Genomic DNA, 67,221 nt, shown 5'->3' on the forward strand with positions numbered 1-67,221 from the left:
TCATGATGTTGAAATTCCTTTTGAACGGGAGTACATGATGAGTCTAATTAAAAATATTTTCTCGAAATCTTAACTAAGAAACGAAACTTCTCGTCAAATTTTTCTAATCCACATCCTCATCCGGAAATTCGTAGCAAAGATGAAGGAACTGGTCAACAAAATGTTCAAGAGATTCATTTGATTCCATTCTAAGATGATTGATTTCATTAAGAAGATATTTATATTCATACTTGTCGAAAACACGATGAATCTCATTAACCAAATGCTTGAAAGAAGATATAGAAGGAGTGGGAAAAGAATAACACCATTGCTTGGCACGACCATCCAATGTAAGAGTGAGGAACCTTGTGAGAACTTCTTCAGAATAAACACCACTTGAAAAAACTAAATTATGTAATCAAGGACAGTTGTTGTACCCTTTCCATTGAATTTCAAATGTGACAAGTTATGCAAAAATTACACTAGGATTGAAATATCTAAGCTTCAGAAAAACATCTCGAGATTATGGTTTGCAAGGAAGCCATTAAAGGTAAGAGATTCGAACAAAATTCACATGCTCAACTTGTTATTTGGCCCTCCTTGTAGCGCAAAAATATTGACGGTGTTGGATAACGCCAACATGTAGGGGATCTCCTCGATGTGAGGTGCCAATTACACCTCACACCATTTGGTGTAGGAGTCCCATTCGACTATATGGTTTGACCACCATTGTAAAGGTTTTAGAGATATGCCTTGGTTACAATACATACATAAAAGATGACAAGTACCTCTTTGGGGCAACAAGTATGTAATCTTTTTTTGACACCAAATGTATAATGCACAAGGAACTTCCACGGATGGTAAAGGGAGACGAGCCTCCGGTTAGGGAAGTAATGGTACTATCTTAAGGGAGACCCAGAAGCAAAGATAAAGGGTTGTTGATTTACCTGCAAATTAGTTCACAAGATAAACAACAATCGTGAAAACATAACAACACCTAATCAACAATATCCATATCTAAGCAATGAAATTGTTCATTAGACTTAGTATGTAATTATGCCAACATATACCATAAACATAACAAGAATAGTCTTGCTACATCCACGATACATGCATGAAGAAGTGTTGGCTCAATGAGATTTAAATTATAAATAAAAGATTCTAAGTACATTGTTACATAGGTGAAACACTAGATCCAGTAGTGGAACATGAAGCCACAACTTGCTTCTACAAAGAATGATATATCTCTTATGTAATACAAGAGAATACAAGGTAAGAATCTAAGAATCCAAGCTCTCTTCTTGATTTATGAGGAGATATTTATAACAAATGACCATGACTTTTGAGTTTCCTCGTGATTGTTCAACTTCTAATACCTATAGGCTTCCATACAAATTTTCACATTCTATACATAACCTTTTACATTCCATATGTGACTTTTCACATTCCACATGTGTCACTTGGACTTCATTACATTGTACTCATTACAAAAGACAAAATACATATAAGATGGTGGCTATATGAGGCAAAACTTGTAATAGGACAAAAATGTTTTTAAATTGACAAGTCATTTTCTTCTTCATGGAGCTCTTTGGTAATGTATGTATGCCATGCTCTGAACTCCATAGAAATGACCTTGATCTGAACCGGAAAGTCCACTGCAAATCACATTTTCATCTCTAATGCTTTTGTCAATATGGTCTTGGAGATTGATTGTACATTATTCCATAGCCATCACATATTCATGAGGGACTTTGTTGGTGCGATGACATATTGTAGAATAATGTCTTTAATGATCTCTAAGCCTTCTTGTTCTTATGCTTGCTTGATTTGTTCTATGTACTGCCTCACTTCCTGAAAGATGATTTCCATGCCTCTTATCTCTCCAAGTGATGCCACTGAAGGCATCCCATGCTTATGTGTTAGCGACTCTAAACCATTGTGTAGTCGATTATAAGAGGTAATAGTGTTATTTGTCTGTTCTCCAAGAGGGATATAATTCTGATGATGGAGCCTCAACTGTACTTTGTCTATCTCAGCGACAATCATGTCCATTCTAACCAACTGTTGCAGAACCTATGGATATCTGGCAGCCCATTCATGGAGTTGATTAACAACTTTGTTTGCCACTTTCAGGATCTTTAAGGCTTCTTGTTCTTTCTTACGAATACCAACAAGGGGCACTACGACTTCATGAATAAGTATAATTTCATCATACAATTGTGCCATTGTATCCTCCATTGGCCCCAATTCCTCCTGTATGGTTGACCGCCATTCTGATTTTTTGAAGTCATGTGAAGATAATTGTTGATTTTCCGCAGCAAGATGTTCCACTTGTTGTTTTACTGCAACTAACTCTTTCCCTAATCGCACATTCTCATTCAACATATACTCTAAGTTATCATGTGTTGTTATAGCAAAAACAACATTTGGTACCATGATTTCCCGGGGACTCCTTCTAGTGTTGGTAGTTATCACCTTTTCTGTAGATACAGAGACCTAATTCTGAGGATCATTTGGGAAGTATCTTTGCCTTTGCTGCATGATCCTTTTCTTGAGTTGATCAAACGTGACATTACACACATCCATGACTTGGTATTTTGGTGGAGGTGTGATTCCCATTTCATCAAATGGGAGATGACCACCCATAAGAGGAGGTTCTGCTAAATAACTTGGTTCATCATTTACGGGCTAGATGGTATCATCTTCTCTAACTCATCCTCTATTTCCTGATTCAATTGTTCTTCCTCCAGCCTTTGTGTTGCTTCCTCCTCTTGTGATTTCCTTTGTCTCTCATCTTTTATTGTCCTTTCCTCTTCTTCTTCTTGTTGCTTTCTGAGCAAATATTCTTGCTTACTCTTCCTCTTGTTTCGTCTTTGCCTCTAATTCTCTCTTTTCTTGTTCAACTTGAATAGCCCCCTTATTCAAAGGATCAACCTTCCATTTCCTTCTACTTTCTCCAGTCAAATCATGCTTGATCCTTTTCCTGGGAGTTGCATTCTTTGCTTGAGGAGTTGTTTGTGGTGCCTCTTGTACATGTATATCTTGGGTTGGTGGAACTTGGGCGGAACCAAATTCAATTTATGGATGTATTCTTATCACCATACTATACTAGTTATTTATCTTCTCATCTTCAGTGGTAGACGTTGATGAATATTCCCAAGCGAAACCAATATTTTCACAATTTTGCTTGCACAATCTTCTTGCACCATATCCGTGAAAGTCCTTAACTACAAAGTGAAAGCAACCCAACTCTTGTATTTCTGCCTCAGTCGCCTTATGGAACTTCATCTCATACAATCTAATCCTCAAATGGAAAGTGGTCCAAGGGGTTTTATTCATTTTTTGAAGGAATCTTGATAACCATTTATTCAATTAATAAGCCACTTCTTGCAGGGCCACCTTATTAGTTACATATCATGACATGATATGAGGATAAATATGACATCCAAAGCATCAGATTCATGTACCTTCAGGCGGAGCAAACCAATCTGCAATTTCATGTAATGACTCCTTCACCTGATCAGTCATGCAAGGAGGATCGATCTCATATATCATATTAATACAACTGCGAAGAAATGCTCTGCTAATTTTTCATATGCCCTTCTGAAACTCAAATCTCACAACAACCTGTAATGGCAGTAAACTGGAAACTTATCCTGTGGGGTCCAGTTCCAATACATTCTTGGGAGAACTTATAGTGGATAGATTTTGTTTAACATAAATGTTGAAATATAAAACTATGGTGCTTGTTTTGTTCTTAGAGATGCTTTAGTTTTCACAACATGATGTTGCAACTCAAAAGAAAGTTTATCTGCCCAATTGAATATTCTGCCATGGGTAACTACCATGTTGAGCATATATATCCAATTTTATTCAAATAATTCAATGTTCTTTCGCCCATGCAACCTACAACACATGGAAATAAGGTACTGATACACATCCCTGAGAATCTTGGTCAGGTAAATTGTAGATGGGCGGTGTCGGAACTTAGCAGGTTCTCGACACCAAGATTTGATGATGTCACTTGTGTCAAGATCAACCCATCTAATGTAGAAATTATTATTGGCATACTTTGTGATCTTAAGCATCTTGTACCAAGTCTACATGTTTTCTCCATAATAGGTGGCAAGTTGAAAACCACTTTCACTACGAAGCACCATATTTGAATCATCCTTGTGTGTTATAATCCATTCAATTACCTCTAAACAAGGAATGATTGGGAACTTTCTTGCAATCCTATGTATTCTGGACCTCTTTATGTTAATGTATACTTCCAAATCTTCCAAGTTTTCAAAGAATTGTTTATGCATGAATGTGTCTCTCATGTCTTTCCACATGACCTAAGTGGATTTATCTATGAAGCATTGTGTATCTGTGAGAATAGGAATGGTAGGCTTTGTGACTTCTATTGCTTCTTCATTTCTTGCTTCAGAAGCTTCTTTCGGGGCCACACGACGTAACAATATGATGATAGAGGCATGGTTCCAACATATGATGATAGAGTAACAATATTAGCAACTTAAACACCTGTATGTTGAAGTACACTCATGGTGACAATGATTAGCTTTACAAAATATTCTATCTATTACAAGAAGTAACTTATCAAATCATAATCAAAAGCTATCAAATGTAGTTGAGAGTATAAATCTATCAATGACAAGATATAACTACTTGTACAAGAAAGAAATTTGCATGAAAATAAGGAGGGATCATTGTCGGAGCACGAAGAGGAGTTTAAGGACCACTCAAGGCTTTTAGGTGCGCTCATGCACTCAAGAAAGAGAAATATATCATCAAGGGCACAGGGCGCACTGACAAAGCTCGAAGGAAGATCATTCAGGCCTTCAAGGTGCGCTCATGCACTCATGAGGCTAAAAGGGTGCACTCTGAAGGGACGAAGGGGTCAGGCTTTAGACCTTCAAGATGCGCTCATGTGATCATGAGTCCAAGGAGGGTGCACTCCTGTGTTAAAGGAGAGTGTAATTCTTCATGGCAAAGGAGTGCATTCTTGAAGAAAACTTGTCTTTTTTGGCGCAATTTTTTGAGATAATCAAGTCTTTTCTTCCAAAAGTGTGCTCTATCTTGAAATGGCTCAAGGACAAGTCCAACAACACAATAAAATGATGACAATGTTGAGAGGAAAGATCTACAAGTTTTTATGGATTCTGTCACAACCATGATTGGAATATGAAGAGTTACAAAATATGAAGAGTCTCAACCTGCGACAACAATTTGACACTTGTAGAAGCAAGAATGAACTGGAACACTAGTAAAGAAACTAAAAATAAGTGAAATGCTAGCAAGGAAAGCAAGATCGACAACAAAAACATCAAAGGTAATAAATAGATTTTACATGCAAAACTTATATGCGATGAGCTTTGACAAAGAGATCCTTGATCCAAAGATGTGCGCCCAAACCAAATGAGAATTATTATGAGAAAGAATGATTAATCGGGTCGATTAAAAAGAGATTACATGCAAATCTAATTCATGCATGTTCACCACTTGTTGACAGATAGATAAGTCAATTGAGTGAAGTGAAGTGGGCTCTGATTTTCTAGGAGTACTCCCACATGCAACAAGAAAGCACATGCATGAGCCTTGAAAGGGTGCAAGTCTTTGTGTCGAAGGAGTGTGTTCATGTGAGGGTGCACTGACTGAGGATGAAGGAGTGCACAGTTTTTCATCCCAAAGGAGTGCGCTAAACAAGAGAGCAATTCTTTGTCATCTTGAAGTGCACTTTTTCTTTAAAAGTGAAATTCTTTGCTTTTGTTTGCTTTTGTGTGTGTTGCACGGCGAAAAAGGCTTGTTACTAAGTCAAGAAAAGTTATGACTTCACCTATCCTTAGACAATATAACACAAGCACTTATAAAGGTAAGGTGACGACACTTAGAAAAAATTGACTTAGGAGGATGCAACTTTGAGAAAACATAAGAATAACAAATCAAACAATGTGAAAAAACAAGATTGCTTGGAACGACAGTTCACATAGCCTCCAAAATTGAATTAGGCAAAAATTTTGGAGGGTCGTTGTCACAACGACAACAATATGTTTGCCTAAATGGTTGATAATTTACAACATTTCGTTGCCAATGTTGCATCTACCTTTCCCAGACTTCATTCTAGAGACAATGTACTCCATATTATTAATTTTATCCATACTATCTCTCTTGGTACAACATAGGTACTTTTAGAGGTTTTTGTTTTGTTTTGTTTTTGTTTTTTTTTACATTTCAGTCTATTATATTTATTACTTCATTCATGTATTCTTTCTCCTTATTCACATAACAATATTCCACTGAATGTTTCTACACAAATAAATTCACATTATCAACCAAGACAACCTTTTTACCTTCCTTAAGTTGAACCTGGACCATCTAACTGGTAAGAAAATGTAAATATTTTGTATTTTTAATTTACTCTTCATTTTTACAATTACTCTTCTCATATTTTTCCATGGCTTGTTTTAACATTAAGATTTATATTTTCGTCCAAGAAAAACATGATTGGATGCAACCAATTTACAAGAATGCAATCCCATCATTTTATGGATAGAAATGTTCAAAACAATAGTCCCATTTGACATTCACAACATGCTCAACCTAGAGTTCTGGTTGATAGAGAAAAAGAAAGTACTCTCCTTCGTTTTGTTAGAGACATTATTGAAGTTCATAAAAAATTATGGTCCAAAATTGATAATCTCTCTATTGTCCAAATGTGCCAAGTGTGCAATGAACCTTATTCTAGTATAGAGGTTGTTAGAGGCCCAAAGGGCCTATATGTAAAAGATGTCAGAATGGGAGAGGTTTATTTCTTTGGTTTCAATAACATGGATCCTTGTGAACAAACTCACGTTCTAAGAGTTCTTACCCAAATTGAAGAGGTGCTAATATCACGGGTTATTGCAATATAAATATAGTGGCCACACAATTAGCTTTCCACATGATATATCTATGATTGCAAAGAATCTTCCATAACATGTTGAGTAACTTCACTTCCTAATTATGAGGAGATGTGGCGCCCGCTCAAAATATTATGAATGTTATGTCAAAAGAGAATGGGTGATGGATGCGTTGCTTTACAAAATTCATATGGATAAATATTATTCCACATGATATATCTATGATTGGAAATAACCTTCCATAATGTGTTGAACAACTTGACTTCCTAATTATGAGGAGACGTGGCGCCCACTCGAAGTATTATGAATGTTATGTCAAAAGAGAATGGGAGATGGATGTGTTTCTTTACAAAATTCATATGGATAAATATTATAGGGATGTTAAAATTGACATGGATTCAATTTCTACTCTCCTAAAAATACCGATTGATGTATCTACCAAGCTGCAATTTGTTGACTGTGATACTGATGAAATAGAGAGAAATGATGTAGGAAATGAAGGATTGGCCCCTAATTTTTTTCACTCTCGTCCATCATCTTTTGTTACTCACCTACCCAATGAATGGAGGGAATTCAATAAAATAAAGAGATTTATTGAAAATGTAGATTCTACACCTAATCATCCATTGGATTAGCCGTACAATTGATTCCTCTCCCATCAATGAATATAATATTAAAGGGTTTAGGCATGGCATTCCCCTCTCAATTTCCCATTGGTGATGTTGATTGGTTACATCCACATACTTGTAATGTTGAAATGCATGAATATGGTCTACATCTAGTCAGATATTTTGATCAAATACTTGAAAGCCATACTCAGTTTCAATATTATTTGTTGAACATGATTATGTGTTATCATAGCCAAGGAACAACTCATTTCTCTATAAAAAATAATATTCATGAAAATATACCTACAACAATTCAAGATAGTAGCGATTTACCTAATAATAAGTTAGTTGGGAAAATAATGCATTTTAGTTCTTATCTTAGGGTACAAGCACCTATTTGACGCAGTTTCACACTGAAATCATTGGCATGATTACCCAATTGAGTTACCTGACTTTGTTTTCTACTTTAAGTACAATTGATACCAAGTGGCATGACTTACATAATTTGATGCCTTCAAACACACATTATTATCCATAAAGTAAACATGGAAAAATAAATTGAAAATGATGTTCAATATCCCCATATTGTTGCCATGTATATGCACCAAAGATTCAATATATTTCATGAATTGGTCCTTCAGAAATATCTTGGAGCTAAATAATTTTGGTACATGTTCGTCTTCATTAATTTCTTTCATGCTTTGTGATTTTGGCACAACTTTATGTTGTTCTAATCGATTTATATATCTTTACTATATCTTCTTTTTGTTTAGGTATGAGTGGCAACATAGAGGTTCAAACCACGACCATGGTTTCTCATGGTTTCCAAGTGCTCCAAACATGGAAACATTGGAGTGGTCTAACATTTCCAATGTGCATGCCGCAAAGACATTCTTTGACCAATATTTAACAACTCGGAATCCATGTGACATCCATCGACGAAAAAAATGGTTCCTCAAAGACTGAATGATGATCCATTCATTTTAAACACTTTACAATTTGTTTCTTGCAATATTCATGAATCTTATGAGCATTTTTTGTATCATGCTCAAAGACATAAGTGTAGTGTTGATTCTTGTTTGCACAAAAAGGGGTTTATCCTTACATGTTGCTGCAATTAATCATCATAGGTTTGTGACGAGTCTATATTATTCATAGATGAGAAAGGGGAAAACAAATATGATCTTGCACGTAATGATGATCTACTGAATTCTCACGATGTTAATATTCTCACAATGTGGTGCGTGAATGTTGATTGTTAGCCAATCATTTCTTATCATGCAATCATGAAATATATTGCAAAGTATGCTTCGAAAGTAGAAAAGAGGTCTGAAAGTCATCAGTACATGCTAACAAGAGTTGTAAATGCAAGTGGATGTGAAGATCTAACTTTGTGTGCATTCATAAGGTTACTTGCAGAAACACTTGTTGATCATGACATTGGAGCATAAAAAACCTACCATATGTTGTTGAAGCTACCTATTGTTGTATGTAGTTGCAAATTTTCCTGTTTAATGTTGGAAGAAAATTATTCCAGATCTATCAATGGATTCTCATCAACTTTCTTGCCAAAATAGTTTTGTTCAAATATATTAAAGCTAACATGATTTTCTAGAACACATCCTATGATAGAAACATTAAGAACTTAGACACTTGATGCTAGTTGCAAGAAAGAGCCATGGAAACATAGAGATTTCAATGCCATTATTTGAGTTTGGCCATGGTTTTCTTCTATTCCCAATGAGGGTTCAGAAGAGTTTGAGACATTTTGTTAGATTGGGTTGCCTTTGTACAAATCATTTTCAAACATTCCTTTAAATATAGGCATTTCAAGTGAAACAATCTTTGAGAATTGGAAGAATTTAAGATATTTCCCATGGCATGTTGATCAATCCCATTTGTCATAGAAATTAGTAAAGAATATGTTATCTCCCTCATACAATAATCTAGTGTTGAAGAAGATTGTAAAGAGTGGCATCTTTTGTCCTGAATAATTCCTTCAAATAATGTCAATGTTTCTGACTTTCACAATACTAGTTGAAGGGACTTCAATATATATTATAATTAGGAGAAAATAATTATCTTAGACGTTGTTGCAGAACAAGCTATTCATTTTATAAAAAAATGCCAAATTTGCAAGTGTTGTTATTAACAAATCAATTGGGAACACATCTGTGTCACCATCTTTCTTATCATAGATACAATGACTTGCTATTGAGATCATTTTATGCCACTCAGTTGAATATAAAAACCATGATCCTCTTCAAATGATTATTCAAGGAACAACATGCAATAACAAGTCTCTTCTTATTCATTGTATTTATCGTGCTCTTTCTTCTTCAGTATCTAACGATAAAATTCCATTGCTATTTCTCACTCCAACTAGTATTGTTTCTTTTAATAGACATGCAAAAATGATACACTCTGCTTTGAAACTTCTTATCAAAGATATGTGACCAGTCATTGGCCAAGATTTTGCAATATTTCAATAAGAAATGAAGTATATTTGATATATTTTGATTGATGAAATGAGCATTCTAGGTTCAAGATATTCATATAGATGGATTCTCATTTATGAGAAGCATTCCTAGATAACAAATCTTTTTGGTAGTAGACTCATTATTTTTGTGAGTGACCTTTGTCAACTACCTCCTATAAAAGATAAACTTTTGTATTTGGGTAAAACAACAAGGAAAGTCTTGTTTTGGATAGAATTTTTTGGCAACAAGGAAATGATATGAAACAATCCTATTTTCATAATCTTTTAACTAACATGAGAAATGTGGAACCCTTTCTTCATGATTGGAATCTACTTATGTCACGAGTTGAAATGAGTTTCCCTCCTATGGAAAAGAGTTTATTTCATTCTTCAATTCACGTGTTCCCAACAAATAATTTTGTCATTATACATAACAGACAAATGCTAAAATAATTGAATTCTCCTATTTCAAGTTATGTTGCAGAGCATACTAGATTAACAAAAATAGTTACAAGTGATGATGATGATTTGGAATGTGAAGGCTTGTTACATCGTGGACAATTTGTCATGTTGACATGGTCCACTTGTATATATTCAACATATCTTCTATATGGCTAGCTAAAATCCCCCTCAACTTCCATTAATCACCATGGTTAGTTTTTATAAGTACATAGGTGTTCCATTTGACAAAACTTCTCCAAACAATGTACCTATAACACCTATTATTGGAAGAAATCCAAAACAAATACCTTTGAATATGGCATGAGCCTTTACTATACACAAATCAGATGAGTTGAATTTAGAACAAGCTACAATTGATTTTGGCAATAGAGAGAGGTAGGGCGTGAGTTTTACAACTATATCAATAGTCAAATCCATAGATGGTTTACACATTTCACCGCCTTTATGTTTTGAGCATTATGTTAAGATGAAAAATAGTGCATATGTTACACTTACAAAGAAAGATGAATAATGATTGAACTCCATGTCATTATAACATATATACCAAAATATGTGATAATATTTCAGGCATCCTTATGTCTACTTTTAACATAACATTTTTTACTATTTGGAATGTCACAGTCTTTCATAACATTAATGTGGACCATATGTTTGGTTTGAAATCTTAGAATATGACATAGTTTTTAAGTTAGCATTTTTTTTCTTCCTCTTCAATTTTATGAAAATCTTTTATAACACTTCACTTGTGCACTTCATGAGCACATGTTTCTTATTATTTTATTATATTACAAATGTTCAATTTATGGATTATCCCATGTTGATATTACTTTTGATGAATTTAAAATGTAAAACATCCATTTCATGATAATGTCATATTAATTTGAATTCATCCTTTTTTTCCCTTTATTGTTCACTTCATATACGACAATGTTTTATAATAGGTCACTCAAATGCTTAGTAAACCCGTGTTTCTTCGCAATTTATTATCTATCTTGTATCATATATCTTTTTTGTCATTTTCTCTAATGTGATGAAATAAATCAATCTCTGAGTGAGAGAAACAAACATTATTATGCATGAATATATATTCTTACTCTTGAATAACTCATAAATTTATTATTATGCATGGATATTATGTTATGCACTAACACAATTCACTCAAGTACTTCATGAACACATGTTCTTCACACTTTTTTATATATCTTCTACCATATTCCTTATATATATTTTACTATAATTCATTTGTTGCAATGAAAGGAACACAAATTTACATATATACAAGTCACACACAAAATCCATGTCGCATTGTGTTGAACAAAAATCTCAAATGGAAGCCAAAGAAATATTAGCTCAATAATCTCAAATGGCAGAAACTTCCAAATGCCTTTACCCTAAGGAAACAAAGAGATTTCTTGAAAAATAAATATTTACCTTTATATAATGAGATGAAAAGTATTGGCAAAATTAAGATGGAAAACAATATGAAACAACAATCATAATTTTTTTAAACATTATCGATATTGAATAGAAAACAATTTTAAAATGACACTTTTTTAGAAAATTGTATGAAGACTTGAAACAATAGATCTTGTGTTAACATCTATTCATATAAATAGTTATAGTATTTATTTACAATTCTATATAATAATATTAACAATCATATTAGTAGTATATTATTAGCTCAAATGGAAGCCAAATTAAAAATGGTTTTTGCAATATGACATTACAAAATATCGAAATGTGGTTGTGCCCAAAAAAATGATATGAAATTGCTATGATAAAATATGTTGGGACAATGTGAAGATAAAAAAAAATGTCTCATTGTGACAAGCAACAAGAATAGGCATTGGATTTTGATGCACTAAAACCATCATCAAAATGTCACATTACAAAACTAACATCACAATGCGGTTGTGCAAAAGAAAGGATGTCAAACTGCAACGAAAATAAATGTTGGGACAATGTGATAAAAAAAACCAACTTGGTGTAGTGACAAATAAGCCAACATCACAATTGTCACAAACAAAAAGAATAAACATTTCCTTTTGATGAACAATACACATCATCACAATGTCATATTACACAATTAACATCACAAAGTGGTTGTGCAAATAAAATGACTCAAAGATGCGATGAAAAAAGAAATTCCATGATGCATTGTGCTTAACAAAGATCTTTGTTGCAAGGTGACATTACAAAACTGATAATGTAATGTGTTTGTGTAAAAAAATTGTGTGAAATTGCTATGAAATTAAATGTGTGGACAATGCGAAGAAAAACCTAGCGTCACAACGTGACAAATGAACCAACATGACAAACAAACTAACATCACATTGTGACAAACACGTTGTAATGTCAAAATGATACAAATATTATCCAATGTTGCAATGTGACAAACATTGTCCAACGTTGCAATGAGTTGAACATAACCCATCATCAACATGTGATAAACATAATCCAACGACGATCAACCATGGTCAAACATGGGCATCCATGTTCAATCATAGATAACCATTTTCAACCATTGAGAACATCGAAAACTATGGTGAACATGGTCAACCCATGGTCAACCATAGTGCACATGCCAAACCATTGTCAACCATGGTAAAAAGGATCAAACATAGTGTTCAAACCATGTTCAACTATGATCACTATGGTTAACCATGGCCAATCATGTCAACTATGGTCTTTGTGGGCAACCATGACAATTATTGTCAACTATGGTCAACAATGATCAACCATCCAACCATGGCAAACCAAGGATAACTGATGTTAACCATGGTCAACAAAGGTCAACCATAATAAAGCAAGATCAATCATGGCAATTATGGTCAACCATTGTCAAACATAGCCAATCCTTGGTTAACCTTGCCAACCATGGTCAATGTTCATCAACCATTTTAAACCATAGTCAACCATGGTCAAGGAATCCATCCCACTCACATCGACCATCAACTAACACAATCACATTAGTAAATGCGGTTGATATATGCCAATTAACTAATTTTCCACCTTTTCTATGCCAATTAGTATATGAAAATGACGTTGACGGACATATATCAACCACATTTACTAATATGATTGTGCTAGTATCTAGAATATTATTTTCATTAAATGTACTCTTTAAAATTTTCATATCATATATTCCGTGAATTTTTTGTTATAAGATTTTTTGTTGTAAAATTCTAACAATTTTAATAAAAAATTATTATAAAAATATAACAATTGATAATTTGATAGATCCTTGAAAGTAATAATTGCAATGTAACTTACATCATTAAAAAAAACCATTGATTAACTATACCTATTGAGAATTGACTATGACATTTCTAGAATGTTATTCATGTCACTGAATTAATTAGTTTCACCATATGAAAGTTCCATTAATGGTTTCTTTTCACTCAACCCTCTCAATTTCCCCCTTTATTAATTATATCTATCTCCTTTCGAGGAACGTAAGAATTATTTTTTTAACTAAACAAATATTTCAGTTTGAATAATATCTGAGCTTTCAAAAAAGTGTTGTCTAATGCTTATGTGATTTGATGAACTAACCTATCATGTAAAAAAATTCAAACTTGATGATGATACAATAATTAATGCTTATCCTTCTAATCTATTTCAATTTTTATATATATGTGTTTTTGGTTTTTCTTTGTCATAGATCCTTTTCCAATAATCTCCTACAATATGTCTCAAGCACGTTCCCTTACCCACAAAATGCCAAAAAATACAGCATTTTAGTTTAGTTGTAATTAATCTTCATAATAAACTAATTTAAAGACTAATGAACTCATCTTTAAAATCTCAAGGTTTTCATTCAATGTTTGAATTTTGCTTGTAGCTTCTTCCTCACAAACCATTTTGCCTCACACTTCCTTATTACTTTATGCAGAACAAAACCTATTGAGATTTGATTCTTCTAATGGTTTAAATATTTGGAATTTCGTTTTGCTCTTAACTTATCAAAAACAAATTATATCTTCTCTAAGCATTAATGTTCTCAATTTTGAACGATGTAAGTCCTAGCACTAGAGTACCTCATTTATTTCTTTTTATTTCCTACTTCTCTTTTTAAAAGTATTAATGTTCTCAACTTTGAACATTGCAAGTCCTAACTCTAGAATTTTTCACTATTTTTTTATTTCTACTTATATGTATATCTCAAAAAGGCTATCTAATTTCATTGACTTTCCTTAATTTGTCATGAATTCATTTTAAAAATAATTTACCCATTAATTCTTACCCTTTTGCCTAAATGCTCTTTAGAAAGTCATTCACTCCTGATTCTTGTCTTTCATTTTTCAATCTCATTACATAAAATTCATTCAAATCCTTCGCAAGTGTTACAATGATCATGGAGCAGGTAGCCTAGAACATTTATAAATTTGGGGATAAATGACAATGTACACTCTTATGAGAGTATAGGGTGTTGTAAAAAGATTTTGAGATCTTAGTTTTATTTTCAAAATAGCTTGAATGATATAGTATAATTAATTTTTATCAACGAAGGATTGATCTTGTATATCTCAGGTTTTTATTATATTATGATATAATTTTATAAATTGCCTTTGATAAACTTAATAGGGTATTAAAATCATTTTTTTTGTGTGTGTTGTTGATTGATTTATAAATGCACATATGAGCATATTTTTAATCATTATGATGTTTGAGTTATACTTTGAAAGAATGAATATATATATATATATATATATATATATATATATATATATATAAAATGTTTGATTTGTAATGAGATAATATAATTTAAGATTTTTGAGATTTTGTTTATTTATAATTGTGTTGAGAGGTGCTCTACAATCCGGTATAGGGAGATGTGTAGGTGTTAGATGTTAAATATAAACAAATTTTAAATTCAATTTTTTTATATTGATTTTTTATTTATTTAATAAGATTAAGAATAATGTCGCATACCATGGAATGACAACTCCATCAATTTTTGGACAAATTCGATCTTAGGCTTCCCGCTTATGAATTTGAATTCCTATCTTCTCCCCTCGGAGGAGATTTTATCTCATCAGGGAATCAACACTTTGGCTCAAATTTTGTTCTGGGATGACCAAGACAACTGGGTCGGCCAGAGGCTCGATGGCATAAAAGATGAGGCAAATCTTATGCAGCGGAAGCTAACCGGGTGTGCCCCTCTCAATCAGTTTACAACTAACAAACGACATCGGAAATCCTCCATTTATTTTGTCGAGGAAGGGTACAATACTATCCTCTTTCAAAACTAGGTTCCTTTGAAATCCTCTATATGGCATAAATTTTGGAAACCCAACGCCATTCCTAAAGTGAATACATTTTGCTGGTTGTTGAACAGGAAGATTCTTACAACATAAAATCTTTGAAAACATGGCATGTTGGCCCCTTGAGATGTCCTCTCTGTGAGAAGTCTGGAGATTCAATTACGAATTTGTTCCTTTAATGCCTCTTCACCAAAGTTGTTTTGTCCTTCACTTTGGACCCCCTCTTTGATCGCATTCGATGGCCCCCAGACATTTTCCCTTTTATCTTTGCTTGGTATAAGCATTACCTGAGCTCCCTTCAAACTAAATCCTCTTTCAAAGCCTCCTAGATTTCTCTCCCAAAATATGTCTACTGCCAAGTTTGGCTCTCCAGGAATAGTGTGATTTTCAATTCCGCTTCGATTCCTGCAAAGGTTGTGATCCGAGCTTAAACATGAACATAACAAATTACAGATATAAAAATAAATACAAAGATGCAACATAAATAACACTTCATTTCATTAATATCAAAATATTGAAATATGCTTACAAACAAAATGGAAATAAACTGGCTCGGGCAATGGTAGTTTATCTCTGAGAAGAGATGTGCAGTTGCATGCCTCTCAACTGTGTTACAATGAGGAACAAAGGCCTATTTATTATTGATCAATAATGGAAAAACCTACAAATCTAAAAACCTAACCCTTGGAGATGAAGCGCCAAAACTGTGGGCCCCATTTAGGTAAATTGGTACATCAACCTCCCGGGGTCGTAACTTTTTCATACAATCTCTATTTGTCTATCATAATACCTCTTTTCGAAGATCTCAAAGAAGAGGCCGAAAGAAAAAAAATGGTAAACCAATATGGGACTTTCTTGGTCTCTCCATTTTCCCTAAAACCGGGCCTCAAAACAACTCCAGAACTTCAGGACCCGAAAAATTACCAAAAATAGTAAACTATGCTACAATTAAGGAAACTGAAAAATTGAAAGAGACAATGTTGGGGGTCCAAGTGGAATAGTCGGGTGGCTATCAATATCCACTTGGATTAGTCCTCCCCCCTTAGGAAGTAATGGTCCCCATTGCGTTGAATGCCTCCATGAGATGGAGAAACTTTTGTTGAACTTGGTCCTTGGTGAACCACTTGCTCTCATGAAGGAGTTGGTCTGATTTGACAACTCGATATAGCTGGATCCTTTGTTGGTGAGTGTTCTTGATTTGCTTGTCCATGAGCTGATCAATTCTGGCCTATTCCATGAATTATGCATTTAGTTTTGTTGGTGTGCGTTGTTATGCAATGTCAGATGTGTCCAACAATGGTGGAAAGTGTAATGCCCCACTTAAATCTTATCCTACAAATTTTGTTAATGTTTACATTATTTGAAAATATTGAGAAATATTGGTCTAATATAAAATTCATGATTTCCATTATTCAAATTCCCCACTTACCTTCTCAAATTGAATATTAGGTAGGATATGGTCTCCTTCCATTATTTCAAAATATATATATTCATTTCACATTACCCAATGTACCCTCACATTTACTTGGGAGAAGATATAGTCCTCTCCATTTAACTATCAATATATATATTCACCTCATATTCCCAAATGTACTTTTCAGATTTACTTGGGAGAAGACATGGTCCTTTTCCATTTAATTCCAAATTTAATATTCATGTCACATTTACAAATGGATGAGGAGTTAATGACATTTATAAGGGGTGGTTGAGATGGGGAAGGGGGAAGAGGGTATAAAAAGGAAGAAGGAAGGGAGAAATGGGAGGAGGTCTTTTGGCTTAGGATTGGTGATTGTGGAGACTTGTTATGATTTTGGGAGACCTTGGAAACCTATGGAGGTTTCTTGGGTTTGAGAGGAGGAAAATATTCTTATCTTGTTTTGCACACTCTTCTTGAGGACACACTATATCGGGTTGGACTTGGGCACGAAGGGCTAGGGAACCTGTGGAGGTTTCCTGGGCTAGGAATTTATTTCCTAGTTGGCTGGGAGGTAAATCCGGTTGGGTCGGTGAGAAGGAGCGTTCAGCTGGAGCAACAAGACAAAGGTATCATCATCAACCACCGGAACAGGTATTCTCCATGGACTACTCTTGTTAAGTTGATATCAATGAAATGTTCACCTTAATTTATGTTGCTTATGATAAAATGATAAGATGTTAAATGTTTAAAGCTATGTAAGAAGGTCAGCAAGCTCCTTTTATAACTTTTAAAAATAGAGGAAATAGATCTGTTAGTTAATAATAGACAAAGGTTGTAATAGTAGGAATTGGGTCCTTACACATGGTATCAGAGCCAGGTTCAAAATCTGGACCCAAAGCCCACTAAAAACCATAATTTTCCTGCTAATTAACAACCTTGCATACAAAGTTGAGCCCCATACTTGCGTACCATCCGTTAAATGAGAAACCTGTGATTAAGCTCGGCCAACTGTTTTCGAATAACATATGAGTAATACAGTCATACTGCCAATCTCTCAACGTTTTGGCTTAAGCAACTTTGTAACAGGTGTTTGCATTTCGGGAGTTACAGGCCCGGTGTCTGTTGTCGGTTGTCTCGAAGGCCGAAAGAACAAGTCCCGAGTGGAGGAAACAGGTTTCCAAACTCCTTAAAGTGGTGCAGAATCGAACGTTAGGGACTTTGTCTATGGTTGCCGCCATTAGCTTGTTAGATGCTTCCTAAGAAACTATTGAAAGGACTCATGACTCTCGCCCTTCGCGTTCGGAGAAACATTTGAGCAAAAACCGAGATGCTAACATCTTCCTGCCCGACACCACACTTGCTCCCGACCTGTACCCTGAGTGACTCACTCTCAGAGTACGCCTTGGAAATGATTTCCACCGGCTCTCTCTCCCTCTCTCGGAACCACTTATTGTGGGAGCACGCGTCCTTCCGAAGGAAACCGCTGCCTCCCGAAATTTCCAATACTTGAAATGGGGCAATACAACTCTTGATTTCACAGTAAGACATTGCATTTAATAAAGTGTACCAACTACACAAGATATTTCCCGTGACTTATTGAAGGATGTAGATTTCTTATTAAGGATGACTTGCGGAGATGAGAACCAGGAGTACACTGGTCAAAGGTTTCATTTATGTGCATTGGAGAAAATTAAGTCATGACTTGTCATTTACTCCAAAGAAGGGGCATTGTCATATCTCGTAAGTGAAGTGGTTGGGATTGCTTTCCAGTACTTTCTCTTAAATCATAACTATTCGCAATACCCAAAGTTGTCTCTGGGTTGAACAAAATTTCCTTTCACAAAGAGGACAGTGGCAATCCTTCCTCATTATCGCCGTAGAGTCCGGCCCACGCCGGAGAATCCCCCTCACTGGGCCTGCTGCATGGCGACGATTAGGCCCAAAATTGGAAGCCCTGATACAATCGAATGTTGCCCTTTATACAGGAATCACATTTTCTTTTGCCCATGTGAGCTGGGAGGAGGTCCTCAAAGCAAATAGAGGGGATAGGGTGCATTCTGTTATTTTATTTCCGAGAATTGATATATGTAGGAACTATGCTCCCATGTTTGTGCATTATGTATATAATTAAATTGAAGTGTTATGATGCCTCTGTCATCGCCGGCTCATAAAACAACCTCCGACAGTATTCACCACTGTCGTTCCCTGCTTCTCTGTTATCATATAGATATATATTTCCCATGCCTCTATCTATTGTACCCAAGGGAGGACTTCAAGGATCACTACACCGCGTCCATACTTGCTTATGAACCACAATATAATTGCAATCGGCACATTAAGACTACCGAGGCTCTTTTATATATCGATCCCCACAACATCGCCGATTTCTGACGACCGATCATCCTCCAGACGCGATAACATAATAGGGGCAAGGTAATAAGTTATCCGGGCTTTCGAATCGCAAATCGGGAATTCAGAGGTGGTACCACATGGCTGAACCGCCGATTGGCGACGGACGCGATCTCACGATAGGGGCAATATAATAAAGCTATTGGGTCCGCCGAAGTATTATCGCAATCGGGAGTTGGGGCTAGTGCTGCAAGTCCGAACCGCCGATTGGCGACGGACGCGATTTCACGATAGGGGCAATATAATAAAGCTATCGGGTCCGCCAAAGTATTATCGCAATCGGGAGTTGGGGCTGGTGCTGCAAGTCCAAGCCGCCCATTCCGATATCGCCGATCGGCGCTGTCGCCAATATTCATGCATCTATCATGTTCGCTCTATTTGAGTTTTCGGCCGATAGTATAATACCATAGAAGTATTGCCAATAGTGTATGGTTGTTTACCCCGATAGTGTTATAGCCATTCCGACAGTGCTGAGTACATGAATGCATATACATATTTGATTCCACTGTTTTTACTTGTTATATACTCTCGGCATATGTATATGCATAACTTTACTCCTCCAATAGCGATTTTCTCCTCCGAGGACTCTGTCTATGTCCTCTGTGTGCTCTAATATGCTTGATGGGTCGCTCCTCTTACTTCTTCCAAGCATGCATTACATGCGATGTCGCTTCGCTGCAGCTCCTTTGGGATTCGACAGTATCTTTCAAGGACTTCTAGCATATATGAAAGCCCCCCCTGCACCTGTCTCTTCATAGACCTATTTTGCTGCCCTTTGGCTACATTTTGGAGCCTCCGTAGTTGCGTTTTAAGGCTCTCTTGACAGAAGATTAAGCCTCTCCTTAAGTATGGATTAAGGCTCCTCTTGACCCGTGATTAAGGTACCTTTAGACTGCGTGTAGAAGCCTCTTTTCACCGCGGCTTGATCTCCTTTAGGATGGTGCGTAGAAGCTCCTCTTGATTGTGGATTATAAACCTCCTCTTGCTATCTGTGGCTGGTCGATGGGAATAAGGATGCGAAGTAGTCGGGTGTCGATTTATGATAAGTAAAAGAAGCTATCATTATAAACTGGAGCAAGGATGAAGTTATTTTGGAGAAAATTCATCCCTCTAGGCAACCCTTGTCCGATGTGTTTGGAACCTTACTGATCCATTTACCTTACAAATTCGAAATGTTCATTGCGGTATAATTAGTTTATTGCTCTTATCAAAGGATTTGGCCAGAAAATATCGAGTCATAAGTAAGCTACAGTGATCACCTACATAATGGCATAACTGGAATGGATCTATTGCTTAGAGTTCTCTGCGGGTTACCTTGAGTATGAAAGAAATATCACGATCAAAGGAGTCATCTGTTACTGCAAGCTATTTCACCTTGTCTATGCAACAAGATCAAAATTTAATTGGTCAGTAGGGCAACCGATATTGTCATGCTTTTCAAAGCTCATGGGTGAATCCTTGAGTTCTCAACTTTTAACTGTCCATGAACTATCTTTTCAAACTGTTGCAATTAACCCTTACGAGGGTTAGTTCTGGTAGTTGGTTAGATTTCAAATTTATCAATGAGTTTTGGCTTGCTTCGAGGTTTTGAATCTGGCTATGGGAAGGTCTGAATGGTTTAAACTAGTATTACTACCAATAATTACCATTCCTTGCAATTCTCGACTATGACTACTCTTGTAGCTAGACTTTGTCCTTAAAACAGAGTACGATCATACATTTGGTGGCAGAAGGCCACGTAGATCAAGCCAGTCTCGCTCTGTCATTGAGAAAGTTGTGCCCTGTCATCCCATTGTCTGAATCATCAATTATCTTAAGGTCGCCTTCACATGAAAATAAGTAAGTAAATAAATAAATAAATTTGGAAATGAAATACCAATGACTAGTTCTCAAAGTGCAGAGTGGCTTAAAATGCAACTGAATATGGAGAGATTTGTTTTTTCATTGGCAATTTAGTTACAAATGCATACTGAATGGGAGGTTTAAGCTAACATTTTCACTTGTGCTGCTGGAAACATTTACATCAATAATTCTTCACATCAAGATTCAATTATACAACTTGAGAAGGATTGAAATAGTTTGTAAATGCTAATAGTCTAATATGACAACCACATGCAAAGACGCACAATTGTTTGGTAGAATATTAAATATTCCCAAAATAGAAAATATGTCCTAGTGCTGATGTTTAGAGTCCAAGATTGAACCTAGTCATGGCCTAGACCTAGAGCCAAACCTTGTAAGTGCTTGAAAAGTCAAACTCAGAAACTTGTAATACTCTCATGATGTTAGAAACTTAGAAGGAAGTCCAATAGAGACAACCCCAACAAGGTCCTTACTCCAGACTACATCCTGTAATGCTTGAACTGACTTTTGAATGGAGCTGCACTGAGGCAATTCTGCACACACAATTAGCTATGGTGTTATCAGAAAGCACTGAGTTAGAGTACTTTTTGTTAAAAATAATTGTTGTTGATGTCAAGGGCTGTCCAAATGAAGGGGAAAGTTATATAGTCAAATAGCATATTTAGAGACCTTTCTCATGATATGTGGCACGCCTTCTAACTCCTCACGGTTGAGGAGAAATATTTTTTTTATATTAAATTAATATATATATATATCCAGCCGGAAGTCAAGTCGGCCTTGCTAGAAGACATGTTAGGGAATGAGGATCCAGGATCCAATATGTGCTAGTAATACCATATTTGGAGGCACAACTCTGAACAATACTATCTCTATGAATACCAAAACAGAAAAATGCAATTTGCCTAACTTGTTTGCCACTCAAATGTGCATTGGACATTTTATTAAAGTTGTTACAGAATTGAACTCGAGGGAATTGCCCAAACGATTGCATACCAAAATCATTTTCTTTTAATGGTCTAGGAAAACATCACAATGTTCAACGCCAATAAAACAAAAAAATCCGTTGTCTAACGAGTTCACAATTTTCTCCAGAAAACAATGGAAATTCCAGCAAGATTTTCAAAATCCTGCAGATTTTTTTTTAAATCCTGGTTACAGCGATCAAGCTTCAGGATTTTGGGTACCCTAGGGTTCTTGAGGGTGTTGAATCCATTTCAAACACTCCCAGGATTAGATTTCTTGAAAAAAAAAAAGATTCACTAGATTCCAGCAAAGATTTTTCGTGGTCCGGGCAAAATTGTGGCCTCGGTAGATGAGGCCTAAAACACATAACAAATTAGCAACATATCCAAACAAATAACAAATTAGCGACATATCTAAGCTATGCCGCCTAATACATTCATCAGAAGGTATTTTCTTTTCAAGGCAATATATGCAGAATACAAGGCCAAATAAAAATATATGTAAAGCAGCTGACTCATCCCAATCATTACAGCTTTAAGCATATGGTGATCCCCAATAATTAAATCTTTAAAAATTTGGTGATAATATATTCATTTTATACACTTGTAAGATAAAGGGAAGTATTTCCATTGCATGTCTCTTGAGCATTGCAGAGATTAGCTTTGACTTTTATAAAATTTACGATCCTTGAAGCTTGATTCCAACGCTCTGCAGAGCTTTAAAAACACATGAGAAAACAAGTCTTCTACAAAAAAATAAAGAAAATATTAAATTATAGACCCTTGCATGGTAAGGGTCAATTACAATTCGGAATACAGATTTACAGGAGACTAAACTATCTACTGTATCAATCTCAATTTCCTGCAATTTGAGCACCTGCCCATTAAGTCATATTATCAGACAACGGACCTATCAAACACCCTTGTCGTTTGTACATGTGAAGAATCAAAACTTTCATAATTTGAATTATGTTGCCACGAGCTCCTTTCTCCATCACTGTTTATCAAGCATCTTAAACTTCCATATTTCTTGTTATCAAGAAGCATAATCCAAACACTCAATCAATTAGCAACATTGCTGTCAGGCCCAGTGCTTGAGATTTCGACTTAAAATCCAGTGAATGATTGACTGGATATGCACAACATACAGACATTAATCAGTTAGACCATACATGAACCAAACCATGCCAATCGCCAGTATATATTTCATTTCGCTCTTCATCGTAGAATAAGGCAGTGATGTCTTCAAGTGCTTCTTCTACAGTACTTCGGATTGTAGAGGCATTTGGGCGATTTCTAGGACTAATATGAACATTTGGATCATTCACACGAATCTTCGCCAGGCACTTTCCAGTTAATATGTTCTTATATTTATAGAACCAACTGCAAACTCCCAGGTACATCTCAGTCATTATATATAAGGAAAAATAAGAACTGTTATAAGAAAGTGAATCTTTTTTAGCAATAGAAAATTTACAACCTGTAATTGAACAACAAATTGAGGCTTGGGATATCTTACCATTTTCTTCTGCTCCAGAAGAAAGAGGAAGTGCCTTGCAGTAAGAAATAATCCAATCTTGGTCACTAGTAATATAAATGTTATTTATTGCAATCAGGATGCCATAGAAAGTGGTCCTCAAATGAGGTAACCAACTCCCCTCTGAAATTCCATACAGCCACTGTACGACTGCGGAATGTCAGGAATAACTGATTCTCATAAAGAAAAATAAACGCTGAAGGAGTCAAGAACTCTGCCCTGCTTACTTCAGTCAATTGCGTATTGCGAACCTGCCATAATGATCGGTAGCATTTACAGATAGAATTTTATGTAGAAATATAGGTCAGCATTTCAAAAATAAAAAAACCAATAATTGGAAATCATTAAAAGTAGACGATGACGATAGTCCCTTGTCTCAAATAAATAAAACACCAAGGAATTCAGGCAAATCACACTGCCCACATCTTAACCTAGAATCTGCCAAAGAATTTGGGCAAGTCTGTATTAGAAACGATAGTTGTCACTCCAAAATCACTACAACCTAAATTTGGGTTAGTAGGCATAGATGACAATGATATGGAAATGGCAGCGTTGCACTGGACCTGAGCGTTAGCGTTATTCAACATGGCAGTAGAAATGTTATGACACCAGCACTGGCCAATACTATATTGGCATGAATTGTTACACAGTCTGGCATCTGCAATTATATTGACAGAGTTGTTATCTGTGCAAAGAAGGCCAAGGCTGTTGCTATTCAAAGGAAATCCTGCGTTAGTCCCCAGACTTGTGTGGAATGTTACATAGATACTAATGAGTACTTAACAAATGCCATTAATAATCTGGAGGTAGAGGAATGCAGAGTTAAGAGTTACGATGAGCTAAATAATCTTCCAAATAAGTGAATCTAAAATGCTTACAAAAAGTCAGGTTGCAACATGTGTTATGTAATTTGCACACTAAGAATTGGGGCAGTTACAAGACTAAAGGATTCAAGGTGTACAAACTTGGGCATATTGCTAGGGAATCAACAGCACAAGTCAGAAGATACCAGAGCTATGCATTATTGTTAAAATGAGACCTTCTTTCCGAGAACAGTATGCATTAAGATCCAGAGTAGAGAATTTGCAATATATCAATTCAATTCAAGAATATTAGCATTCATGGACACATAAATACTATCCATATAAATGATTAAGAGTCTGAGGGAAACCATGCAATATCAAGAAGAGTGAAGTTAACAATAACGAAAGTTGTTCCAGGCAGTACAATGATAGAAATGGAATATCATGGATCTAGTAGTGAAAATCCATCAAGGTGACACCAGAGAGCACACAAATATGTATATATCACTTGAAAATAAAAATCCATGATAATTTTTAATGATGAGTAGTACATACATATTGACTCAAGAGTAGAGTACACCAAATCAAAACCCTAGGTTGAGACAAAAGATACACAGTGCTGACTTGAGAGATGTGATCCGAGAGCAAGGAAATCACCTGTATACAAAGAAACTCAAGGAAAAATCAAGACCTAGGCAGAAAATTCATGTGAGACCTAGAAGGTTGGTACATTAAGGTGGGCATGGAGAATTGTAATATCCACTGAGTGATCTTGCTTGAATAGAACAACAATGGATGGAAGGAAAATTCCTAGGAACAAGAAAACGAATCAACGATGGTCTTTCAAATATGAGAAATTATGAACATGCCTGGTATTAGACATGTGGAAATTAAAGCTCAGGTGTTAAAGAAAGTGTTTCTAGACAAAAACAAATCAATGGGGCAACCTGAGAGTTGGTGGAGACAATCCTGGAAGATATCATTATGTTGAGCGCATGACTAAACTGGAGGAGACCCGTCCTAAATCTCAAACTGACAAAGATTCATAACCTGATTGATGTTATGATTGAGATGATAAATGCTAAACATTTTTATCAATAGTTGTTTGATGTAGAGATAGGGAAATAACTGAATCAAAATCTTTCAAGGAATATTTTATGCTAATTCTCATTTCTCTCTTGCATTATATTCTTTTATTGTCAATGATTGAAAGGATTGCTCATGTGGAAAAGACAAAACACTAAACCAAGGATGCCCAAGACCGCTTCATTATGCTACTATTTGAAAGGGGGAGGACAATGGTCCTTCTTTAAGGGAAAACAATGCTTATGCCTCATAGTTTATGCCCTCTCAGTGATCCAAAAGAAGAGAAAACGTATTGGTGCTTGCAAGCAAGCTTTCATCGGCTTGCAAATGATTGAAACTCCTCCAAAGATCCACCCAATCGTGCCATATTGTCGGAAAGTCACAGTTTTATGACAAGTGGAAAAAATTTCTTGAAGTTTTGAGTCTTTCGTTTGCAGGATTAACTAAAGGGGTTTGGGAGATGAAAAACCATCAAACTGGACGAGTGGGACTTTTACTCACTAAGGTTTTAAAGAAATTATATGCATAAAACTTATACTAGCACCTTCTAGTGGAATTGATAAGTACATTAATCCATTGCTTGCCATTATTTTGGTTTGGTACCACCTTATAGCATATCCGGGGTCAAATACTATTTCCATGACGGACAGTTGAATCTGTTTCAACTCTAATTATTATTGAGGGGTTCCACAAGGATGTCACATGAGCGTTTATGATGCCCATTTAACGTAGATAGCCACCTATGTCAAGATTCTATTTTCATGTTATTTATTTATGAAATGTTGATGCATCTGGCAGGACACATAAAACTACTTATATGACTCTGTTGGTGAATTGACACTGCTGATAGAGATGGTTGATATATGGACTACATGTATGACTCACGCGGTGATGGGTTAGCTGACACACAACTTATCAGAATTGTTTTGGATCGTATATGGCCCAATGTGGCAAAGCCTAAAATCTCTATCCAACTGAGAAAATCAAGACGAGAAACAGAGTTCTCTTTAAAATAAAGAAAAGCCCTTTTTATTCTATGCGTGAAGCGCCACTGCTCCTGTGTATTATGCCGCTTTGAAACCGATTTTAGAACTTCCCCATGCCACGCCCGTATCGTAAATCGCAATCGGCTTGACCCACTCTTGAATTCTAGATGCATGTTTTTACCTCGGGGAAAAAAAAAAAACCGTGCAGGCCAAATATCCCTTACACAGGAATAATGAAAAAAAAAGGGCAGACTTCAAATAATGTTACAACCGGACTTTTAGCATATCGGGTCCACGTCTTTATTACAATTGGCGTTTGTAGTCGGTAACCCTCGGTGAAGAATTGCCGATGGGCGGATGCGACACAGCCCTGAACCATAATATACATATGTTGTCGGGTTCGCGACTTTATCGCAATCGGAAAAAATGGAAAGCTTTTCGGAGAACGACCCCCCTAGCATTGCCGATTGTCGAATGGCCGAAAGACCGACTCCTCCCACGGATGCGATAAAATATTCAACCGACCTAATGTTGTCATCGGGTCCGAAGGGTATATCACAGTCGGAGATTCAGGGGTGGCACTTAATAACACCCTCCGATAATATTACTCCGCGGTTCCTCTAATTGTTGTTGTTCTCATATGACCGCTGCAATCCCTTTTATGCCCCTCTTACCTTATTGTTCCGCCGGCTAACATGTGACTCCTCTAATCTGAAACACTCTGTTTGGTACACGATATAAACATGTGACTCCTCTGATCTGAAACACTCTGTTTGGTACACAATATAAACATGTGACTCCTCTGATCTGAAACACTTTGTTGGTACATGATATAAACATGTGACACCTCTTCTCAGAAACACTCTGTTTGATATGCGATATATGTATGTGTAATTCTTACTGCTTTGATAACTTTGTTGGTCATGGATTGCTCTGTTATGAATTCTACTCCTATTTTAAATTAGTTGGGCTTACGGAAATAAGCTAGCAGATAAAGATATCGATACTAACAAGTGGATATGATTTATTTACATGAATCATTTCGTGAAATTGTGATATGAACAACAAAATTGGCACATGGACATTGGGCATAATAAACATGATGTTTAAAATCATGTGGCTATATTATTTTGTGGATATATATATACGCGTGGATGAGAACTGAATTACAGGTTGGAAGGAACTGTAAGATAGCCGAGAGCTACTCTTCCATTGAGGGAAGGTCAAGACACCTCATGAGAAGGTATAATGTACATTATTTAACTACATTTGATATCTACGTGATATGCACTTTTATGACACGAGTAAAATGCGAAATGACAGGTGGCAAGATGACCTAACTGGATTATTCGATGACAAGTCCAACCAGCTCTGTAGTGTGGTCCGTGTTGTGAAGGAGGGGTGGAGGTGTTTCCCACCGTGTATCCTCTGAAACCTGGAATCGTGGGGAGGACAGCTGAACGCTCCCCCTAGACGTGTGATGACGATTGCCAGTTGCCTGCTGGGGAAAGTTAGGTCAATGTATTCGACGCTTCCACCATGTGGGTTTTATCAGTGGTTAGTATGGTCGTTGCCACTGATAAGGCAGCAGAGGAAGGATAGGGCGGGAACGGAAGTAGGCCAGGGTGGATAGGAGGATATAGATCAGTTGGAGACTCTTGATGGAAGTAATGTCATTGTCTGACTTATCAAATTTTATTGCTATAACTCTCTCTGGTTTGTTGTGCTTTCAAACTCCTTGCATCTTTTCATTCTAACTTCGGGACGAAGTTTTCTGAAGGAGGGGTGTATGTAATGCCCCACTTAAATCTTATCCTACAAATTTTGTTAATGTTTACATTATTTGAAAATATTGAGAAATATTGGTCTAATATAAAATTCATGATTTCCATTATTCAAATTCCCCACTTACCTTCTCAAATTGAATATTAGGTAGGATATGGTCTCCTTCCATTATTTCAAAATATATATATTCATTTCACATTACCCAATGTACCCTCACATTTACTTGGGAGAAGATATAGTCCTCTCCATTTAACTATCAATATATATATTCACCTCACATTCCCAAATGTACTTTTCAGATTTACTTGGGAGAAGACATGGTCCTTTTCCATTTAATTCCCAATTTAATATTCATGTCACATTTCCAAATGGATGAGGAGTTAATGACATTTATAAGGGGTGGTTGAGATGGAGAAGGGGGAAGAGGGTATAAAAAGGAAGAAGGAAGGGAGAAATGGGAGGAGGTCTTTTGGCTTAGGATTGGTGATTGTGGAGACTTGTTATGATTTTGGGAGACCTTGGAAACCTGTGGAGGTTTCTTGGGTTTGAGAGGAGGAAAGTATTGTTATCTTGTTTTGCACATTCTTCTTGAGGACACACTATATCTGGTTGGACTTGGGCACGGAGGGCTAGGGAACCTGTGGAGGTTTCCTGGGCTAGGAATTTGTTTCCTAGTTGGTTGGGAGGTAAATCTGGTTGGGTCGGTGAGAAGGAGCGTTCAGCTGGAGCAACAAAACAAAGGTATCATCATCAACCACCGGAACAGGTATTCTCCATGGACTACTCTTGTTAAGTTGATATCAATGAAATGTTCACCTTAATTTATGTTGCTTATGATAAAATGATAAGATGTTAAATGTTTAAAGCTATGTAAGAAGGTCGGCAAGCTCCTTTTATAACTTTTAAAAATAGAGGAAATAGATCTGTTAGTTAATAATAGACAAAGGCTGTAATAGTAGGAATTGGGTCCTTACAGAAAGTATGGTTGAAGGCGGTCTACATTGAACACTGGGTGCAGACCAAGGAACAGTGGGATGCTGAGCTTGAAGACATTGTCCCCTACAACCTTAGTGATTGTGTATGGCTCATATCGGAGCGGGTGAAGCTTGCACTGGGGTCCAGCGAGGCGCTCCTTCTGCAAATGTAGCCAAACTTTGTTGCCCACCTGGAACTTATGCGACACTCGACGTTGATTATGGCATTGCTTGTACTTAGCATTGACTCTGTCCAATATATCATGGACTTGCTGACGGATGTGTTGAATGCACTCAATGAAGCTGTTAGCCCCGTCGGCTTCGGACTGGACGTGAGTCGAATTTGCTTGATTAGCTGCAAACTGTATAGCCACATCAATGGGACATAATGTATGAAATCCCAGCCCGACTTGAAAGGGGCTATGGCTTGTTGTAGTTGTACTGCACATAGGGATGGATTTCATCCCATGTGCGTGGATGCTTCGAGTTGTACATGCGCAAAATGTGTACGATCATCCTGTTGATGACCTCTATTTGGCCATCAGTTTGGGGGTGGAACATCGTGGACTTAGTAAGTTTGGTATCCAACATTGACCAAAGACTTGACCAAAATGCACTTAGGAATATGTTGTCCCGATCTGAGATAATGGATTGTGGGATCCAAAAGTGTACCCACACTTGCTCAAAGAAGAGCTTAGTAGTGGCCTCTGTTGTGATACTCTTCTTGCAAGCCGCCATGATGGTCATCTTAGAGAATCTGTCGACGACCATGAAAATGCAGTCGTTGTCATGCTTAGTAGAAGGAAGGCCCGACATGTAATCCATGGAGATGGATTCCCAAGGTTGACTAGGAGTAGGTAGAGGAGTATATAGACCTTTCTTCTTGATGGTTGGTTTGGCAATGTCGTAGGCAGTGCAAGATCTAATGTACTTCCCAACATCTTAACGAAGTTTCAGCCAATAAAAATACTTCTGCAGTACCTCCACTGTCTCTAGTCTGAAATATCCAGTGACCTGACTGTAATGCACCTCCCAAATCACCTTGGCACGCTCGCTTGAAGGAACATAAATGTGTCCCAAGTGGCATAACAATGCATCTTAAAAGTGAAAATTTGGAACTTTTTTCCCTTCCAGGAGTGTCTGGTATGTGTTGCCAAATTCTAGATCACTCTTGTAAAGATGCGGCCACCGGAAGTCTCATGCCCACAAGAGTCAAGCACAGTGGTCAGCGCCATGACTGGTGGTTGGTTGAGGCAGTCAGCAACATTATTGGTGTTTCTTTCTTGTACATAATGTTCAAATGGAATTGTTGCAGGTATGTGGACCATTTTTTATGGCGATTGTTTTGCAACTTCACTTATGTCTAAATGAACTACAGGGTTAGTGGTCTGTGTGGATGATTGCTTCCTTCCACATAATGTAATGCTTCCATTGATGGTAGGCCTGCACAATGGAATACATTTCTTTGTCATAAGTGGGATACTTTCGGATTGTGTCTGAAAGTGTCTCACTATGGTAAGTCATAGGATTCCCCTGTTGAGTAAGAACTACACCAATAGCATAGTCGGACACGTCTGTCTCAATCTCAAATAATTTTTGTAGGTCTAGTAATGTGAGCACTGGTATAGAGCAGAGGTGATGCTTTAACTCGAAAAACACCTTCTGTTAGGTTTCAGACAAAAAAAAACTTTGATTCACTTTGCCCTTGGTGACTTGACTTAAATGCCAAGTGATAGGAGAGAACCCCAACACAAACTTGCGGTGGAAATTGGCAAGACCCAGAAAGTTGCGGAGCTTTGTTAGAATGGTTGGGGCTAGCAAATCCCGGATGACTTGTATCTTGGTTGGGTCCACATGCATACCCCGCTCATCAATTATGTACCCTGAATATTGAACCTAGGTCATAGAAAAAGTGCATTTCTCCAAATTGGCACACATCTTGTGTTGTCGTGGGGTTTGAAGGACTTGTCGAATATGGTGGAGCTACTCTTCCCAACTCTGGTTGAAGATCAAGATGTCATCTGAATACACCACCACGAATGCATTGGTGAAGGGTCGCAAGATGTCGTCCATCAATCTCATGAAGGTTATAGGGGCATTTGTCAACCTGAAAGGCATGACCAACCATTCGAAAAGGCCCTCCTTGGATTATAAGGTAGTCTTCCACACATCAGAGGGTTCGATAGGTACCTAGTGATAATTGAAGTTCAAGTCGATCTTCCTGAAATATTTGGCCCCCTTGAACTGGTCCAGAAGGTCATTAATCCATGGGATTGGGTACCTATTATAGACAATGATCTTGTTCAATGTTCGATAGTTAATAAAGAGTCTCCAGGTCCTATCCTTCTTCTGTACTAATATAATTAGGCTTCTACAAGGTGACGATCTTGGCCTGATGTGCCCTTTCTGCAACAACTCCTAAATCTGCCTCTTGATCTCATCATTCTCCATAACGGAGTGTTAATAGATTTGTCCATTAGGTAGTGGCATGCCTGGGTTCAGATTGATGGATTGCTTGACCTGAAAGTGCAGAGATACCCGTGTAGGTGAGGTGAAAATGTCCCTATACTCCTCCACGACCTTGTCCATCTACTGCTGTTGTGCAGAGGAGCTTTGTCTGGAAGCCATGGCCATAATGTTCTTCTTACCCTGAGAGCGAATCATAAGGAAAACAAATTTACTGGTTTGGGAAATGATCTTACTACATTTCTTTGTAGTGATCAAAGAGATGACGGTAGGCGGGGCTACTCTGGTATCCTGTACAACTTATTGCCCAAAATAATAATCACAGAGCGAGGTCTAGACTCATATACAACATATCGCTTCCACAAGTATGGTTGTCCTAATAATACATCACAAACTTCAAGAGGGGAAACATCACAGAGTGCCTCAGCCGTGAAGGGCTTGATGATGCACTGATGGATGACGCAGAGATCTCGTCCTTGGTGAAGCCACCTAATGGTGTACGATTGTGGATGTGTTGTCGTTGGTAGGCCCAATCACTTCATGACCTCTGCTGAAATGAGGTTATTTTGACTCCCATTGTCAACAATGAACTGTAGCGGAGAACCCTTCACCCACATATGTGAGTGGAAGAGGCATTCCCCCTCCTCTGGATCTTCAGGCTCATTCTTCTGGATCTTGGTGGTGGCCATGGTGGCACTAGGTTCCGTGTAAATGATCTTCTTCCCTTTGTCATTCCCCTTGTCGGGTTCTAACTTAGAGTCAGAACATGCCTCTGATTCGAAAGCCTTCAGCTCAGCCACTAGTGACTGCTTAGCCCGCACTCACTTGTGTTGTGAGTGGAGCTCTTATGGAACTCACACCATTTTCTCATGTCCTTCTTTGTCTTCATGGTGTTTTTCTTTCTTGTGGCTTCAGAAATCTATCTTGGGTCGCCTCGCCTTGGATTTGGCCTTTGCTTTGTGGTTTGGAGCCGCCTTTTCCTTGCTTTAGATTCCCATATGCAAAGTGTTGCTTCTTCTGTTTAAACTTCTGCTCAATCTTGACAGTGTATTAGTATGTCGTGCCGAGCGAGGAGATGTTTAGGAACTCCATCTCATCCTCGATGTACTTGTGTAGACAGTTGTGGTAATTGAGTACCAAATACGCTCAGAATCCTTGATACCCAATTTCGTGTGGAGGGTATGGAAAACATTTGTGATCTCTTGCACACCTTGACCCTTTCCCTTCTGTAATGTGGTCGACATTATGTATTTGCCTTCATAGCTCCTGACAGGGTAATATTGTTCCTTGATATCGTCTAAGAAAGAATCCCAAGTGGGTGCACTGAAAACATTGAGGATTCCCTCTAATCCTTTTGTTCACAGTAGGTTTCCCATCAATCCTTGACATGTGGGGCGGCTTTGAGACGTGAAAAAGTAATATTTTCCTAGTTGGAAAAGTCATGAACTGAAAAATATCCTTCCAACAGATTCAACCATTTATTTATGGTGTTTGCCTATATTTGGCCCTCAAATATGGAATATTGAAGTTAACTTGTACCTTAAAAGGAGTGGCACCTCCAGAGTGGCTGCTATATGACGATGTGTCGCCTGTGGGCAGTGGTCGAAGGATCTAGGCAAAGTTGAAGCATCTGACCCTGGTGATGTCCTTCTTCTTTCTCTTCCGTTTCCCGTGTTGTCTTGACGATGTGAGAGCTGCATCCTCCTCCTCCTCCTTCTTGACTCGAGCTCCCTTATTGCTACTCCCTTCCTTGGTTAACCACCTAATCTCTTTTTGTCAAAGAGCTTCCCACATCTCCTCCCAACCGGGGAGAGTCGTTCTGCCTAGAATACTTTGGACAAATGTCTCCTAGTCCTCGTGATTGCATTCAGGGCAGTCTTGATCATGAACTCAGGATCTGGTGTAGACCCCACGGAAGTCAACTCGTTGCAAATCCCTTGTAACCTTAGTAGGAAGGGATCTATCTCCCCTTCTTTCTACTTCTAGTATTATCTCAGTTGATTTTCTAATAGCATCTTCTGTTGCACGGAAGTGCCCTGGTACAAGGTGGTTAGGGTCTCCCACATCTCCCTTGTTGTTTCCTTCTCAACAATGTGTCGTACTACATGATCTTTGACCTCGTCTAGAATCATGCACTTTTCCTTCACCTGGGCCTCCTCGTACTTCTTTACCACATCAGCGTCAACTGGAACAACAACCACTTTCAAGGCATAGTCCTTGATGCGATGTTTATCTAAGATTGTCAGGATCCTAGCCTTCTAGATGAAAAATTGGATGCTCCATCCAATCTTTCCTAATCCCTCAATCCATTCATTATCATCTCTGCTAAAAAATAATCTGGTTCTCTTCTCCCTCTCATGTCGTCAATCTAGCAGGACTTGGATCTAGATTCCTTGGGCGCAAGAAACCCTCTAAGGAAAAATATCCTCTATAAGCTCCCTTTGAGTCTTGATTCCCCTCTCGGAAATCCTCTGGCCAACTATCGAATCACTTCCTCTCCAATCTTCCTTTGCTACTGCAACTCAGATCTAGATTTCTTTGGCTAGAAATCTGTCAGGGTAGTGACTCCCTCTACCTCGGCTCTATCTCCACAGAAACTGGTCATGCACCAATAGAAATAGCATCCCACTAGTTCCTCAAATCGAAATATGGTATGCTCCCTTAGCCCTGACAACTGAAGAATTTGAGCCCCTTTGGCTCTACGCAATCACTGTGTGAGCTGGGTCAGCTCCTCCTGGCTATTGCGTCAATCCTTCTTGGATGATGTGGCACTGAATGAATCTGATCTGCCCCATCTTCTGCTTCTACATTGGCCTAGATAACTTACGCAAATACTGCATGGGCTCCTCCTAGCTACTGCATCACCCTCACCTGGGTCAGAGTGTTGACGCAAGCATTGCATGAGCCTCTGCGTCAGAAAAGGTGAAAAATCCATGGAGGTGTAAAATCCATATAAAATTTGTCAATTATTGAGAAGTTGAAAATTTTGCCTTCCCGCAAAATTCATGGTTCCTACATTAAAAATTTATTAAACTACCTCGATTTTTGTGCCCGCTCCTATTTCAAAATTCGTGCATTCCTTCTCCTCCAACTCTGGTAAAAACGTCTTAAATAACTTGATTGGTGGATTTACCAAGAAATTGGTTTGGTATAGTTGGTAAATGGTTAATTTAGTGTGGAGGAGGTTAGGAGATCAAATCTTGCTCCTCCACAAATATTGAAAATTTGTTTTATAAACCTCATGATATTAACCAAACATTTTTAAACCGGCATATATATATATATATATATGCTTTTGGTTATTATAAACCAACTTTAACCTTTTGTTACATATGGGTTTTGTTTTATATGATATATATATAATTTATATATTAACTTTTTGATATTAGTTAATATAAAAATTTATTTTGTTTTGATATGGTTTATATAACTATATTTTAAACTAATTTTTGTTATATAGTTTTAATCCAAAATGATTTTTGTTGCTTGTGCAGGTTCAGGAGGTCAATGACGGGCTACCATGTGTCAGTGTTTGATCGGCTGCCATGTGGGTCCCACTTGCTTACTGGGATGCCATGTGGCACACTGTGGGCTCTGCTTTTTCCCTTGTCATGTCAAACTTTGAAGAGCTCTATCTTTTGCAGACGATCTCGGTTTGACGAACCGTTTGCACGTCCATGATCAGGACAACGAGATCTACGATTTGGTCTTGGGTCGAAGTCATTCCAATGACTTTGATTTTTGAGCATCCCTGAGTCCTCCTTGTCTTGTGTGCGTTCCTGAAGATCCACCTAGATCAGAGGGGAATGTTAGGTCCCTATAATACAAGTGATTACCCCATTACTATTGTCATTGTATCCCTTATTGTTATTGTTGTGCCCCTATTGTCCCCATATCGTTATTATTGTACCCCATAGAATCCCATTATTGTTATTTTTGTGCCTTTATATTATTATTGTTAGGTCGGCTTGGTTATATTTTGACCCCTTAGACTCCTATATATAGAAAGGAGGTTTTTTCATTTGTATCATCCAAGAATTGTTCATTTGTGTGATGTAAAGGAGGTTTCCCCCTCGAAGAGGCTAAATTCTAAGGCATTAATCTATCTTTTTATCTTTTTGTGAGCTGGTTTCCTAACAGATCCCTTTTGATTCCATTTGATATACATCTTTTTCCCTCTTATGAGCATTTTCCTTTACTTCTTCCTGAGTTGTATCTCCTACGTTGAGATCGCCCTCGAAAGAGGTGAATGGGTTCATTGATCTAAGATTTTTATTAGAGTTTGCTTCTCTTTCCTGTTGGATCAAATCCGCTAGATTCTTTCCTGAGCAGGTGTGAAGATTTTGAGACTCGAAGGCTTGAGATTTCTGAGCTACCTATCAATTCACACCCATTCTCTTTCTTTGAGTCTACCATTGTCCTTCATCTTCTTAGATATCTGCAATTTCGTCTTTTTTTGGGCAATTTCTTGTGAAGTGCCCATAATCATGACAATGCCTACACTTGAATAAGATCTAATCATAATCTACATGTTGGATAGATGACTAGTTATCTAGAGAGAGTTGGATTGCTTCAGGAAGACCTTTCTCTAAATCAACTTCAACACAAATCCTAACACAGGCATACATTGAATATTTAAACGATGTCATATATATATATATATACATATATATATATATACATATATATATATATATATATATATATATATATATATATATATATATATATATATATATATATATACATATACATATACATATATATATATATATATATATATATATATATATATATATATATATATTTTTTTTTTTTTCCAATGCATTTCCAACATTTCTCAGGGTATCTTCATCCCAACAGTGAAGAGGGAGATGGGGTAATTTGACCCAAACTGGAACAAAATATGGGACATCGTTCTCCAGGTTAAAATCCAATGTCCATTTCTCCAAATACAACCCTTGAGTTCCCATAAAATACAATCCATTTTGGAATATCAAATCCCTATCTTATTTGTGCTCAAAAAGTAAAGTGAAGAAGCCTTTCCCACAAAAAAAATATTCGATTTGTCCCTTAACCAAGGACTTTCAATTCTTGTCCACCCACTACCTAAGGGAATTAAGGGATGGTCAGATTCCCATAATTTTCCCTACCGATCCCCTTTAAACAAGATTGAGAGTTATAGCTCTAGATCTACTGGGATTTACTAGAACCTTCAGAATAATTTCCAATCTCTTCACAAATGTCTCATTACTGGTTTTAACCCCTTTCAATTCATTCATAACTAGTGCATTGAAGAAAAGCTATTACAGGCGAATATGTGGTGTGTAGTTGAGGAGATGTTGAAGAGGAGGGTGCGGGGACGAATCCCCCCACGATGACTGCCATTTCATAGAACCCTAGTTATCATTCTGTTGTGTCTTTGGAGCTAAGATGCAACTTCAAACCTTATGTTTTTGACCCTTTTAATTGTGTATTATAACTTAAGTTTTACCTAGTTTAGTGTCATTTTCAAATTTCCAATACAACTTTCATATTATTATTTTGGAAACATTTAACAATTAATTTAGTCAAATTATTTTAATGTTAATTCTTAATAATTCATTTATCTAAATATAACACCAAAATCATTAAATTATTCATATATAAATTTATTGTAAAGATTTCAATAACATCTCATAATACATTTTTGAAAGGGAACAAAAACTCATACATAACAATAAATTAAATAAAAAAATCATAAGTTTTTTCTTGGAAAAAAAATCACAAAATAAATATTAATAACTAGTTAAATGTCTATGTAAAATTCCTCGGGTGCGTTTAACAATAATAACAAAAAGGTTTATCGCTATGTTGGTCTTGTTTTTTTTCCAGGAAAAAAGCTTGTAATTTTATTAAGAAAATAAAATTACATGGTAAAGATGCATAGCATACCAAAAATGGTTGAAAAACAATACATAAACAATGCCTCATCTCATGAGGGCAAGTCCAAAATTTGTCCATAAGTATTAGCCAAAGCCCTTAAATAGACATGTGAGGAGGTTCATAAAAAAATTTACATCAAAAAACATACATTTGATATGGCAATACAACCTCAATAAAATGCTTGTATACTTCTATAATGCCAAGGCAAAAAGGATGATAATAGTTGCCAGGAGTCATATAGGCAGTTTGAATCTGCCCATCTATGCCTTCTAATTTGTTTATTTGAAAAGTGGCCATTTCCAGTCCATAATTGGATAAGTTGTCGACTGCTACATTTATGTGCTTGTAAATGTGTTCAAAAGTGATATGAGAGAATTGTTGCTTTTGAAGGAGAATCACTTGAAAATGGGTCGAAGAAGATAATTCTCCATTCTGAAAAGACCATTGATCCAATTTATAACCAAGACGAAGTTGTCATAAACATGGAGGTTTGTAATATTGCTTTCCAAGACCAAAGAGAGAAGAAGTTTGAGCGATGAAATTTCAGTGAAATATTTGTAGCAAACCCCACATTCGCAACAAAGGATATAGAATGGGATTTTGATAGATATAAAACACCTCTCGCTCCACCTGTGAGTCACACCATGAAAAAAGCCCCCAGAAAAGTTTGCTTTGATAGGAGATTCGTTTATTTTCCTAGGATTTGTTATTGCAAAAGAGAGTTTGTAACCAGATAAAATTGAAAAGATATTCCAAGGATTAAAAAATAAGGGACTCTTGGGTTCAAGGATGTTAGATTTTTCAAATTTCCAAGGGTTCTAAATTGAATGAAGCCAAAGAAAAATAAGGGTATTCCTTTCCAAGATTCACGTTCAAATTCAATTATATATAATGCCACATATCAAGCATCAATCAACACATGTTAATATCAAGCTCATCCATCCAAACATGTTTAATATATGCATGGTGCTACACATCAAGCTCATTAATAACACATGTCGTGTTAAGACGAGGAAGGTGGAATGCATAAACTATCAAGCTCATTAATGACACATGTCTTGTTAAGATGAGGAAGTTGGAATACATAAACTATTGCACATCAAGAATAGGGAGGTGGGATGAAAAGCACACATCCGTACATTTTATCCTTATGTTTAGCGGAAATTTGAAGTGTGTAAAGATTTTAAAACACGGAAAGAGTGGGATAATGGTTCAGAGTGCATGTGCTTAGTTGTTGAATTATAATTTGAGTAAGCCTCCCCTTCACAATTTTATTGGTAGTTCATGGAAAAATATAAACCATGCTTTTCAATTTTTATGGGTGATTTTAGGCATTTCAATGGTTTTCGCTTAACTTCTAGTGATTTATGTCAATCATCTTCTTGTGAGTTTAATTCTGGTGAGTTTTGGCTTAACTAATAGGGATTTTGAAAATTTGGGTTTTTAGATTTTTTTTGGGTTAGACTTTTGTTGAGAGAGGTTTGAATTTTATTTTTTGAGTATGGATAGATTTTAAGAAAAGAAATTAGAAGTTATTCTCATTTTGCATTTTTGTATATGATGTATTATTTCATATACGTTGTGTATTTTTTTTTTTGGTTTGTCATTTCAATTTCATTGTGTATGTTAATTGGAAAAGTTAATTTGATTTTTTGGAATTGTTTTTTAGGTATTTAATATTTATTTTTATTTAGTCATATATAGATGTTTTGGGTTATGGATGAGGAAGGATGTTTTGGGTTATGGATTAGGAAGGAATTTGGGGAATGCTTGAAGTATTACATAAACTTGAGGGATTTATTAACAATAAGAAAATGTCTATATTATCCATGACAAATAAGGTACATGAAAAGGAACATCAATATTGGTTTCAAAATGGAGTAGTTAAAAATACCTTCATAAAGTAAAAAAACCAAATCCAACTTTAAAAAACAATTCATAAGATGATCCATATGGACTTGTGCTATCAAAACTTCACTAAGACATATCGATCAAGCCAGATGAAACTCACATCACGTATATTTTGAATTAATATTTTATGTTATATGAAATAGTATTAATTTTAAGTGTTTTTTAAGAATTTTTTTTGAAATGATTTAGATCCTATGGTTCCTATCCAACCTACCCAACTTGCTTAGGTTACTTGATAGTTACACTGGTTTTCGGTGGACAGTATTTGTGTATTGCCAGGCTATCTAGCTTTGCTGCAGCTTATTTATAATACAAATGTCATTGGCCTCCATTAAATCAAATGTAAGCTTTAATATTTATAATAAACCATTAAAGAAAAGAACACAACATTGAAAATTATAATGCACATACGATATAACAGGTTCAAACTTCAAAGAGCTTATAATTATTATAGTTTTGAAGTAGAGGACAAGACCAGGGTGGCGAGGAGGATTGTATCAATTAAAGAGGAGCCGAAGCCTATTCTGTGCAGCACAAGGAAATGACACCCGCCCCAACGGGAGATTTAGAACATGTCTCCATCTTACTACAGTCATCGCAGTTTAGAACTACTCGACAGTTATCGTCAATCTCCGAGTCCTCACTCGATGAAGAAGGCGGCTCTGCGATTCCATGCAGTATACAGATAAGAAAACTTAATTTATTAATCCTCATAATTTTTTTTTAAAGTCCAATAGAAACCATGCATGCATAGAGAAATGAATGAGGTAAACTACTGAATCCTTATTATTACCAGTAGCAACATTATATGCCACTGCAATATTCGTTATTAACAGCAACATGCCAATGACCAGAGCCGAATGGTTGAGCCTTTGTATTTCCGCCATTTTTTTAACTGTTTAACTTCCAGTCCCCAAGTTAACGGGATGACGAATATAGTGTGGACGCTCTGTATTTATAGGAAACTTGAGATAATACAAAATGTTGATATTTCCCTTTTTTCTTCAGTTAGACCAATTCTATTAATTGCAGAACTAAAAATATCCAGTAAAATGCAGAAGAGTAAATGTAGATTTCAGAATTTTTGGATTCCTGGACGTTTTCAATCTGAAGATTTTAGGTAATAGCTAATATTAACTTTAAAGAAATAATAGGAAATCTGTGTGCAGTGAGAATGAGCAATAAGCACCGAGTAGATAGCATTAAATATTCTGTCGAGGTGGCGGACATCCCGCATGCAGCCGGGTGCTTATTGCTAACCGTGCAGTGTGGTCCATTGTTTAGATTCCATTTCGAAGAAGTCAGTGTCATATGAATTACCTGGGTCAGATTAATCTTGATAAGTTTTTAGCTTTAAATATTTAGAATCGGTGTGTTAGCCAGTTATATCCATAGTTACTAAGTTCGATAGGCAGTTATATCCATAGTTACTAAGTTTGAATTCGAATACGAATTCGATTCGATACGAAACAAATTCGATTCTCTAAAATTCAATACGGAAAAAATTCGCCAATATACATCTTACATTATTTGTCAATATACATCTCGCACCATTATTAATAACATTTTTTCTTAAATTTTGAATAATCTAAATTAACAATTTAATTATATTGTAGAAGTTGCAAATAAAATTAGACATTGAAATTAGTAGAAATAATTATTCTTGAATGGAAGTGAATGAAATATGGAAATTAGTAGAAACAACTCCTCTTCAATGGAAGTGAATAAAATACAATGGGGAACAAACTCCTTAACATTAACAGAAAGGAACCCTTAAAATTGTAAGTTGGTCAATCAAAAGATAGTAATTAATGTTGTAGTTTCTAATGATAAATATTTAGACAATTTCATAATTTCTAAAGTAAAATATAAATTAAAAATCATCAAATTAGAACTATCAAGAATCATCAAATTAGAATTTTTGTTTTTTTCCTAATTGTTCAAATAGAAGTGAATGAGATATTGGAATTAGTAGAAACAATTCCACTTTGTCAATCAAAAGATAGTAACTAACGCTGTAATTCTTAATGATCAATATTTAGACAATTTTCTAATTACTAACTGAATAAAATATAGATAAAAAATCATTAAATTAGAACTATCAAGAATCATCAAATTAGAAATATTTTGCTATTTTCCTAATTGTACCAAAAGATAGTAATTAATGCTTTAATTTTTAATGACAAATATTTAGACAATTTCCTAATTACTAATTGAATAAAATATAGATAAAAAATCATTAAATTAGAATTATCAAGAATCATCAAATTAGAACTATCTTGCTGTTTTCCTAATTGTTTAAAAGATTTAGAAACCATATTATATTTTCTTTACAAATTTCTTAAAAGGAAAAAACTAAATTACAACTAATTTAAAAAACTAAATTACAACCAATTTTATTATAAATAAATAATTCCAATTACATTACTCACTTAATTTTCTTAAAAGAAAAAAACTAAATTACAACTAATTTAAAAAACTAAATTACAACCAATTTTATTATAAATAAATAATTCCAATTACATTACTCACTCATCAGAAAATTATAAGAAAGAGATTAAAATTAAAAAAAAGAGGTATAAGAAAGAGATTAAAATTAAAAAAAGAGAAAAAAATATTTTGTTGTGAAAATAAAAAATAAAAATAAGAAACCAAAAAACAAAAAATTATTTTATTGTGAAAATAAAAATTTAATATAAAAACTATTTCTTTAATTTTTATACACATTTTTAGAGAATTTCATTGTTTTTATATTAAAAATTAAACAAACAATGTAAAAATTAATAACAAATCAATAAACAAACAATGTAAAAATTAATAACAAGTCAAATTTACTAACGCATCAAAATAACTTTGATATAAATAAACTCTGAATTTTTTAATCATTAATCACGAGTATGGCAAAACAAACAGGGAAAATTAAGTTTTGAATGGCTTAATAGTTTTAAACATCTATATAAACCGAGAATTACGTTCAACCATTCAATAACTACAACTGCACGAGGAAACTAAGGCACGGAAAATGGAGTAGGAACGACTTCTGGAAGAACACAAATCAAATTTTTTTTTATAAAATAAATTTGGGAGACTATGTGTCCGAACCGAATTTCAGCGTATTAATGGCCGAATCGGACCGAATTGCCGAATTTATTCGGCCGAATTTGGTAACTATGGTTATATCATTGGGTAAATTATCTATGTTTATTGAGAGTTTCATTGATACGCAGGGAAATGGTCTATGTCTTGATTTTTGGAATATTTGGCAATGGGAAAAACATGTGTCTAGTAAAAAAATTTGACCATGTCCATGTTTCTCTGATATCTGTAATTGAGATAAGGATGCGCGTCACTGCCAACGATGGCCATTAGCCAGCACTAAATCATTGAGAATGAGAATGACATCATCGATGATATCAGCATATGTGAGGATATCCACATAAAAGAGGTTAAATGCTTATCTATAGGAAACTTATCATAATTCAGTTGTTAAGTAGGTGGATATTTGTTATGATCAACTAATGCAAAATAAGTGGTCACTCAGAGTAAGTGGTCACTCTTGATAGATGCCTTTGGATCTTGGGACCATTAACTTGTTTCCGTATTATCTACTAGCAATTGTACCACATGTTGCAAAGAAAATGCCGTAAGGCATAAATTCGAGGGTTGTAAAACGTGGAAATAGAAGTTCTGAACAAGGCATGGCAAATTTTTGGAGATGGTTGGTCCAAACTTTCCCCATTTATTTTTATCCCTGCAGTATTCCCCCTCTATGGCCTTATCCAAATTTTGCGAGATGGTTGGTTCAAACTTTCAACATTTCTTTTTATCCCTGCAATATTCACCCTCTATGGCCTAATCCAAATTTTGCAAGATGGATGGTCCATTGGAAAGTTGCACCATAAATAAACCTTACATGCACTACAAGGACTATTAATGATTGATTTCTAAACCTTAGGGTCTTTTTCTCATTCATTTGTTTATGACATTATTGTTTAGGCAACCCCTTTGCCAACCAAATGTGCTCTTCCTTCTAGATATAGGGCCAAAACATGTACTACCCTCTTCTCTATTCCAATAATTGTCATATTTTTTTATAATGATTTCATTTACGGGCTTTTTAGGGTTCAAGTTTTGAATGGACTTACTGGGTTTGAACTATGTATGCCTTCATCACGATAGGATCCTATCTTTTTTTCACTACTATACATTGTTACATTCGTTTTTATGAGACAATATCATCTTTTCTATGGAATTTAGTCTAGATATTTTAGATGATAATATTTTCCATCATCCTCTGGTTTCTCTTATTGGTTATTGTGAGGAGAATTATGAGATGATAATACATGGCCAATGGACCTATTAGGAGCCATTTGTATGGATCATATCTTCTTCCTACGTCGTGGAAGCAGAGGCTTGATATATGCATAGGGGTATGCACTACCTTCACACAGAAGTAGAGCAGGGAATCATTCACCGTGATGTAAAGACAACGAACATTTTTTTGAATGAGAATTTTGTGGCCAAGGTGGCACAGTTCGAGCTTTCAAAGACTCGATCTCTAAATGAAACCCATGTGAGTACTGCAGTCAAAGCTTGCTTTGGATATATTGACCCGGTGTACTTCAAAAGATAGTGGTTGACAGAATAATCTGATGTCTACTCCTTTGGAGTAGTGTTAATGAAGTTGCTATGTGGAAGGCCAACCATCAATCCTTCTCTTTCCAAAGAGAATGTCAATATAGCAGAGTGGGAAATGCATTGGCAAAGGAGAGGCATGCTTGGCCAAATTATTGATCATCATCTTGTAAATATAATCAATCCTAACTCCCTGAGAAAGTTTGGGGAGACAATTGAAAAGTGTTTGGCTGACCAGGGTATTGACATGCCCACTATGGGTGATGTGTTGTGGAACTTAGAATATGCCCTTCAACTTCAGGAAACTGCCATGCTGGATGATCCAAATGAAAGAAGTGCTAATCGTCTTTCATAGATTCCCTTACGATTTTCTAAGGAAGAGAATTTTCATGATAGTACTATTGAGAGGGGTAGTGATGTTGTAAGTGAAGAAGATTTAGAAAGTGCAATTACAAGTACAATATTTTCACAATTAGTTAATCCTCATGGAAGGTGATCACAAAAATTTTGTGTGTAGTGATTCATCCACCAACTTATGTGAGCTGGCCATTGTGATACAAATAAATGATCACCTTCAAAAAATCTTAATGCTTCATTTGTCTTCACTCCTAAGATTAAATCTTTAGTTTCTTTTTAAAATCACTTGCTTCCTAGCTCACTACCATCTAAGGTAAGTCTCATATGGATTAATTTTCCTAGATTTCCATCCTTATTTTTAAGGTTTGAAATTCTACCTTACAAATATGTAATATTCAGTGGCATTTCTTATGTATTGGAACACTTTGGCCTTTTCAATTATAAGAAGCTTGTCTTGGCTTAACATTAAGATTGTTTTATCATATTATACATTGTGCAAGGGGAGATATCACTAGGAACCATCTTGAACTTTTCCCTGAGATATCAACGCCTTCATTGTACTTATCTAGCCAAATGGGTATGAAGTCCTCCTCCCACAAGGGAAAAGCATAGGCTGAAATAAATTTGAAGCATAACCAAGCCAAAATACATACACCGAGAAATAATGCATTAGAGAAGATAATTTGTCCATTTAAATAAAATAATGCCTCAATCCAAAGAAAAGAATGCATCACCTTAAACGAGTTATCTATGAAGTTAACCTTCTAATTCTGTGTAACTTGGGTTTATTCTGGGGATTAGGAGGAATGATTAGGATCCTCCCCAATTTCAATTCATTGATTTTATGGTTATCCCATTATAAACTGATTTTGTGGCTATCACATTAAAATTATACCTCTGAACAAAATAGAAGAAACTTGTTGATTACTTGTTACTCCCTTACACACTACAGTGCCATAGTGGCTCTAATGTTGATTTCTCATTGTGATGTATTATTTCAATCTGTTACTACAAAAAAAAATACATCACCTATTACATAACTTGTATTAAGTTTTATCTATTCATTTATACATAATCCAAGGATGGCATAATGGTAATCTTTGTTTGTCTACTGGTGTCTATTAATACATAAACATGTTGGTTGCAAGCTCATGTACTATATAATTTCTCCAATGCAATTTAATCACTATGTAGACTGTACTTTTAGTCGTTCTTTATTAGTTAACATTTTCTCCTAGAGCAAACCGTGGTGAAATAGTTAATACCAAGATTTTGTTGCGGCATGGAAGAAATTATACATTTTAAATAACAGTTGCGTTCCAAGGTTATCGCGACATAAGGAAATGTTAAAGTTCGCTTTTATTAATGTTGGGCCGCGCCGATTATGACCTGCTCTATATTTAATATCCCTCCGTACATCTTCATGCATGCATCTGGAAGCTTCTCCTCTGTGACAGATGGCCTCCCGATCATCATGCGATCTTCTGACCTAAATCCGATGGCCAGGGCTGAAGGGAATGATTTGGTAACTACCTTTCGCATCCAGAGACAGCGGAATGCCTCATTCGGCTGTCGACTTCTGGGATCTAGTGGCTCTACAACTCTCATGGTCGTCCATACATTCAGTGGGCACATCTGGAGAGCATTGTCTTTCCCATTAACTGAGAGGAGTCAAAATTAAAACTTGGAAGGAAATGTTACAAAGTTAGACGGGCGAGGGGTACTGTGGAGCAAGAATTGGACTAGAAATGAGAACAACACTTCGCACATGTAACCAACAGAAGAAAAAAACAGGGTAAATAAAATAAGACTCTCATAACATTTAATCACCTACGTTATTCGATACTCAGGGTAGGGTTTATATAGATTACCCAGTACCTATAAGTTCGGCGACAATACTTGTTTGTCGGAATAACCCTGACAATAAAAAGAGAAGCTATTAGAAAACACATAATCCAGTAAATGTAGAGGAAGAAATCAAACCCTGCAACCCATTTTACCTCAGCAGGACACAAATAATTGGAAAACGTTTGGAAGCCAGTTAAAACCCCTGCTTGCAAAACTCGAGCATAAGGTAGAAATAATTAAGGTAGTTTCATAGCAAGTATATACCATGCCCGTTAATTAATTGCAAGACAGTTCGTGAAGGCAGATCATCTATCAAGTCAGAGAAATAGTTATGAAATCATCAGATGGCTAAGAATGCTTTAATTGTCTAACAACAGATCTCACGATGGAAAATGGTGCAAGGTGGCATTTAGGGATGTCTTTCTCAGAGAGAACACCTTACGACGTAATTAACTAAGCAAAAAACAATTTTACTACATTTAAATACTTACTTATTATCATTTTTTCCACCATGTTTTAGGTTTTTCAAATTTTTTTGAGCCAGCAGGGGTAGTGTGTAGGCATTAGATGTTAGAGGTTGCACATTAGATGTATATATTTTTAAAAAATTATTTATTTTAAATTTTAAATTTATTATTATTATTATTATTTTTTATATATTGTAATTTGGTTTTTATTAATAAAATTATGACATCTTTTTAGATTAAAAAAATAAATAAATTAACATCTATTTTATCATATAAATTAAAATAATGATACCATATTTAAATTTAATTAGAGTTGTCTTTAGTGCAACTTTTGAAAGATTGATTTGTATTATTTAAAATGGTTTTTTGACTCTATATATATGGATTAAGCACCTTGAAAAACCCATAGGACACTTCGATTGTGCAGGGGTTACCCATCAAGCTTGTGATTTCAATAAATTCATGCTGGATTTTAAAGAAATTAGACCAAAAAAGCTTCCAAAAAATGGAGTTGCTTTTAGTGGGACTTTTACAATATAACAAGATTCTTAACCATGAATATTCACCCAGTTTTTTCATAGATATTATTAACTTCTAAATAGACTTTCTTACAATACCATGGGCCAATACCATGGCTTATCAATATAGATACTCAAAAAATTATAATTATTTATTTTTATAACATTTTTAAATTAAAACTTAATACTTACAATAAATATACACTATAATAAGATTCTTGACAATGGATCTTATTTTTATTTTTTTAAAATCCCCAAAATCTTTACTTTATTTTCATTTTTAAATATTTCAAAATTTATTATTTAAACCAATTCAGATCTCTCTTAATTTTGAATCTATCAAGTACCTAGATGTATAAAGTCTCTTGAAATGCAAACCTATTTTAGAGTGAAAAAAACTTTAATCCTTTTGGGTGGTTGGTAGATCTACAAAACCTCATTTAAAACGAAAAGATGTTTGATCCCTCTTGGTATTTCGTAGATCTATTTAAATAATAAATTTTGAAATATTTTTAGGAATAAAAATAAAGTAAAGATTTTGGGGATATTTTAAAGAATAAAAATATAAGCCAACTTCACTGTCTTTGATTTTAGATTTGTACAATAAGAATTTTAAAATATTTTACAATTTATGATCTATAAATCTTTTAAATGTATTTTTATTTAAAAATATTATGAAATTTACACTTTTAAGTTAAACTCTGATGTTTTTTTTTTTATTATTATTATTTCAAATTTTCGCAAATTGGTTTTTGTCTCCCAATTCCTTTGGCCACTACTTCCCTAATGCATTCCTTATGATATATTGTTAAGTGAAACAGGGATTGCTCCTATTGAAGCAATTGCTATGGTGTGAGTCATAAGGTATTTAAAAAAATGAGCAAATGGAAGAGGGTAGATGGCTTAAGGTTGTCTTTAATGATAGATTGTGCAAGAGCAAAAAAACTTGGATGCAACAAAATAACAAATGGTTTAGTAAATGGGGTATTTGCTTGAACGTATGTCACATAAACAACAAAGAGATAAAAGCTTTTGTTATGGAAAAGTTCCACAAGCGTATTTGGGATCATGTGGACTTCACTCAATGAACCTATGACATAGCGTGTGCATTCGTGGCATACTAAACAATACCCTTAATTTGACTACATATTGGAAAATACCTCTAAAAATCACATTATTTAACCCCCTACCAATATGAACCCAATACAACTTGTCAATTTAAGAAACCCCTACTTTCACTAGATATTGTAAGTATCCCTTTTTTCATTAACATTTTTTATACCCCTTTATAATGTTTCATCAACTTTGAGCCTGATTTTTTATATATGCCAATATAAAAACCCTTTACCCCCTATTATATGCTCAATATATTATGTCATTTTTTCCTCAATATATATCCCCCATATGAATGCACGTAGTATGGTATTTATCCCCGAGTGAAGCCCCCGTACTTGGGATAAGGAGCTAGGAAGAAAGAAAAATTACTATATTGAAGTCTTTAATGCCACTCATAGTCATCAACCAAAAGCATACATAGAGGCCAATATCTCTTGGAGGGCCAAAATTCTTATTGCTCAATTAAGGACTAATTCTCATCAACTCTGTTGTGAAACATGCGCTGAAAAAGGCCAAAGGAAGTGTGGGAGGAAAGAGTATGCATTTTTTGTTCTTCCGGAAAAGTGGAACATAAAAACATTTCATTTTAGAATGTGAATTCTTCAAAGACAGTAGGGAAAGTTATTCAGATATGATGGCAGCTAGCTCTTGGGATAATCTATTTAGAGAGGGGTTTGTCAAGAAGATGGGAGCGTTTATTTTGAAGCTTCACAGAAAAAGAGCCGAATACATCAAGCATATGAAGAAGCCATTTGTACCATAGGCTATCTTTAGCCTTGCGGACGTTAAAATAATTTCTTTCCATGCTCTTTCTAAAGCAGTGGTTCATAAGAAACAACATTGGATTGAGCTTAGACAATAGATGTTTGTACTACAAATAAGGATACCCATGAGGACAACTAATTTAACACCGAGTATAAGGATATTTAGTATTAGGGCTATTCAACCTTCGCTTATGTGTTTATCAATCCATCCTGTTGATTTTGTAGTTTACGTGTTGCCATCAGTTATTGGTGAAAAAATTAAACAACTAATTTATGGTTCTCTGGTTCATCTGTGTCTGTTCTCTCGTGGATTTATTGGCTATATTATATTATTATTGCATGGTAGTTCTGAATAGAAATACATGTGATCCCGTTCAGTTCTATTTCCTACTCATGATTGTACATATTTCGAGTTAATGATTCATGGGGTTTCAATGTAGTTCCGCAGTGTTACCATAGATTTTTCGTTTCATTATCATGATATTAATTTTTTATTTCTTCTACAATCATATTTCAGTTTTAGATTAGAAATATTTGTCCCAGTGTGATGTAATAATTCATTTATAATTAGTTATATATTTTGGTTTTTTAGATGAAAGAAATTCACATTATAATAATGTTCATCAAAAGAGTGTAATGGAACAAAAATTAAGAAGTCTGAAACAAATTTCTTTACAGTTAATGCTTGGTTTGCCGAGGAATGCAAAAATGCAAGGAAAACGTGGAAAGAGTCAAACAAGGATAACATAAAGCTCAAAGCTTACAAGCAGTGATTAAGCAAGAAAAGGCCTATTTCATGGTTTCAAGGAGGGAAGAACTAATCTTCCTTGGGAAAAATAATCCCAAATTATTTTGGAAGGAGCTCCAACGGAGAAAGATACAAACTGGAAATAGTATTACATCTTCTAAATGGGTTGACTATGCAAGACAACTTTATGAGCAGGATTCCAAGGTTGACCCTCCCCTTTTGGCCAACACTGATACTGGAATCTTTATGGTGCAAGAGGTAGATATGGGTATCAAGAAGTTGGGCGTTGGAAAAGCAAAAGACTTAGCTAAACTCCAAGCAGAATATCTAAAGTGGGGCTCAAATATTCTTGCACCTCACATTACAAAAAATTTCAACAACATCACACAACAGGAGCTCCCCACAAATTGGATAACTAGTCTGGCAATAACTCTTTTCAAGAGCAGTGATGTCAATAATCCCTCCAATTATAGGACCATCATGATATACCCTTTGTTTGCAAAGTTATTTGGAAGCATGCTAGAAAATAAAATTAGCAAGTGGGTAGAAGAAAGAGATAAGTGTGCTAAAGGGCAAGTAGGTTTTAGACCTAAACATTCCATGGTTGATCATTGTATAACTTTAAGGCACATCATTGAAAAAGTTTGGGAGAAAAAGGAAGAAGTCTTTTGTTACTTTGTTGATTTCAGAAAAGCGTTTGACACGGTTCCTAGGGATAAGCTTTGGCACTGAATGGAGGAACTTGGGGTTCCTAAAAATTTGACAGCAGTTGTGCATAGGCTGTATGAAGAGGTGAAAGTCAAAATTATAACTTCAACAGGCATTTATGAAAGTTTTAGAAGCGATATCGTGGTCAAGCGAGGTTGCCCACTGTCTCCTACCCTTTTTGGTTTTTATATCGATAAGTTTGAGTGGTTAAATTCACAAGGGGGTGATGGTATCTATTTGGGCAAGTTTGTTATAAGGCTTATTTTGTATGCAGATGACCTTTTTCTGATTACTAAATCGACTCTTGGTTTGATAGAGCACTTACTATCCCTTGAGCATTTTTGTAGAAGTGTGGGGGGTGCAAGTTAATATCAGCAAAACAAAAGTAGTGGTTTTCTCTTAAAAAAAGAAAACATAACCATCATAAGTTCTACTTTGAAGGCAGTATTCTGGAAAAAGTTGCGGATTACAAATTCCTTGTAATTAACTTCAACAAAAATCTAAGCTAGGATGGTTGTAGAAAGAAAAGAACTTTGGGGTGTTGGAAAACATTTTATGCTTTTCAAAATAGGTGTAGAGAGGCAGAGTTATGGGATTGGAAAACCACTCAAACTCTCTTTGGGCTTCTAGTGATTCTGGTGATTCTCTATGGTTGTGAACTATGGGCCAAGAATACATCCGACATGCAATGGAAACAAATCGAGAAAATTTAGAAGCGTTTGGTTACAAACAAATTCAAGATTAAAAGTGCAGTTCCTTATGCTATCTTGTTAAGTGAAACACGGGTTGCTCTTATTGAAGTAATTTCTATGGTGCGTGTCATAAGGTATTTAAAAAACATTGAGTAAATGGAAGAGGGTAGATGACCTAAGGTTGTCTTTAATGACATATTATACAACATAAAAAAGACTTGGATGCAACAAAATAACAAATGGTTTACTAGATGGTGTATTTGCTTGAACATGTGTCCCATAAACAACAAAGAGATAAAAGCTTTTGTTATGGATAAGTTCCACAAGAGTACTTGGGATAAGGAAATAAAAAGTACTATATTGAAGTGTTTAATCCTACTCATAGTCATCAACCAAAAGCATACATAGACGCTAATATCTCTTGGAGAGCCAAAATTCTTATTGCTCGGTTAAGGTCTAATTCTCATCAACTCCGTTGTGAAACAAGGGGCTGGAAAAGGCCAAAAGAAGTGTGGGAGGAAGGAGTATGCATGTTTTGTTCTTCCGGAAAAGTGGAAGTAGAAAAGAGTTTCATTTTAGAGTGTGAGGCCTTCAAAGACAACAAAGAAAATTATGCAGATATGATGGCAGCTAGCTCTTGGGATAATCTATTTAGCGAGGGGTTTGTTGAGAAGCTGGGAGCATTTATTGTGAGGCTTCATAGAAAAAGGGTCGAATACATCAAGCAGATGAAGAAGAAATCTGTCCCATAGGCTATCTTTAGCCTCGTGGACATTAAAATGATTTTCTTTCTTTATTTTTTTCATGTTACCATACTCATTTTAAACAAGGATTTAAACCTAAGTGGGAAGATCACAACCATTCTACCCAACCACATATAACTCCAATTGACATCTATACATTCTAGATAATGGTATGGTTAATGAATGATTCATTTATAGATGTCTATAACTTCGTGTCATTCCATGTTAACATATTATATTGTTATTGTTAGTATTTTTTTTACCAATCAGAAAAAACTCTTTTTATTAATATTAAAGAAAGAGATTACAAGAGAAAACAGGTATCAGTATTTCGACTAAAAATAGTGTATGTTTAAAAGAGAAACTTCAGTCCTATATGTAAAATAGAAACATAGAAACTTCACTGCTTTGTTAGTCCTGCAATGATCCATTATCAAAGTAATGAGACTTTTCCTACAAATAAAGAGACAAAAAGCCAACAGAGGTGAAAGATAGACATCAATACAAAAACTAATAAGTGGATCTGAAAGCCTCCAATGATCCAGAGAAAAGTGGAAAGATGATGATACAGGGGACCCTGCAAACAGATGTGGAGAGAAACATCCAACGATTAAATCCATCCAGAGGATAGAAAACATAGAGCTTTGACCGAGAAAGTTGAGATCTTAAATATGAATTTGTCCTTCCTCCTGTAGGATGTCGTTTTCAAAAGACTGGAAGGAGATCTAGTCAGTCGTCGAAGAGTAGCCTGCCTTTGATAATCAGTCTACTTCACCATTTTGTGTTTGATAGATGTTTGAAATAGCTAGGCTATGGAATTCAGGGATTAGGGCTCTAATTCTAGATTTCCAAGGCTTCAGAGAAGGGGAGAAGAGGGAACCTCTCATGTTTGCCCACTCAATTACAGTCTTGGAACCTCCCAAAATAGTGAGATCTTGTACACCGAGCCAGATGGCACAATGTAGGATCCCCCAGAAGGCCAGTAACTCAACACGGGTGTTGGATCAAAAGCCATAGTTGTGATGAAATCTTTAGGAGTGTGATGGCCCTAGGTGAATAGCCATGCCACGTCCACAAAGTCCAAAAGATGAGGCACCATCAAAGAAACCGACTGTGAAAACTAACCAAATGTCAAAGGGAGGAGGGGCGAATTTCATATTAGAAGGTGAGGATGAGGAAAATTCCATGTAGTATGAGATGATTTTGCAGTTGGTCCGCTAGATGTTTGGTTTCACATGGTTAAAAATTTGGGCATTCTGGGACTTCCAAATATTACCCCAAATCATAAAGAATACCAATGATATGTGGAGAGGTTGATTCGTTGACCATCTACTGAGGCAAGAGGCAATGTCAGAACGGTCCCAATCTGTAGGGGAACCTAACTGATGAAGCATTGAAATCCAAACTGATGTGGTGAAAGGGAAGACACTTGTTCTACAATTCCACTACTAGCACATCTCGTGGATCTATAAAATCTCTAAAACTCGTTAATGGAGTCAAATGTCATATTGTCACTAATATATGCCAGAGGTTAGGAATCATTGAACATGCATGGAAAATGGTTTCCAGTCTGCTATGATTAGCACATGAAATCAACTCATTTCTCGATTTGGTGAGAAGTAATATTAACAAAGACAAAGGTTCCATTAAAAATGACTTACTTGTTTCCCGGATCCGGGTGTTTAATGGTCTGATCGGTATGTGGGCGGCTAAATGGGTTGGCGCGTGGCTTATTACCACCGCCACTCGGCCTTGCGCAATTACGGTCTTTAATTCCTCTACTCTCAACTTTAATGCTGTATTAATGCAGCTTGTCCCTCCTTACCAGCCTGTTCATTCTTCTATCATGGCGCCCCTATCTGGACTTATTTGCACTCCTCCTTTGCGCTCGCGTCACTCCCTTGCTGTCGCAGAGCCACGCTCTCGGACCAGCCCAGGGAAACGTTGGGCTCTGGATCGCTGGGTGGATTTATTATCGGGCCTTCAGGTTTCTCACAGCCCTTTCTGCAATTTCAATAGCAGCTCGTCCTTTGTCCTTCCCACAGCCCCTCTGTGTGCTGAAGCTAAGCTACTTTTAGTCCCCTTCTACCTCCACAGTATTGCAGCCCGTTCTAAACCTCCTGCTCTTCCCACTATGCCCAGATTGCGCCAGAGAATGAGTTGTAGGAGGGGAAGTTCCCGGGGGCAAGTTATCCACCAAGCCTCCTCCTCCACAATGGATTCCTTGTCATTCTCCTCAGAATTCTGCTCTGACCGCTATCCTATTACCAGGAGTGGTCGTGGACGGGGTCGTGGGCAGCTTAATTTGGCAACGCGCTCTCTCAATTCTCCATCTAATACAACTCGTCTTCAGTTCCCTTGTACTCTCAGTAATTTCTTCTTCTTAGCCTCTGTCACCATTGAGCTTCGAGAGGTTACTTCTAGTCAGGTTGCCGTGACCCCTGGGGTGACTCTGGAGACGAGGGCGGAAGATATGCATGGCACTACTCAGATTGATAACAAGCAGAGTAAGGCTCCGGGTCTGAGTAAGTGCATTACAACCCAGGTCATGGATAATCAGGTTGGTCCGAGCATCCCTACTGGTGGCGGTTCTTCAAGCAAAGAGGGTCATCCCTCTGAGGACAAAGACCTCTACAATTATGGGTGCCGCATCATTGAAGAGCATCCCTCCACCTCTCATGAAGCTTAATCAGGTCTGCATTCAATGGTTTTTGTTTCTCCATGGCTCGAAGGCGCTCAATCCCCTCCTATTTTATCACCATGATATGCTAAATAGTTCTCATGCTCAGTCATTTGTTTCAAAGTCAAATTGCCGGTTTCCCTTGCGTGGGTGGCATTTTTCTGGCTGTGTATTTTGGTCTCGATTTCAGTCACAATTGTTTTTGAGGTATGACTTCAGTTTTGATTTGGGCAGCGCTTCTCTGTTTTCTTGCCTAGGCCTAGTCATCTTGTTTTGGTTGCTGAATTACCTCAGGTCAGTCTTCAGTTTCAATTACGATAATGGGGTTTTTCTATTTCTATGTACTAGTCATGGTCATGTTCCTAGAAGCCCTTTTGGTCGGCCTTCAACAAGTCTTTTTGGACAGTGTTCAGCTTTGCAATGTGAGCATGCCGCATCTCTGGGCTAGACTTCTCGAGGCCGTGGCCTCTTTGTAAATTTCTTTTGTATCAATATGGGAGTAGACAAATTCAAATATATATATATATATATATATAAATGACTTACTTGTTTTTAGTCAAACACTTGAATTGTTGTCTAATATGGAAAAAAAGAGCAGAGAATTGCCAAATGCTAATCGAATGAGGAAAATAAAAGTTGGATGGTCCAAAAGAATCAGTACACTAGAAAACATTATTTTTGAATGTGAAAGCATAAAGAATAGAAGAAGTGATGTGTTTCTAGAGGCGATGCAAATTATTCAAGACTTAGATGACCCACACATCATACAAAATTTTGAATTGATCCTAAAAGATAAACTAACATTTGAATTGGAAAACCTAAAAGGGTGAATGGAAAAACAATTTGATGATATAATTCATTTTACTTTACAAGAAATTAGCAAATAGCTGGTTGGCATTGTTAGTATTAATGACGAGAAGCCTGTCTTAGTTGCTTAATTACAAGAAGAGGCCATGCAGATTGAAAAGCAGATATTCAATCAACATGTTAGGCTAGAGATTAAAATTATTCCAATGAACAAATTCATTGAAGCTACATTGAATACATTGGTTCAAAAGGTGATCCAGGAGGATCGTGTCACTAGTTCCATGTTGTACCATGCCTAAGACAACTCTATTGAAGTCTAGGTTATGGGTGTTTTTGGGTGAAAAGTATTAATACTTTATGTGCTTATAAATTTGAATTTTAAATTGTAAATAGAAATTGACTTATGAGAGAATATTCCTCAAAATCATTTTCTAAATTCAAGTGGGAGTTGAGAGTCTCTTGGGTTTCCTCATATCTCTTGAGTTTTGGATAAGGTCCAAGTTTTGTGAAGTTGAGATATTTACTCCTCAAGAATCTCATGGATCCTCTTTTAGTTGATGTAGAGAGTTGTTTTCTCCTTGGAATAGGGATCTAAGGAGATATCCTCTCCTTTGTTTAGGGATCTTTGAAAGCTATAAATCCCTCTTATGTACTCTTTGAAAGAGAGTTGGTTGGAGAGTTAGTCTCGTTTAGAGAGCCTTGAGATCTTAAGAGAGGAGGTCTTTTGAAGAAATGTATGCAGTGTGTTAGCCTTGAAATCTCTTTTGCAGTAGAAGGAAGTTTTGGGAGTTAGTCCTTTTTGTAAAGCATTGTATACATTTAACATCTTTTGAAGAAGACAATAAAGTGATTCAACCTTTGGGGGAAAATTTGGAGATGTATCCCAGTGGAAGGGTTGACTGGGTAAACTCCACTATCATCTTTGTCTTGATAATTTATGTTTTCTCTCTTTCATGGCTTGTTCATGTCTTTATTATGCCTCTTAAGTTACAATTTTATGTGATGCTCTACATCTTTATGATGTAATTTTTGGAACTTTATTTCACAATCTCTTACAATCAAGTGAAGAGAATTTGTTGTAAGTTTATGATCTCCACTTTTCAGATCATTATTAGGTAGTAGAGTGGTTGATTGTTTGGCATAGTGGGTTTGATTGATTTGCTAGCTTCACTTCAAGCAAAACGAACGTAATTTCCTTTGATTCAAAATGTCGCATTTTGATTCCTTTTTGGCAAATCTTTTTTAAGATTCAATTTTTTTTCAAGATCTCTTAACCATGAAGAAAATGGTAGAGGAATTGTATAATGTCAACAGAGAAATCAATGACTTGCGAAAGCAGATAAATTTATTGGGAGACAAAAACCAAGAGCTCCAAAATAGACTCCAAGAACTGGAGGGATTAACATATCCCTTAGAGCGGAGAATTTCAATTTCAAGTGAGTAGATTGCTTGAATTCGTAAGGATGAGAAAAGGAAAATACATCTTTAGTTACAAAATTCTCTTGAAGGGAGAATTGGCAAATGTTCGGCCATCGAAACAATAAAAGGTCCTTCCCATACTAGATAGGTTTGTGGTTATGGCAAGTATACAGGATAAGGACTTTATCATGATAATAATGATGGTCGCACCTTTTGCTTCTTGAAAAAAACTTCCTATGTGTTGCACCACAAGAGTGGTTTTCTTGAATCTTCATTTACCGCTTCATCTGCAATAGAAAAGACAGAAGAGATGATTGAAATTCCAAAAGATTACAAGGGTCAAAGGAGGTAAAAAGCCCTTCATTTTCTATTTCTTTTGTTAACAATGATGATGCATCTTTTTCCGCTTTTGAGAAGCATACAAAAGCGATTAGTATGAAGTTGTTAACCAAGATGGGTTACAATGGAGAGGGCCTTGGAGTAAATGTTAAGACATCATCAATCCTATTGAGGTAATGAGACAATCTCAAAATGAAGGATTGGGATATACTCATGAAGAAATTGGAGAATGCTCCAAAGTTGCAGAGGCAAGAAAATCGTCAAATATTGAGTTTATGTCAAAGGGACTCTTGCAAATTAATGATGCAACAAATCATGATGGTAATGATGGTGATAATTTGTCTCCACCAAAAGTCGAGTGCTTCAAAATAAGAGCCAAATCGAATTCTCCTCGTCAAAGTCTCAGTGCCAAAGACAATGGAAAAAGTTATAAGTCTCATGAACGTTCTTTCAATGATCATTTAAATAAGAAGATCTATAATATGTTTCCTTGTACATCTTGTCAGAGTTGATCATTGTGTAGTTAAGTTTGAAGAGCATAAGTCAATGGTTCAGAAAACGGATATGTTTCTTGAGACAAAATCAAAGAACCCTCTTCGAGGTTTACATGCCCTTTTGCCAAAGAACAAGCACACGTACTTTTGTACCCATTGCAAAAGGAATGGGCACCAGATCGAGAGTTGTTGGAATCTTCATCTTGAGCTGCATCACAAGCCAAGGAAATAGTCCTTGCAAAGATATATGCCAAAGGAATCTACAAAGATAGAACACGTGGCCAGTATGCCTGAAGAAAAGCATGATGAAATCAAATTGAAACAAGATCCTTATAATTGGATTGGTGAGAAATGGATGGAATTTTTGCATAATTAAAAATTGATGGGTAGAGTATCTATCTAAATAATTTTGTCTACCATGCATATGTATATCCTCTGAAACAGTGATGTTTGTTTTCGTTAGTGAAAAGAAAATTTAAGTATGCATTAAAAAGTCTGGATGTAGATTCTTGTTTAACAAAGTCAATGTGTGCAAAAATTGTGATGTGGCAAAAGCAATCCATTATTGAGAAAGTACACTATTGATTCAGTGCTATTGTCGATATACATATTGCTGCTATTTTTTAGGATAGAAGATTGTGAATGAATTATCACTGTAGAGTCTTCCTTGGTGCTAGCACTATGGTTATCGACTACAAACACATTTAAGCTCAGGGCATGGTGAAGGTGTTTGATATAGCAAAGGAGATGTTGTTGCTCTCCACATGGCAGCAATGAGCGGGCATGCACAGTCTGTTCAATTACTTCTCAATCAGTTGACCGACAACTACATTAGAAAGATTCCTTGATAGTTTATGCTGAAGATAAGGCACATATCGCATGTTTCGCAAGTATCTACATCGAATAGGAATGAGATTGTTGATTGTGTTGTTTCCATTCCTATTTAGGTTCTAGATTTATGGCATATCTATTATAAACGTTCCACACCATTCGTTAGATCAACAATCCACAGTGAATTACGATGGCATTAGTGGCAGAGTTGCTTACGATAAAGTCGATGTGTATTACATAGATCAAATCTAATTGGCTATGTGCAACCACCTGCAAGCCGCACAATAGCAGGAAACTTATGCCTCAACAAGAGCGGAGACGTCCGCTATGGGGTCGCCTACTCTTCTAGCCAAGACACAACAGGTCATATATATACTCAATGAGATTTGAACCCTCATCTCGTGGGTTTCACCCAATGAAACTTACCGTTAAACCCCATATCACTATATGATGTGATGTGTATTACACATTAGTGAGACCACACTGCACATGTGATAGCCCACAACGGAGTGGATATGGTGTAATGTCCCACAAATAATCTCAACAGACGAAGAGGTGGTAGGTCCAACGAAAATGTGGACGGTTCGTTATCCAAGGTGGTCATTGAATAGTCCACTGTAGGAGTTTGGGTCCATATATTACGATGTGCATGAAATAAGCATAGAGTCACAACTCTTGAAGGGTCAATGCAACAGTTATGCCAACGATGCCGGTGTACAACTTCAAATTTGGAAAATTGTAGATTTGGTGGCATATGGCCACGTTATTATGTGGTCCATGCCACAATCAACGTCATTATTAAGCGATGGAGTTGTTATGTTCTCAACATAGTCTTTGAAGGTTACATGTGCAGCATAGCTAGTTGGCTTTGTTGCGGATAAATATGTGGCATTACATCGTCTATGCTAAGGGTTATGGGTATTGGTCCACACAGTGTGGAAATATACAATGTGCAACGTTGAATGGTTTACAGTGGTTAGGCATTTGATGTATATGGCAGACAGGTCCAACCGTTACACCATACTCCATAGTGAATCCACGTCAACCAATGATTTGGGTCAATGAATATCAGAGTTGACCCATGAGATACGACATTTGATGTGATTTGGTTGTGATCCATCCTGGTAGAAGTGTTGAGTATGCCATGACAACAGTACACAACATTTCTTCACATTGCGATGGCCATGTCGATGGATTATTAAACGGTGGCATAACACATTCTGACGGCATATGAGAAATTCATGACAGGTTATGTGGTTATGTGATTGCATCACTAGCAGACCCAAGCATTACGTGGCTCATACCATGATGACCAAGAGAGATTAATGTCGTTTATCGCATTTCATGAACAATAGTAACCTGAAGCAGTATTTTTTTGGGTGATATTGAGAAACACGTGCTTCTCACAGTCAAGTCGTGGAAAAAGGAGAAACACCCCTTCTATGCACAACACACTTCCAATTTGATGGAAAAATCGTGATGAGGTTCAATTATGAAGGAGCGATTCTTAAGGAGTTTGGAATGCAAGACTACGTTCAAAGATTTGTCGTTGGAGGACCACAACAACCAAATCTGCGCAGAGCAGCAAGAAGCCTGGATGAAAGAAGCAAATGAGCGTCAGCAAGCTGAGTTCTAATTTATGGGCAGGTATTGTTTTCATTTATTACTCTTATGAAATCATTAAAAACTCCAAAGAGCTACTCCTCCAGGCCAGTCCAACACGTAAGTGTAGCGTTGCACAAAAAATGGTTGTCTATGCTTTCAAAATTATATTTGGCAGTATACTAAATCCAGAAAATGAAGTGTAGCTAATGCAAATTTGCATACCGAGTATGGAGATGTTATTCTCTTGACAAAGCTCTTTGTAATGGATATTATAGCCAAGTCCTTTATTGCTTACATTAAGCTACTGTTTCCAACCGCAGGTGGAGACCAACCTTAGTATATTAGGTCAATTTCATTAATATATATGCAGAAAGTTGCAAACTAAGGGAAGAATTGCAGGTCATTGTTCAAGCGGCCGTAAGCAAAAAGAGCAGATTCTTCGTCTCTGTATTTGAATTGTACCTAATTCTGCAGAAAATCAACATCTTGATATCATAATCAATTTCAACTCCTTGAATCATTTTCTTGAGCTTTTGGTTGACCAAATTTTCTAAATTCAAGTGGGAGTTGAGAGTCTCATGGGATTTCCTCATATCCCTTCAGTTTTGGATAAAGTCCAAGTTTGGTGAAATTGAGAGATTTACTCTTTAACAATCTCATGGATCCTCTTTTAGTGGAGAGTTATTTTCTCCTTGAAACAAGGATCTAAGGAGATATCCTCTCCTTTGTTTAGGGATCTTTGAAAGCTAGTAATCCCTCTTATGTACTCTTTGAAAGAGAGCTGATTGGAGAGCTTGTTTGTGAGAGTGTTTGGAGAGTTGGTCTTGTTTATAGAGCTTTGAGAGCTCAAGAGAGGAGGTATTTTTGAGGTGTTTTGAAGGAATGTATGCAATGTGTTGGCTTTGAAATCTCTTTTGTAGTATAAGGAAGTTTTGGAAGTCAATGCTTTTTGTAAAGCATTGTATACATTCAACCTCTTTTGAAAAAAACAATAAAGTGCTTCAACCTTTGGAGCGAATCTCGAGACGTAGCCCAGTGGAAGGGTTGACTACGTGAACTTTGTTAACATATATGTCTTGATGATTTATGTTCTCTCTTTTATGGATTGTTCATGTCTTTATTGTGCTTCTTAAGTTACAATTTTATGTGATGCTCTACATCTTTATGCTGTAATTTTGGAACTTAATTTCACAAGCCCTTACAATCAAGTGAAGAGACTTTGTTGTAATTTTATGCTCTCTAGTTTTCAGATCAACGGGTCATGGATGTGGAAGACAATTGATGGTGAAACAATTAGTATATATGCTTTCACATATTGTAAGTTTCCTTAAATATTCACAATTCATTTTTTGTTTACTAGTATTCAGTCATCAAGATTTATTAACTTTATTAATATTGTTAGGCCCCTATACCAATAGATGTCAAATGTCATGATTGACTTGATGAGCTCTGTAATATTCATACTTTTTGTTGTTGTAAAGGTTTCCATATTTTCAAAAAATCTAAAAAATGTAAAGAGGGTATACCCTAAAAGAAAAACCAAAGGGTAAAAAGAATAAAGATGGTCAAAAAATAAAAGAAAATGAACCCCAAACAAAAAAACTAGGAAAGTGTGAAAGTCTAAATGCCACTACTTTTCCATTTTTTGTAATAAACAAATTGTGTGCAACTTGTTACTTATGCCACAATTTATGAATAGTCAAACTGTTTAAATTTGGCTTATTCATCTTTCAATTTCATGTTGTAGAAATAGAGAATAAATATCTAATCAAACAGTGTAATCTTGGCAGATAAGTAGATAGGTAGAGTAAATAAAAGGAGCTTAATAGTTTAATATGAGCCCTTGGATGTAATAAGTGTAGACTTAGGTAGGCTTGTCATGTAAAAGAAAATGATGATTTGATAAGAGTTTTCCAGTTTAAGTGCACCCAAATAAAGAAGAAAAAATGTTAGGTTAAAGTAGGTAGGTTAGGTAGATGGTGTTGCAGAATCATGTGTGATGAATCATGTCTCTAAATGTATTAATCTTTCATTTTTCATCATAAGGCAAAGGCATACACAACATTGAAAACATCACAAGTAAGCAAAGTCACAATGATTAACTCTCTTTCTCATTTTCCTTAATTATTCACTAATTTCCCCCAAAGACTAAGGTATTTGCTAAATTAGAGGGACTCAGAGCATTTCTCTGACTTTTGGAGGGACCGGACCTTGACCCAATGATTTCAAAAGCCTAAGTACTTAAAACCATCATTCATTCATTTTCACAAGTCTTTTCTAAAGTAAAATCCCATTTACTTAAGAAAAATACACAATATCACATGAAAACCCCTTTTTCCACTTAAGCCTAAGTTAAACGTAAAATCTAATGTTTTATTTAGCGCTTTTTATCACATTGTTTCATATTAATTTCTGACTTAAATATATAACTGCCGCACAATATTACCCTTTTCCCGTATTATTTAAATATATTAAAAAACCCCCACATTACTATATATCTCGCCCCAGTTAAATATAACCATAATCTGTGTTAAAATAGGATTAATAATCCGTAACCCATTAAGAACCTCGACCTTCTGCTTTATTAAACGGGATTAATTAACCCTCTTGGTTAATTAATAACCTCCCTAGCCATTCGCAATCCCCCCGATATGATTAATTAACTCCTAATTATGTTGGGCCCGCCGTAGTTAAACTCCGCCGCATCGCAACCCCCGTCCACCATCCAATCAAGTCCTCCACATCCGACGGTTGTTATTGTTTTTGCGCCCCCTGGTGACCGCGCGTCGCGTTAACGTGCAATCACCAGGCGGTTTTCATCTCGTACCTCCGCCACGCGTCATTCAATCAACAGGATCATTGTCTCCCGACTAATTACGCCCTGATCCCAAAAGCAGTGCGACACTATACTGCTTACCGCCCTTTGCATACGACAAACTGTCCCGTCATACTTACGTCAGTCGTCCGTATAACCAAAACCCCCGCCCACCTAGATTTTGCGAATAAAACTAATGAAATGCCATTTTCAATGTTTTATACGGCAAATTGTGTTCCCATGCAAAGCAACGTCCCAGTCAACTGCTAAAGCTTTCCAACCGCCACTTGGTCAGAAAATTTGCAGCAACGCACTCCGGAACCTGTCATTCAATCCGCCATTGCACTATTCACTTCCCCATTACAGGTATTTATCCAATTTCCGCCGAAACCATGCAAGTTTTGGTTTTATGTTGAAAATTCCACAAGAACGAGCTAAATTCAGTACGAATCCAAACTTTGTTCACTATATAGGTTCCCAAACTGCTGTTCAACCTATTTTCTCACATAAAACTCAAATTCCATTTATGAATCCACAAGAACCAGGAATGGAAACCCCTACTGTTTTAAACGTCGCACTTCTCAATGCCCCTCATAACGACCTAGACTATCTGCCTCTTGCAGATAAATACTTTCAAATAAATGACCTATCCATTAACCAGAATCATCTCAAGGTCTTTTGCTAAGCCAGAGACAACTACCTAAATGGCTCAGATATCCTGGGACTGTGGGAATCCAACCTTCCCAGGTATTTTCTTCCTTCAGTCCATGTGTTTCCTAATATAATTCATCAATGCCAGGCAAATTATGATCCAAACCTAAGAGCTGTTATGTCCCCAAGCCAAACGGTTCTATTCCCCATTACAGCTGCATCCATAAATGAAATGTTACAATTTTCCCCTAGTCAAGACCTAACTCCCCTTTCTATGGGATATTTACTTGAGAAATCCACTGCAATACCCCACTCAGAACTCATTCGCATCTGCCAGACCTTCATGTTAGAAAAATATCAGCCCAAAGGTCCCCCTCCTTATGTACAGACCTGTTTTACAGAAATGGGCGGAATTATAGTAGACATGATATCTTTAGTGATGGGATTCAACACTAGTGAATACATTGATGAAGTAACCCTAGTGTTATTGTCAATTTTTACTCCCGGACAACCACCTGCTGTTAAGTATGACTATGCTTCCTACATTGCCAATAAAATTCATGATCAATTCCTAAGACTGGACGATGAAGGAGTCTTCAAATATACCACTTTCATCTATCATCTTATGTTGTATTATCAGTCATAGAACTTCCGTTTCCCTATGAGGAAACTTGACACCAAAGGAAATCCCAGGTCTATCGTATTTTGGAGTCCCATTTTCCATAAGTCCCTTGAGACTCCTTACACCTACAATGAGTTCATAGACCTATTTGTCCATCCAGCAACCACTTTGTTAACAGGAGTTTCCCCTCCTAGGATCAATGGTGATATGAAAAAAATTCTCCAGCTCTCCAAGCAGTACAGGATAGGTGATTGGTACCTATACAAGAAACATACAGAAATCAGGATCTATGGGTGTGAGTTTTGTCCCTTTAAGCTACCAAAGTATGTTCCAATGAGACTCTTTGCATTGGAATATTTCAGGCAAATGATAAATGCAGATTTAGTCCATTTTTGTAATGCCAAGAAGAAAGCTCAACTTAGAATTAAGAATCAGCTAGGCCCTTTTGTCTGCAACACTAGGGATGCATGGAAAGAAGCTAAAATAATTTTAGAAGATCATCTTAAATTACAAAAGAGTTTTGGGTGGGTACCATATGACCCTAACAACTTTATATGTGATAGAAGAATGAAGAACAGGTTGTCTCCATACATTCACCATAGGATCCCAGAGATTGAACAGTTTGCAAATATGGATGAATGGATAGAAGGGACCTTAGTAGAAAATGAGAGTGAGCAGGCCAATATTGAGAATGTTATGAAAGATTTTGAGAAAACCCTTGACCTGGATTCTTTTGGGCAGGTACAGAGATCAGGGATTGGTGCATATATTGCTGGAATCTCTCAGCAAACTTCACAAGAAATCAACACACCAGCCACAGGGTCATCAAAAGGTAAAGAACTAGAAACCAGCGTTCAGGTCACACAACAGTCCACAATGTTTCAGCGACCTGAAAACCTCCAAAGAATAGTCCAATTGCAACTCCTCCAACTCAGACTAATATAGAAGGACCACCAAGCTTGCAGACTCCTCTAAATGAGAAAAGGAATAAAAAGAGAGACAGGGAAGTACTACCCCTACCAGTGGACCCTCAGAGCAGCCTGGAACAAAAGGCAAAGGTTAAATCCCCCTTTAGAGGAAGAATTTGTGGAAGAAACTACAGATAGTCAAAGGAGAGAAGGAGTAGCTAGTCAACACACTATTCCAGAGGGAGGAACGTCCACTAGCTCACAAATACAAGAGCTAGAATGACAGCAAAGTGCAGAAGTATCATCTTTCAGACCACTAATGAAAGATGCCATAGATATTAAGAAATCATTTACAGAAATCAAAGCCAGGAATGATCCATTAAGACTCCAAATTTACAATCAATATTTGAAAATGGCCCCCACAAATCAACAGAGATTAATGTCAACCTATGACATTAAAGAGGGCAAAATGATAATGAGCTACTTTAAGCCTAAAGTGCAACAACCTAAGTCAGCAGCAGATTATATCAGAACAAATTTGGAGGTCATGGCAAAGGATATTCATCCTATGGATCAGATTGAATTGCACAAACAAACTGGAGAAATGGTCTATTCAACCTTGACTAGTAAGGCAATGATGGCCCATAGATTACAAAATTCTTTGGATAACACTACGGCCCAACTACACTTGGAGAAAGCCTCCTTCCAGGCTAAATACAACAAAATAAAGTCTTTAGAAGAAAAAATTATTGGACTGGGACATGATCCCAAAGATGTAAAGGGTGTCGGCATTGATCAAAAAGAAAGATGAAGATATTGCTGCCTTGAGGAAGCAGCTAAAGCTGCCTCCTTCAAGGCATCCACAGACTGCAGAGATTGTAAAGCAAAAATCTGAAGAAAAATTGATGGATTTACTTTTAAAGCTTAATGAGAGATTGAATGAGATTGAACAGAAACTAGAAAAGGCACTGAAGGGCAAGCAGGGAGAGTCGACCTCCCAGCCTCCTGATGTAATACCAGTAGTCTCAACAGCAGTACCCTCTACACTTGGAATAACATTAGCACCAAATATTCCACCAGTCTCAGCAGAGGTGGTCACAGGACAGGAACAACAACAACAACAGGGACAACACAGGGCAGCAGTGCCAATTTGAACACAGAAGAATTAATAAAATCAATGGAGGACATGAGATTACAAGTTTCAGAGCTAAACAGGCTAAAAGAACAATTTGCAAAACTGGAACGAAGCTATGATCTCTCCAAGATAAATGTTGCAGAAAAAACAAGAGAGATTAAAACATTGGAGAATAAAGTGAAAACATTAAAAAAATATCTCACTTTTGAAAAGCCTCTGGCAGAGATCAAGAAAATTCTTTGGGCCAACATCACTCAATCCATAAATGATGTTTGGCCATCCATCCAAGTAATTTTTGAGCAGATTGATCTAGTGAAGACAGCCCTGGAAGAAGTTCAAAGGACAAAGGCAAAGTTAGGACAAATGCCTGAGGAAGCCAACAGGCTCATACATTTTTTGAATACTAGGAATAGAGAACAACTGGAAGAACTGGGCATCACAGATAGAACATAAACCATTTTGGAAATCAAGAGGGTATTAACTAAGAAAAACTTT

General features: G+C 36.3%; 1 pseudogene; it reads right to left on the reverse strand.

Annotated features, from left to right (window-relative positions):
• Positions 1-23,508: 23,508 nt before the first annotated feature.
• LOC149145051 (uncharacterized) lies at positions 23,509-46,424 on the reverse strand (annotated as a pseudogene).
• Positions 46,425-67,221: the final 20,797 nt, after the last annotated feature.

This window comes from Pinus tabuliformis, chromosome X (assembly GCF_031772625.1).
Source record: "Pinus tabuliformis cultivar Carrire ecotype Pingquan chromosome X, CPIR1, whole genome shotgun sequence".
NCBI lineage: Eukaryota > Viridiplantae > Streptophyta > Pinopsida > Pinales > Pinaceae > Pinus > Pinus tabuliformis.